Consider the following 66,810-nt stretch of genomic DNA (forward strand, 5'->3'; position numbering starts at 1 on the left):
AGAAAGCAAGAGAGTAGGGGAAGCCATAGTAAAAGAGTGAAAGCTGGAGATTTGTGGTATGAGAAGGGAGAGTGAAGCTCAATTTATAACGACATGAAAGGAGGAAGGGATAAGAAAGAGAAGGAAGGGAGTGAATGTTGCATACAGCTGGATTAAAGCAATCAGTGCTTAAGGGATATAAGGCAAATCAATTAAGTGTTAAGAGTGGCATTAAGAGTCCATTTGTGTGCGATGAGATGGTGTCATGGTTATGGTTATGATTGCCCAATGCGCGGCCTATTGCATGTCAATATTCTTGTCTTGTATCACTTCATTGTTTTTTCTTGTTTCCATAATGTATAATTTAATATTGTATTCTGTAAGTCTATGAGTTTCGACATAATCATATCTACACCTAGTAGACTTGAAATGAGTCAGAATGTACTATAATTGGATGCGATCAGTTGTCAACTCTGCCCACTTAGATTTTCTATGTCCGTTCCTCAAAATCACATCTATGCCTACCAGAAGTAAATCGTCTCAAAATGTACGGTACGAGATGCGACCTTAGATTGTATATGACCATTTTGCGAAATCACATCTAGGCTTATCAGACTTGAATTGCCTCAAAATGTAGTACACGAGACGCGACTAGTTGTCAAATTCTTCTAACCTGAAAAGTTATATGCTATTTAAGTAGGCGTGTTGCCTTTTGCTTTCAGTCATAAAACATTGCTTTCGATCTTTCTTTCAACCTTAGTTTTCAAACTCCCTTTAGAAAATCTCTCTACCCCATTTTTTAAATCTTTCTCTCATACTTGAAGCTTGAACATACATTATCCAGGCGACGTGATCCCAAATTGGCTCGACTAGAATTTCATATTTCTTTGAAAATGTTTGATTCCCATAAATTCAACAAATATGAGTGTAAGGATGATCCATAGATGTAACGACCCAGATCCACCGTTAGCAGATATTGTTCTCTTTGGCTTTCCGTTTCGGACTTCCCCTCAAGGCTTAAAACGCGTCTACCAGAGAAAGGTTTACACGGTAACGATGGTTTGTTCTCCTCCCAACTGGGACATCACAGTAAATCTTCAAAATTAGTAATAATTAAATTCGAAAATACGTGGTATCCATATATGGGAAAACGTACGTTTTTAATTAAAAGGAAATAAATTATAATTGTTAGTGGAGTTGAGTAATTTTTGGTTGTATTGATAGTGTCACGCGTGTTCATGGTTTCTATTTTAATCTCCTAATTTAATGCTTATATTGTTTTTATATTAAATAAATTTTATATTTTATATAAAACTCCGTGCATCCAATTTTATTTATTTAACATTTTTTATGCCTACATGTGTTTTTTAGGCTCTTTAGTAACAAATTTGAAAACAAAATGTTAAACATTTCTATTAAATATTATTTATTTATTTATTAATTAAATAACTTCAAATGAAGTACGAACATGAAAGGAGAGTAAATGGAAGAGGTAGAGAAATCAAAAGAATCAATTTTCCAGATAAAAAACGCGTAAAACTAATTTTGAAGCTGTTCATAATCTTGCATATTCTATGGGTTGGTAGCCGGGACAGTGCACTCCCGAGGAAGGCCTCGAGGGAATCGTTTCTTATCGGCGCAATAATTATAAATCATATACTTCTTCTGAACCCATCGCAGCACTTTCTGGTTGCCGGCATCAAGCGCCTCCGACATCCATGGCGCCGAGTTCTGGCAGCACCACGACGCTGCATTGGTCCACACGCATCCATTGGCATTGTAGCTTCTGAAGGCAGCCGTGAAGGGGGCCTTGGTCCAGTCCGTTTTCACCAGCCCTCCTCTTGTCGCCCAATCGTCCGCATTCCATAAACTCGCATATAATCTCATCGCCTGTTTCTTTGGATATGGCACCCCATTGGATTCCATGTTCTTGTACTCCCTTATTGGCCTCCCATCCACGTAGAACCTAACCCCACGCCACACATTTCAATTAAGTCCTAAACTTTTTTTTTTTTTCAATCAATTACGTGGAGAATGGTTGGAATTAAGGGATTGATTATAAGTTTATGAGTAAATAATAAATCTCCATTAATACGAGTCAATTTCGAGAAACCAAAACCAAAATCATGAGAGCTTATGCTCAAAACATATCATACAATTATGGTACTTACAGAATGCGAGCAGAATTCCAGAGGAAGGAGTAGGTGTGGAAGTCAGCGGTTGGATCAAACCAGAGATAAAATTGCTGTTCCCTGTTACCTTGTCCTTGTATATAGATATTGGTGTGTACAATATAAGGTTGGCCACTCGAGTTCCCAAGGAACTCGAAGTCTATCTCATCCCATGACGAACCTTGTGAACGCAACTATAATAATATGAAGGCAATAACTTTAGTTTAAAACATAGGCATCAAATTAATGTAATGTAAACAACATAGCATATTTAGTAATGTGGTTACATAATAGGCTGTTACGGTGCCTGCTGAGTTGGCAGGGACGAGCTTGATTTTCATATCAAATCTACCATTGAGATATTGTTTCTTGGACTGGAAGCCTGACCCAGAAGCTTTGTCAAGGGAGAGAGTCAGCAGATTTCCATTCTCCAAGATCTTTCCTCGACCATCTCCCCAAGTCACGTCCACGTCTTGGTAGAAGTTTCCAGCTTCAGCCATTTTCTCAAACCCCAGCAGACAAGGAAGCAGAATGACCAAAAGTAGCATAGAGTAATTGTTTGAATAAGAAAAGAAGGCCATTTTAAAAGGAATTTAATGAATGAATATGGGTTATTGCCGAAGAGGACCATTTTTATAGGGTTGATGAAGAGGGCCATGACATAGAAAAATGGGGTGTGTTGGGGGTAAAAGTGGGAAAACACAGCTGGATGGCAAAGGAACAAAGCAAAGAAATGAAGGTCAAAACCATTGATTCGTAATGGGTTTTCATTTTGAAACATGATTAAGCAGACAAAAACTGGGGGCAGTGGCAGCTGCTGGTGTACACCAAAATTGAGCACCATTTGGCAAATTCCCAGGTTTTGGCTTTCCGACCCATGTCCGGATTTGGACCCCGTGTTTTTTCTTCCTCATTGGGGAAATTAAGAATGTCCTTGTCTTTTGTTCAACATTAACATTAATAGGTGGAATAGGGAATGGGGCTGTGTCTGTAGTAGCTTCTAGTGGATCATCCGACTGCCTGCTGCACATAAATTTTCGATTATTAATATGCATTCAAACTCCTCTCTTTCCTCCATCATGGTTCTTACTTTCATTTTTAATTATTATATGATTTTATTGTTTAATCCTTATGCTTATCCTTATCCCTTACGTCAACTCCTATCCAACTTTCATACTAAACTATTTTTAAACTTAATTATCGTTTATTTGACCTAATTGTTCTAAGTTTTCAATTACAACTATGTACTTTTGTTATGTATTCCATATCCGGATGCTTTCGTTACCATTGTATTTAATATTTAATAATTAATTTTACTTGTATTTAAATTTTAATTAAATAAAAAGCCTATTTAACGTAGTTTTGTCTATGAACTCATTGATATTATTAATTTACATCAATTCCAAGCATATAGACAAGGATGCGCTTGTCTATTACTGTGAGATTGACGTCGATATGTAACTGGTCAAAACGAGCAATATCTGTTAGGGATGTATTTGTGATGTTACAAATAGTATTAGAGTCAGACACTGGATGGTGTGTCAATGAGGACGCTGGCTCTCGAAGAGGTGGATTGTGAGATTCTATATCAGTTAGAGAAGAAAACGAAACATTTCTAATAAAGATGTGGAACCTTTGTACAGTAGACGATGATGCGTAACGGATCAAAACAAATAATATGTGCGGTGGATTTGGCATGTTATTAAATAAAGTAGTTAATGAATAGAAAAATGTGGGATGTAAAATGGAAGAATACCAAAAGAGCAAAGCCAGCTTGCAAGTAGGTAAGCGTAGGAAAGGAAAAGAAAAGGGAAAGGGACTTTTTGGGGGCCAAATGGCAATAAGTACTCACAACCAATGAAAGGTAGATATCACTCACTTCAATTTCTTCTCTAATAACAACAATAATGTGTATTATTTTGTCGATCGAGTAGGTTTGGAGCATTGGAAGATATTTTCCATATGCTCTTCTTTCATGTCTGTCGTGTTATTCTGATTGGAGTAGGGATGTTTCCTCAAAAGAGAAAAAGAAAAAAAAAGAATCTTCTACATGGCTGCTAAAATATATGAAGAGAAAACAAATATATAAAAATTAAGATTTTATTGTTTTTATTTTTATTTTTATTTTTCATTTTCTAATTTGGGTCGTGTGTTTTGTGTTTGTGAATGCAGGAGCATGAAGTTAGGTGGGGCTTTCATGAGAAAAAATATCTCAACCTTTTTTGTTTTTGTTTTTTAAAAAAGATAAATTGAGCAGAGAAGAACTTGGAAAGAGTCTAACGTTGAGTAAGGTTTTCAAAATGGAAGATTGTGCGAAGAAATTGAGTGAAGAGGTTGGGGGGAGTGAGTTGTTGTGTGGCATGTAGATATGTTAGAATCCAAAAAATGAAAATCCATGCACGCCCACTCTCGATGCCATCTGTGTCCAGCTCTTACTACCCAGCTCCAGCCCCCACAAGTTGGGCATCATATACACGCAATCCCATCCCCTTCTTATCTCCTCGCTTGTATAAATTAATTCAATTCCCCCCACGCTCACCACTACCACTGCGGCCGTCATTTCCTTTGCTTTCTTTCCCAATTATAAACAAACCCTATGGCTGCTTCTGCTTCTGCTGCCACTGCCTTAGCTTTCTCATCTCTGCTCCTCTTTGTTTCCTCTGTTTTCGGTGGCAACTTTTACCAGGATTTTGAGATCACATGGGGCAATGACCGTGCCAATATTCTTAATAACGGCGACCTTCTTACTCTCGCTTTGGACAGAGACTCTGGCTCTGGCTTTCGCTCCAACAATGTTTACCTCTTTGCTAAAATTGATATGCAGCTTAAGCTTGTGCCTGGAAACTCCGCTGGCACTGTCACCACTTACTATGTAATTAACATCACTTTCTATATATTTTCATGCACTTACTCTGTCTCTAATTAATTACGTTTTTTGTAGCTCAAATCCGAAGGCTCGACATGGGACGAGATAGACTTTGAATTCTTGGGGAATCTCACCGGTGATCCTTATACACTTCATACTAATGTTTATACGCAAGGCAAGGGCGACAGAGAGCAACAATTTCATCTATGGTTCGATCCCACTGCCGACTTCCACACCTACTCAATCCTCTGGAACCCAGAGGGAATCATGTAAGAATTGATCAAACCGACAACCAAAAAAAAAAACCCAAATTTTAAATTTTGAATACGACGTGAAATTAATAAGCTGGAATTGATTTTGTCTTCCCAGATTCTCGGTGGACGGGACGCCCATCAGAGAGTTCAAGAACCAGGAATCCTCAGGCGTTCTGTTCCCGACAAAGCAACCCATGAGACTGTACTCGAGCCTGTGGAACGCGGACGACTGGGCCACAAGAGGAGGGCTTGTGAAGACAGATTGGTCCCAAGCTCCCTTCGTTGCGTCGTACAGGAATTTCAAAGCGGACGTGTGTGTTTGGTCGGAGGGGGTGTCGTCGTGCTCCTCTGGCGCCCACTCTGCAGGCGGAGGATGGCTGTCGGAAAATCTGGACAATACTCGACAACAGAGGCTGAAATGGGTACAGAGGAATTACATGATTTACAATTACTGCACAGACGCCGAAAGATTCCCTCAAGGCTACCCTCCTGAGTGTACCCTCAACACTGCCGCCTAAATTGGCATATTTGCTTTGGCCGCCGTACAAAATTTAGCTAAGCATCATATCGTATTGTATATACAATAAGATATATGTCTGGTTTTGCATGGTTATGTGATCTCTGTTCTTTTGTTGTTTCTGCATCTTTTTACTCCCATTTCGCCAAAATAAAGAAGAAAAGAACAATAATTGTGAGTTTGATCTTTTCATTATAATATAAATTATAAGGTCTATGTTGAGGACTCAGTTGTAGTTCGAACTTGAAAAAGAATTCTTTAAATAAAGAGTTTTCACATCGAGAATGTTATAATAAACATATATATAATGAATTATTGAAGTGCGTGAAGATGGTGGGGTGTTTTGTCTTTGTATCCAGGCATCATCATGATCTGCAGCAGAAGATCATTTGATGAACAAAGGTCACCAAGGCTTGGTTTGAGGTCCACATATACAGCCATAAATAATATAACCCAACACAGAGACGACGTTGATTTATGAACCGAAGGTGGCTACTCCCAATTCCTCATCCATTCCCTCCTCCCCCGCACACGCAAATACATGGTCTAATCCACAACTAATGTAATAGAAATTTGATGTGTATTGGATGGTGTAGTTTAATGGGTTCCACTAAAGTCAGGAAAGAACCAAAAAGGTGACGAAGTTGAGAAGGACAATTTTGGTTTAGAGGGGCGGTTGGCGTAATAGATAATGGCTTCAAATTGAATTGAAAGTGTGTGTGTGTGTGGGTGGAGCTGAGGACCGACACTCCACTCCATTAATGATGATTGGAGTGTCAAATTGAATTGAAAAGAGATGCATGGGATGGGAAGTAAGAAGAAGATAAGGAGGAAGGAGAGGTTCGCAGTTCAATGATACGATGAAGCGGTCGCCGTCGGTGGAGCTTTTTGAGTTTGGGGTCGTGACAATTTGGTAAACTGGGAAATTCAACCAATTAACTTTCACTCTTTTAGTTTCTGTTCATATTCTTCAACCAGCTGTCCTCCCATTGCTGACACCCAATTGTCTTCTTTTTATTTATTTATTATTATTATTATTTCTTATATGTTTTCTTTTTATGCTTATTTCTAATCCTTTCTACTTACTGATTTCAAGCCTTTGTTAAATAATTTTTAAATGGACTAATGACACTTGTTGGGTCTGATTTTTGACCGTAAGTTCAAAAGTAATAAAAGATAACTAGAGGTAGAATCGAGAATAAAATTTAGTGTAAAGTAAAAAGGTTGAGGCTATTAGGTCAAGAGGTTCGACTGGAGCCAACTAAAGTCGTGCTATTTAGGTATGTGCACGACCTAAAGAATTTTGAGAGGATCCAAAATTTTACTTTCACTTAATCTTATGACCATAAATACGATAAGTGTATAGTTTCTGGTAGGACACTTTTTTTTTTCTCCCAAAATTACAAATTTTTTTTATTGAATTAAGTGCAAATCAGCTGTGTTGTGTTTGATTTGTGCAACTTACTTGTTTAAAGTTACAAATTAAATTAAAAAGGTTTGAAATTTCTTACCAATAACATTGAACTTTTCTTAAATTATGGGTTATTTATGAAAAATAATTGTAGGGAGTCCAAATGTTTGGGGGCAAAAATAAGGAAGAGTCGGAAGAGTTAGGAGGAAGCCGCCTCGCTTGGTCCCACTAAACCACTCCGGTCGACTGGGCCTACATTCACCAAACCCAAATCCCGACCTGGCCCTACCGCACCGTCTTCCTCTTCCCTTCCGCCTTTCCAATTGCGCGAACGCAAAACCACGTTGTTACAGAGCCACCAAAATAAGGACTTGAGCTCTCTACGGCTAAGTTTCATGGAGTTTCGTAGGACCCTTCCTCTGTTTTTGAATTTCAACATACCTTCATCTTCATCTTCTCTTTATAAATTGCAGTCGGAATCCCATTGTCACTCATTCATTCATTTCCCTCACACTCACCAACAAAAATGGCTTCCAAAACTCTTCTCCTTCTCCTTTTCTCCGCCTCTCTAATTGCTCTCTCTGCAGCTAACTTCAACCAGGATATTCAAATCACTTGGAGAGATGGTCGAGCCAAAATTCTCAACAACGGCCAACTTCTCACTCTGTCTCTCGACAAGGCCTCAGGCTCCGGATTCCAATCCCAGAACGAGTACTTGCTTGGAAAGATTGACATGCAACTTGTTGCTGGCAATTCCGCTGGCACTGTCACTGCCTATTATGTAAGTCTGCTTGTTTAATTGTTCGTGATTAAACATGGTGATTGTGTAAAGCTAAACATATAATTTCATCCTCTGTAACATGGAAACATTGATATGATTGAACTTCAAACAGATGCCAAAACAAATGTGAATAATAATATGCCAGAATATTTATATGTATTAACAACCAACTAAAAATCACATGGATTATTCATTAGTGTCACTGAATCATCTCTCATACAGTTATTCGAAACATATCAAAGCAAAAGAAAACTGTAGGGAATCCTTGATCCTAATCATTCAAACAACATTATGAAAGGGCAAATGAAATAAGAAATTTACCGTCACCGACCAACCCCAACCCATTCATGTTTTTGGCCTACCAGAGGTAGATTGATGACAATAAAACATCTTAAATACAGACACTAGCAAACAGGAACAAGTCACTGTACAGGAATCTGTACAAAAGTAGCTTCCGCTGTTAATATGTTATACAGATACAAATGATATCCTTTCGAATTGATCCAACCAGTCTCAAAGAGCAGGAGTTGTCACCTGAAGAATTCTGAAGACCTACAGAATATGATGCAGTGAGTGAGGAAAGCTCAAATAACAGCCTGAACAGCACCGACGACTAAACAACTTCTACTCCTCATCCAACTCGACAATCTGTGCACGTCTCTCGGCTGCTTTCTTCCTGATGAAGAAGCCCCACCTCATTGCAGCTTTGATCTTCAACCAACCTACCACAGCTTTTCCAGGACGGTTTCGATCATCAAAATTTGGCATTGGTGAAGGCATGAATGATGGGAATGAAAAACTCTCATCATGGACGTTAACAGATGAATGGCCACCCATGCTAAACATTCGCAACAATTGCTGCATATCTTCATTTTCCAGCATCTCGTGACTTCTCATACGAATCTCATCCTCTGAAAAGAAGTCATCCACTACCTTGTCTCTATTGTTTGACCAGTCAAATGGATTCATATTAGATTCCTGAAGAGAAGAACCAAGCGGCTGAAAACCTGAAGATGACGATGCTTGCGGAGGACCAAGAGCCAAACCAAAAGTACTAGGGTCATTTCTTGTGACATGAACGTGGTTAGAATTGCCGAGCAACTCATTTGGAGTAAATGAGGAGTTGTCAAATTGGGGTCGAGAAGTTGAATTCACAAACTGTGGTTGGGTTGAATATCTTGTGGCTGTATTATCATTATACCCTGAATTGCCAAATATAAATACAAAAAATAAAACAAAATATAGTCAGCCAAACAACAGCAGTCATCAGTTCTAATATATGAGTCAGTCCTCAGAAAATGTGACACATCGCAATTATTTGTGAACTACAACCAGGAAAATTCATATTATCCAATATATGAAACCAAAGGCTATCACAAAGCCACAGAGACAGAACTTTGTGAGGGGAGCAGTGAAGGGGAATCTCAAATCTACGATACAACAGCATAAAATGATCCCTCCACCTGCTTAGAGAATAAAATATTTTTATACCATTATACAACAAGCTTAATCCTGTGAAAACGAAAAGATCACAAGTTCATTGCCTCTTTCACCAATATTGTAGACTACAGTTTGACATAGTAACTCAATTACTTATAGTTGATCCACTATCCATGAGGAGAGGTAAGGCTGATTAGTGAAGAGTTTCGAGAAATTTTTGTATGTATATAAAATTGTTCCCAAATCTTACACATTCTCAGGTCTATGAATGTTATTTGGATGTGAAACTAGATATTATTATCATCATTATAATATATGATACTCTTGATGAACAAACTAGTTTCATTAAGCAAAATAAACTTACAGAAAAGAGTCGAAATGAAAAGAAAAGAGAAAAAGACCTGGCCAATGAGGAGCAACTAAACTTGGAAAAATGACCACAACTATTGCTGATTAGGCCAAAGGATAGTTACAAAAGAGTTTAGAAGTACGGAACCACGAGGCATTAAAATGAGTCAAGCCCCCAAACCCTTAATCCCAGCCTTCTAGACCCAAATATTTCTCCAAGGAGCAGAAAACTAACATACCAGTGAAAATAACTCGTGTCCAAAATGGAAGATCCAAAATAACGTATTCCATCAAAGAATAAGAACAGGGGTGCAGCGTATAAACAAGGAATAAGAACAAGAGTGCAGGGATGTAAACAGTTGGTATTGCAAAAAGCCCCCTAGTTGGTATCAAGTTTTTGAATATCGGAAAATATTGTTTTAAAAGGTAAAAAATAGTCATTTTTGTTCTATGTATGGTTCCCATCTTAATTTTTAAATATTAACATTTGCGTGCCCTGTCATATATTAAGCTTTATAATACATGCTACCATCCGAAAGGTTAATTACAATGATACAAGCGTGGTTACCTGCAACTGAGAGTCCTGAATCCACGATAGGCTGCTGAGGCTGAACTGATACTGGCATGCGGGGCACTGACACATGAGTATTAGAAAGATCAAGATGACCTCCTTGAAAGTCATTTCGGGATGCATTGGACTTCTTTGGCTTCTTAGAGCTCAAAAGTGACTTCCCATCGTACTCTACAACTTGATTCCAATTTTCATATGCTTTATTCACTAGTGTATCTACATAAACCTGCAAAGCGGAGATAATTTTTTACACTATTTCTAGGGAGAAAGCATTATGCAATTTATATGCTTAATGCATTTGTTATACTACTGCTAAAGTAGGAAATCACTATGCAGCATAAACGCCAACCTTTCTTTGTCTAAACTTCTAAGCAAGGAGGAAAACAAAAAAAGACTAACTGCTAAAACCTAAAATATCTAAAATATCAATAAATAAATCACAAATGAATCGCAAAAGGAAAAAAACGTCTACCTTCAATAATGGAAGGTCAAGGTTAGCTAGTTTTATGGTGGGGCCTCTGTAAGGATGTTTATTTTCCTATGCAAATTGCAACAACCTCAACAGATATAATACAATAATTCTAAGTTGTTAAAGAGGGTAGTAATTAAGGGGAAAGATCCCTGGCATGGTGCATTCTGGAAACTAGACTCCCACAGACAGAAGAGGAAAATTTGTAGAAAAATCTTGCTAACACCAAATCCAAGCAAGACAGACCACGCCTTTTCATTCTTAAGTTAAGAACCATGATCGAGCAAAACCAGCTAAAGAATTTTTTTTCAATAACAGAAATGGGAAACATCCAAACGGAGAAATGATTTTTACAACTCTTTACAAGTGTTTTTCACATATATATTACACGCATAGAAGCACAAAAAACGCATGTTTTGAAATTACCTTCTGGCTCTCAGACAGAGAATCAGCAGGAAAGTATTGTTCCTCTGCAATCAGGCCGTTGAGCTCGTAGATATTGTTAAAAACAACACCAACATTTCTGGATTCCTCTGGATAATAAATATACAACTTCCCGCTCAGGACACAGGTCTTAGCATGTTCTAAGAGAGCCTCCCACATCTTATTTGACATACCACTTCCAAGGATCTACAAACAGGAAAAATTTGAAGAGTTATAGGGGATAAGAATAAAGAAGAGCTAAGTGACAACAGTCTTTTCTTTAATTATTATATTTTTAAATAAGAAACAGAATGAACGACAACACTTACACTTCGTAGTCTTTGAGAATCTCGAACTACCAGTCGGAGAAAGTCTTCGACAGTGACTATTCCACTTTTATTTAGTCGTTTGTGAAAGGAACCATCCTTTCCAATCTTCTCTAATCTCCACACATCATCGTTTAATGCAGGTGGGTAATGTTTTTTATACACTGCAAAATAAAACAAAGATTTAAGAAATTATATACTCATATCTTCTTTTCCTTTTTTTTTTTCCCTCCATCTTTCTATTAAATGACAGAATTAAAAATGATAAAGCATGAACCTACGTTCTCCTCGATGATCTTTAACTGTAAAAGCTTCAGTTTTTGCTTCACGAATACGAACACCTTCACAAAATCCTGAAGCCATCTTTAACCCAAGTCTGAACTTTCTGCTCCTAATCCAACTTGAGTTATCAGTGAAGGTCAAATCCCCTAGTGTTCCAACACCTTCCTTGAGGGAAACCTGCAGGTCACCGGTCAATAGAGGCCTCTTTCCTTCACGCTCTTTTACCACATGACCTTCAAAGTCTTCCTCCGTCCAATCTTCATCATCTTCATTGTTAAAATCACCTTCAAGTACCACAATGTCCAATTTTGACAAGGATTCAGGTCCAGATGTTACTACACGACCTGTGTTGGCATCAAGCAGAACAACATGGATTGCTGCACCCTGTTCACCTTCCACTTTCCCTCCAGTGAACAGGGGAAGAGACAATCTAGACCTAAAATGCAGTTGCAAGTTTCTTCCATCAGGGCCTTCAATCCTTTTAGGAGAAGACCTGTGAGTAAAAAGTGTTAGATCATCATAGTAGATCATAAAGAGAAAATGGAAGTTAAGCATAATAAGAATAGAATTACTAGTTAACTCTCTACCTATAGAATGAACTTATTAACACAACTAAGTTAATCACCAAGAATCCTTATTACCTTTGGATAGAATTAAACAGGATTAGAAGGAAAATTAAAAAACAGACAGAGAGCATTTGGCTGTGATATGGAGCATTATGACGTCCCACGGATGCATACAAGACTTCAGCACTAGAGTATAGTAGTAAACACATCATTGGGGAAGATGAACAGTTTTCATGACAACAACATTGTCGGATTCCAAATAGTGATTGAAAAATTAGACATGGCTGAGATGTAACACAGCTCTTACCTAGCACATGTAGTTTCAAAACTCAAGAACATCCCACCATTGGAACATTGACAACATTATTATATTCACATATCACACAACCCTTTAAGCAAAAGGCATTGAAAAGATTACTATCTTCACAAATCACACGATCTTTTTAAGCAAAAGGTAATCATATTAGAGTAGGAAAATGATCAGACCCACAAACATAGAGAAAAGCATGCAACTGTCATAAATAGTTTTGATTAAATCAAAACAGCTAACAGTAGATCTACTTTGCTACAAAGCAACAACTCCTGTAAGTGGTGCACCAAGGTACAAGGACCAAAAAACATTTAAACTCTTGTAAATGTGGTTCTAAATATATTAAGATTTTAAGCAATATCTCAACTGAAAATAAATAGTAGGTGAAGAATAATTTATAGTATTACAAAATCTACAGCATGAAGCAAAAATAAATTATTGGAAATGTCACAAAACCCATAGATTCATAGTTACCTTCCAGTAATTCTAGCAGGACCTATCTTAGCCAAAGCACGTTCCACTTCCTCACTAACCTATTTGACACCATCAGAACAATCAGAATAATGTATAGCAAAATATAAAATTTTAGAGTAGAAAGAGAAGATGGGATCAAATAAGGAAACCAGATAATCAAAACTAAGAATTTTACAAAATTTTAGAATTAAAAAGTGACAAATTCAAATAGAAGGAATATAAACTTTGATGGAAATGAAAAATCCAGACTTCAATTACGTGTTAGTACATTTAGCCAATGATAAACAGATTACTGTCATGCTAAAACATAATAAAAACACAAGCAGACATGTCTATGAAAAACTTAAAAAGCATACTGGAAGGGAATCAGTATTATCCTTAGCGTTGCTACAAGTAAACTAGATAATTTATACTACCAAGCATACAACACTTCCCAAGCGAACACCCAATTAAATACTACTCTCATTCACACAGTCTTACTATGTAGCCATAACAGAATATAGAAACGGTGCATCTTACCACTCTACGGAGTATTGGTTCCATTGATGAGAAGAGCTTTTGTAAACTATCCACCTTCAGGGCTTCTACAATCACACTGTCCAGTAATAAAGATCCATAAAAGCGTTGATCATTTGTATTATATGACCTTTTATTGAGAATGAATTGATATGATCATGTGAATTAATTATAAAAAATAATCTGAATAATTACAGAAATAACCGTAGATAAAGCACAGGTCAAGGTTCTTCCTTTAGAAAAAAGGAACCATGGTCTCAACTCTCATCAAGCAAACAGTTAGCCAAAAAAGATAATAAACCCAAGCAAAGCAGCCACTCCGCTCATCTACCTCATTATCATGACATCTAACTAAAAGTCCAAGTGATTAAATTGAAGATCAGAAAGGGTAAGCAGAGGCATAGCACCGACGTACAGAGTTATATTTTGACTTCTCACCGCTAGCTAAATTAAGGTGTAAAGGGGAGGGGGAAAGAAGAGAACAGAAAAAGAAAAGAACCCATGGATCAGAACACAAGTGAATCCAAAAATAAATGATATACCTAGCTAGAGCTGGTCGCTTTCGCTCCGGCAGCTCATCATCTCCACCCTCCAAGCCCCTTTTTTCTCTCATGGAGTTCGTCCTCTCCATATATCTTGTCTGTCTCTGCATCTCTAATCTCTAGAGAAAGTCCAAGCTTCCCAGATCTACTGCACACCAAAATCAGAAGTTGATTCAAGATAACTGATAGAAATCACAAAGCCGCCATGGACAAACAAACCCTAACCACAGTGACACAGCCAGAGAATCTAAAGAACCCCCAAAATTCAAAATAGTCCAACAACGAACATCCAGCTCTATCCTGGAAATTTCGCAGAAATGCTAGTGCACTTACTGTAAAGTTTCTCAAGTATCTCTCCTACTTCCCTCTAAATTATCCCGATTTACCGGGAAAATCAAAAAACAATAATAACACCGATACAAGTGAGACAATCCTAAAAGAGAGCCTTTCTTTTTTTTTTCTTTTTTTTTGTGTGTGTGTGTGTGTGTGTGTAGAGAGAGAACGACTAATATCCAAGTCTCGACCATGGGACCAAGCACTCGAGTGTGTGTGTGTGTGTGTGTGTAGAGAGAGAACGACTAATATCCCAAGTCTCGACCATGGGACCAAGCACTCGAGTCGGTAATAATCCGCTGCTGCGCAGTCCCGAAATTGTCTTCTCTCCAAGTCCACTGATGTCTAAGAAAAAGAAAGAGACTGCCACGTGGCTTCTCCAGATTCCAAAATCTCTGTGTCAGCAGACAGCGGATTAGAACTTTTTCGTCGTCCTCAGATCTGAAGTCATTTTTGGTCGCCGCCTGCGATTGGGGCAAGAGGCCTTTTTAATCTATATTACCTATTTCTTTCCTATTTAATCACTTTGTAAATAATAATAATAATAATGACTCTTATCAATTTTTCCTTCTATTCATAAAAATATGTTTTTTTAGGAAATAGATAATCTCCTCTGTCCTCTTTATTAATGCAAAGATTTTGGAGTTATATTAAATTTGGAATGATAAATAGTGTAAAACTATTTTCTTTGGGCCCACCGAACAATCTGGGCCATTAACAAACAAGCCCAATGAATGGGCCATTAACAAACCAGCCCAATGAATGGGCCATTAACAAACAAGCCCAATGAATGGGCCATCAACAAACCAGCCCAATGAATGGGCCATCAACAAACCAGCCCAATGAATGGGCCCATTCGATTGAAATTCTGCTAAAGCTTAGTCTCGAAGCAACCGGAGATGGATTTTAGCGAAAGAGAGTGAATTGACTACTTACCAAAATCGAGCGAAATATTCCGTATATATGCATGCAGGTTTCTTTCCACAAAATATTGACTGTACCAGAGAAATCCAATGGAAGAAGAAATGAGGACGGCAGCTGCCGATCTCTCTTCTCTGCCGGAAGGAGTAATCGCTCACATCTTGTCGCTCACCACTCCATTAGATGTCTGTAGGGCCTCGACGGTTTCCCGGATTTTCCATTCGGCGGCGCAGTCCGACATCGTGTGGAGCAGATTCCTGCCTCCCGATTTGGACGTACTGATTTCTCGATCAAAATCTGATGACCTGGATTTTGATCCAATTTCCAGTTCGAAGAAGAACATTTTTTTCTCCCTTTGCGACAGCCCAATGTTACTTGACGATGGCGACAAGGTAAGCTTTCCGATTCCCTAGCTCTCTAAATTGGCGGTGGCCGGAGTTTGATCGGTGGTCGGTCGACACATACATCATCGGAGTTCCCTTTCTTGTTATCAAATTGACATGTAATTTTAGAATATAAATACATTCTAAACGATTGCTAAAAACCTCAAATCCAAGTTTTCTTTTGAATCAATCTTGGATTTCAACAAAAACTTTCAGTTAAGCTTTAAACAGAGTTCGCTTCATATGCATTTTAGTGAATGTTCGATATCCAGAATCCCCCTTTTGAAAAGACAGATAAATAAATAAAATCTAATGTATGAAGTTTAAGTAACTAATTCCTTTTCATTTTGATTTAATAAAGTCTATAACCGAATGAATGGCTCCATTTTTCTTTTTAAAATAGAGCTGAATACAATATTATTAGTATGTTAGTTTCTATGCTTTAATCTTGTTCTAAATTATCTTTTACATTGAGTTTAGTGTACGAACTAAGCTTCGGCTGACGCAAATTTCAGTCCCAGATTATTGTTTAACTGTATGAACAGACACTTAAACCAGTCTGATTCATAAAGAACGAAAAGCCACTGATTCATTTGTGTATCTTTTACCACTTGTTGAATCAACAATGAAGCTGTTTTGCACTTTCAATTTGTATGCACATAAACCATTGGCATGCTGCAGAGCCTTGCATTGGAGAAATGGACTGGTAGGAAGTGCATAATGCTTGGAGCAAGGAACATCACGATCGTTTGGAGTGATACCCCTGAGTATTGGACCTGGGAACATCATCCTGATTCGAGGTTCAAAGTCTATATGAGATTATATCTTAATTTTTTTTTCCCCTCCCAATTCTAAAACTCTGCCATTTGAACGTGGGTGTGAGAATCAGGTTTGCAGAGGTAGCTGTACTCCTCCAGGTGTGGTGGCTTGAAATCCGTGGAAGAATGAGTTGCAGAATACTGACTCGTAGAACAACTTATGGTGTTTACTTGGTGTTCAAGATGAATGAAGATGAATACCGAGGGTTCAATTTTGATCTTGCTGAAGTCAGGGCGGGAATTCTTGGCACCGAAAGCGATCCGAAAACAGTTTGTTTGGACCCTGATTTGGAGAACTCTCGTCTGCGGCTTGCACCATGGTTGATTGACCATTCATTGGAAATGTCGTCAGAGTTGGAGCAGCCGAAGGAGAGACAGGATGGGTGGTTTGAAATCGAGTTGGGGGAGTTTGAAAGTGGCGATGGAGATGATGAAGTTGAGATGGATCTTATGGAGGTGAAGGGCGGCACACGCAAGATTGGGCTTGTCGTTGAGGGGATTGAGATTAGGCCTAAACCCACCTCTGTTCTTTGCATAGATGCTTTGATTGATTAAAGCCATGGTTTTGCTATTGCCTTGCTTTTGTTTATCCAGAGGTTCGAAAAAACCAGGGACTGTGTTTCATTCATTTTAGGCCTAAAATAATGTTTTTTTTTTTTTAATAATTTCTTTTTTAGTAATAGCTTTCAAAAAGTTGATTGGCTATAGAATTCGATAAAAGATAACGATAAATAAAATCAATTAATATCTGTAGAACATCACTCGAACAAAACTATCCCTTCGCCACCATTTTTCTGTTTTAAGAAACAGTAAAATAGAGTTCTGTTCTTGATTCATCATGGACAAGGATGAAACGAGGACGGGAACGGAGGACGGAGAAATTGCGGATTTCTCTTCTCTGCCAGAAGGAGCAATTGCTAACATCTTGTCTCTGACGACTCCATCCGATGCCTGCAGGTCATCGGCGGTCTCCCGTACTTTCCATGCGGCGGCGCTGTCCGATATCGTGTGGGAGAGATTCCTGCCTACCGATTGGGAAGATTTGATTTCTCGGCGGAAACCTAATGACCTGAATTTTGATCCGATTACATGGTCGACGAAGGAGATCTTTTTCTCCCTTTGCAACAATCCACTGCTAATTGACGATGGCTACACGGTACGCTTTTTTATTCCCCCAATTTCTCTAAATTAATGGTGGCCCGAGTTGCGTGAGTTGTCGGCGGAGACGAGTGTTACTCTAGCATCGCCGTCATGCTCTGTTTTTATAGACATGCTCGATTTTTAACATACACTTTCGAAGTTATTTCAATTCCTACAAAAACTTTTGTGATTATCCTTGAAAAGGTTTACTCAAAATCCAGAAAACATGAACTGTGATATGAAAAAGTTGTGTTTGGGAGAGTTAAGCTTCCGCCGACTCCAATTTTAGGTCCAGATTTGATTCACGAAGAACAGAAAGAAATTATGATCATGTGCCCATCTTTTGTACAGTTTTTCTTTGTATGCACATAAATTGAGTGGGTACAATCATTGGTATGTAGCAGAGCATCTCTTTGGACAAACGGAGTGGTAAGAAATGCGTAATGCTTGGAGCAAGGGAGCTATCAATTGTTTGGGGCGATACCTCTGTCTATTGGGCCTGGGAATCTCATCCTGAGTCAAGGTTTTAAGCCTAAACGATTGGCTCAAATCCCACTTTTTATCTTGATCCCAATTCTGATACTTTGCCTTTTAATGTGGGTGTGAGAATCAGGTTCACAGAAGTACTTGTCATCTTCAAGGTGTGGTGGCTTGAAATCCGTGGAAAGATAAGCAGTAGAATGTTGTCTCCTGCAACAACTTATGTAGCTTACTTTGTGTTCAGGACGAGGGAACGTAGATACTTTGGGTTCAATATAGATCCTATCGATGCCATGGTGGGCATTGTTGGTAGTGAACACTATATGAAGAGCGTTTGTTTGGACCCTTATTTCGACAATCCTCATCAGCGAGGCCGACGCGTACCACGAGCAGGATGCAATCTATCAAGGTTGGAGCAGCCAAGGGAGAGACATGACGGTTGGTTTGAAACTGAGTTAGGAGAGTTTCGTATTGATGGTGGAGATGATGAAGTTGAGATCATTCTTAAGAAGGTGAAGTGTATTGATTCCAGGAGTGGCCTCGTTGTTCAGGGTATAGAGATGAGGCCCAAAATGAACCCTGCATAGATTGTTACAACTTCAAGAAACTAGATGCCTAGTTTCAAATTTCAATCAATTTCAACGTTTATACACCTTGTAGTTTAGGGTAAAGATCGAATTTTTTTCCACAAAAAATATTTCGTTCTAAATACACGGCAAGGGGAACTTTTCTTTTCCTCTTTCTTTGGCTTAACAAGATAAAAGATAGAGAGCTAGCCGACTGGCTTTTTACTTCAAGAGTACATGGGTGCAATTCAAGGGAGTTTCGAAGGGAAGGTGACGGATGAGGTTGCTACATGGGAGAGAGAGGATTGCTAACTTACAGAGAGTGTCAGCTGCCTCGTTGAGAATATGATTGCCTCGCGCACTTTGCCACCAAGAATTGATTGGCCAAGCATGACAAGAATGCTAGCAGCTTAACATCGTAAGACATTGAACTAACATTGATCATTTGCCTCAAAATTTCCTCCCCTTTTACAAATATGAAGAAAGAAAAAAATCAGGATAGAAGTCTTTAGACCGTTCACACTAGTTCAAGAAAGTAGATCGTTAAGGTAACCTGATTTTATTCTGAACATGAATATGCAACCTAAAATTTTTTTTCCTCTACTTCCCATCAGTAGGGGCCGTTAGGGGTCCTCGTTAGCTTTTACTAATAATTTTGGAAGTCAAGGCTCTTCTCCCCTCTATAATATGGTTAGCTTTGGTGCTTGTAGTGCTCTACTTGTAAATAAGGAGGGGAGGGACTTTTCTTACTTGCTTCGGGTGGTTTATCTCTTCACGAGTCATGGACTTTCCTACCAGGATGCCGCCAAATTTGATGACATATTAAGGGAAGCCGTCGGTCGGACAGAGACATAACTTGTTCAAATATATACATATATATAATTAATGGTCAGATGTTGGCGTAGGTTGGAAGGAGAATAGATATATTATCCATTTGTCCCCAAAAGTAAAATTCATTACTCATTCAGACTGCCAAGAAAGATGGAAGAAGAAGAGAGCGAAGGAATTATTTATTTATCTTCGATGCCAGAAGGAGTCGTGGCTAACATCTTGTCGCTGACGACTCCATCGGATGCCTGCAGATCGTCGGCGGTTTCGGGGACTTTCCATGCGGCGGCGCAGTCGGACATCTTATGGAACAACTTCCTGCCCATCGATTGGGAATCTTTGGTTTCTCGGAGGAAAACCAGTGACCTGAATTTTGATCCAATTTCCAGTTCGAAAAAGGAGATCTTTTTCTCCCTCTGCGACTGCCCACTGCTGATTGATGACGGCAACAAGGTAACCTTTCTGATTCCCCTAATTTTTCTAATTTGCTATCCATCTCCTACTCCTCCGCCTGTGCCCATCGTCGGATCAGAAGTTCTTTCCTTCTCAGGCGTTCTTCTCGAATACCTTCGCCAACAAAATTATTTCCAAAGTTCGTTATTCATCGGTGAAAAGTTGAAGCTTATAGATTTGGTTCTTTCCTGCTTAATCTAATCAAATTATGAAAATAGCCCACCAAACAAGTATTAAATATGTTTTGTTAATAAGATGCTTGTTTAATCAGATAAAAATGTCTTCTGTTGTTAGGATCCCACATATATACTGTTCCTGTATGTACAAATATGAATCCGTAGAGAAGTATGATCTGAGATTTATACATACTATGCTTGAGCTACTAGGTTATTTTAACGTTTAAACTTCAACAAAAGCTATCGAAATTATGAAATTTCTTGTATTCGAGTCAATATGTGAAGGGCAAGAAACTTTTGGTATCTTCCCTTGGTAAAGTTTCAAGGTATGGATTATTTGATTGTATAAATTGGTTCGTAAGTACATCTTTATAAGCTGAGTGGGTTCAATGGATGGCGTTTGGCAGAGCTTTTCATTGGACAAATGGAGTGGTAAAAAGTGCATAATGCTTGGAGCAAGGGACCTGAAGATTATTTGGACCGACACCCCTGACTATTGGACTTGGATATCACATCCTGAGTCGAGGTTTAACTCTCAAATCCCCTCAACTTGTTTCTTTTCCTTCTGCTTCTAATATTTACTTTGTCCTTTTAATGTGGGTGTGAGAATCAGGTTCGGGGAGGTGGCTGTTCTCCTCCAGGCGTGGTGGGTTGAGTTACGTGGAAAGATAAGCTGCAAAATGTTGTCTGCTGCAACGACTTATGCAGCTTACTTCGTGTTTAAAATGAATGAACGATATTATGGGTTCGATATAGTTCCTGCTGATGCCAAGGTGGGAATCGTTGGTGGTGAATGCTGCACCATTAGTGTGGGTTTGGACCCTTATTTAGACAACTCTCAACGTAAGCGCCAACGTTTAGTATGGATGGGAAGCAATGCGCCTGGACATCGCCAACGTTTACGATGGATGGGAAGCAAAACCCATACGCCTGGAATTAACATGTCACGGATGGCGCTGCCAAAGGAAAGACATGACGGTTGGTTTGAAATCGAGATGGGAGAGTTTCATAACAATGGTGGAGATGATGAAGTTGAGATGGTTCTGAAGGAGGTTAATTGCAATTATTCCAAGTGTGGCCTCATCGTTCAAGGGATAGAGATAAGGCCTAAAAATTCAGTTCTGCATAGATGATAGATCACAGATGGAGTGTTGTGAACTTCGGTAATGCAATAAATATGGGACCACGGAAAACTTTGCTTTGTATATGGACATAGGACAGGTAAGTAAACAGCTATAGTACATTTCAACCTAAATGTTACTATTTTCATATCTCACCTTGAAAGTCAAGATTTGAATATTTGATAATACCCTGTTCTCACTATTCTTTTGAGATGACAACTAATAAGAAAAGTTTCAAGCTAAGTCAAAATTCATAAGACATTTCAATCAATCAGGCTTGCAACATGAGCTACTACTGCACTAACTACATTAAAAGATTACTAATAGAGCCACCAAAAACGCCCAACAGAATAGTGGTATTGCCGTCTTTCATGAATGACAGGATTTCAAGCTTTCGGCGGACTCGCTGATAAACTCATCCAATCTGCTACGGAGTTTGATGAGTAATTGGCTGCAGATATCTGGTTTTGTGCAGGGCCCGCACATAAGGTATATGACATTGCCCAATGGCCTCATATAAATCCCATCTTCCCGAAGCTTTAATAGAAGAGATCTTGAATACTGGGATGCATACCTGTTCAAAACCAATCAACTTAAGATATCAACCTCTATTCACTCACTGACCCACATATCGTAACTCCTAGTGAAATAGGAAATTTGTTTGGGACGGCTATAAATGGCATAAGGTTGGAACGAGCGTATAACAAGAATGATTGGAATTCCTTGGGGGATTTTTTATGGGTGCTGAACTAAAGTGCGACCAGACTTAACATAAATGTAGCCACTGAAAAGGAATATCCCTTGTCGATCTCTTCACGAAGGGTTAGCCAGCAAACAGAATATCAGGTTGAATTTTCTTATTCTTTGATGTACCCTTCGGATTCAAAGATCCAAATATAACGCATGGCACTATTATTTGGAAGACAGATGCATAGCAGGGGGCATCTATTGCAATAAGACAGATAACAATGCTAAAAGAAAAACTTAAGTAGATGAGGAGGCTCGAACATACCCGGCATCAGGGCCATCTGCTTTAAGTTCTAGAGCAAAGAGTGTTCCCAATGCGACTACTCTCTTCACCGCAGGATGTGATGAGATCAAGTGAACCAAATTTTCATCCCATAACTGTAAGCGTTAAAGAACAAATGAATCAAGAAAGCAAAAGAATCTTGGCAAGACCTTCGAAGTATAACATGACCTTGTATTGAGTCAACTGAGAACAAAATAAAAATATGATTGCACTTGCCTCCCTGAGCGATTTCCCTTCAGAATTGATATTCTGGTTCGTCTGAGGATTTTTAAACCATTTAATGGACTTAGCAGCAGCCGTGCAGCCCAAAGCATGAGCAGAATACGAGTGTCCGTGCAAAAGGGCCTCAAGCTATAAAATGAAGATGAAAAAGGGATTTAAACCGATGCGTAGATACCATAAATTGTACGAGCAAGCTTATTTCAGCTATGATTAGAGATTTAAGGGAAGCCACGCAGATCATAATGGAATCATACACATCAACCACATTCAGAAGTCTGCAGATAAATTTTGATCGAGCACTACTAGAACTAATTGAAAATTCATAAGAATGCTGCCTTGGGAAAAGTTCAAATTATAAAAATAAACTGGCATAAGATGATGTTCGTATCATAGACAGAAACGATAACAAAGAGACATTGTTGATAATAATCGCACCCCCGGCAGTAATTACCTTAGAGTCACCAATAAAGGATTCAAATACAGAGTTTGAAGCTAAAGTAGCAGATAACGGAATAATTCCACCAGTCATCAGCTTTGCGAAGCAGGCTATATCAGGTGCACAATGAAGCAGCTCTGCAGCAGTCTATAAGGAACCAATAGTTTGAATTACACTTTCAATGTTATTGGTTCCAGCCAGAAAATGAAATTTTAATAAGATGAATGGCTACGTACCTCACAACCCAAGCGCCAAAAACCAGTAAAAACCTCATCAAAGATGACAGGAATCTTTTGCTTTTTGCATTCTTTCACAAGTACTCGTTGGAAGAGAGGATCCACCATATGCATTCCTCCAGCACCTTGTATTACTATATAACAATTCCCAGGATATATGATAAAACAATTAGTAAAGGAAACGGCAGTTGTTGTTAGTTAAGCTACTCACCTGTACATAACCAGAGTCATAAACACTCCGGCGATAAAAATCCTGGAACACCAATGCTGTAATTCCATCGGAGGTACACAGGCTTATTATATATGACATAATATCTTTCCCATCCCACTCACAACCCAGAATCCCAACATGATTGATATTTTTTATCGTGACATTCTCCATCTCATGAATTAGTCTTAAAACCTCATCTGAAAAGGCATTTTCAAAATGAGATAAAGGAATTGATTTATAATGGTAATACATGAGTTTACCTGGTTCCATAATTAGTGCTCCAAGTAATGAATTGAACTTCGAAGAATCTGATAATTGTTGAGACAAGTATGCCGAATAGATTCCAGCCAAATCTGAACTGTCCCTCTTCTCATCAAATACCTCGTTACGTGAACAGAAAACTGACAGAAATAACATTATATTAATAATACAAAAAAGGAGATATACTTTAATGGGGAAAACTATATTCACTTACAAACACTCTCAGGCATCATGTTCTCTGGCTGCAATCCATCTGGCAATGAAAGATACCATTTACCTCCGTGCATGTAGACTGTAGGAGGATCCAAAAAAACACCTCTTCCAGAATACCTGTTGTGATTATGCAAAAAGTGATATTAACATGTTCCCAAGGACCTTCAGTATTAACCTCTTTCGTGCATTAACTAAAATATTTTGTTAACAGATGAAAGTCCAAGGAATGGGCTAAACAAACTATCGGTTTTCTGTCTGTTAACTAAAATCTTCTTGTGTTAACAGATGCAGCAGTCTATAAGGAACCGTAATTCTGAATACAAAAATCTATACCATGGTTGCTGCAGGAAGCCTGTATAACATGAGGGTGCCTGGGCTTCCATAGCTCCTAATGTATCACCATGATATGATCCATTGAGAGCCAAGACCTGGAATAGTAAATCTTTATAATGTCACCGACAAAAGTTCTTTCAAAAAACTTGCACCATAATTTTGTGCGTGATTATAATTCAGTGTCAGTCAAACTAACATGTGGAACAAACTAATGAATTTCTGTAGTCAGACCATGGGTAGCCAGCCAAGTACTACCTAGATATTTTGCATTCTCTGCTAAAGTGAAGATATAATTAGATAGGAAAGGGTGCTTATTGCAATAATAAACCACTGACGACACGTCTGTTAGATTGTACTACTCTATGTCCTTGAGTTTGGAAGAGAGTTTTCTGTACTCCTAATCATGATGAACAATACAGAGAATCCCATAAACTTCTCTAGCATAGATTTATTGCAACCACCTTACCATAAGCTCAGGACGCGGTGCTTCCGCATTGCATTCTTGAGCATCATGGATTCCATGGTCAAAAGAAAACTTCCGAAAGGCCATCTTTAGTGCAATTTCAATAGCGGTAGATCCATTATCTGAGAAATACACCCTAGAAGCCCAACCTGCAAAAAATGGAGTCTTGATGTACAATGAAGGTGTATAAACTAGTCGAAACAATTAGAAAATAAAATGAAGGAAAGGGCTAACACATCCCTCCTCTGGAACTATAGGTTAGCATAACTTGCACAATACTTCCAGATTACAAAATCCTCGAATCACTTATTCAGTTAATAATGATTCATCGTTCAATTATTCTCGCTTCCATTTTATTTTATCAGTGTAGTTAAGACACTTACAACGAAACCGAAAGTGAAAAGGCAAATGGGTTGACATTTCACATAACAATTACTAATCTGGTGTCTAGTACAACTGTACAACAAATAGATTAACTTCTTAGCTAGAAAATTCATAGGCGTGAATACCTTTTTCTGGAATCAAAGATAATTCAGATAAGAAAATTCAAACCTCTCAAAGCCACTCATAACAATTTGTACGTGCCGATGGAAATTATAAAATAAATATCTTAAGTTTTAAGCATTATTTATCCGCAATATACATAATAATCTAACAAAAACAAACGGATCTAAGCAGAGAGAAAATATGGAGGAAGAACCAATTAAAAAAAAAGATAGGATGGAAGAAATAACCCTTCTCTCTCATTCAACAACCACTATCATTATTCTTTCTTCCAACCTACTTTCTTATTTGTATCCGCTGACTATCAATAACATTTAAGGTAACTAAAGATGTCCATTTACAAGTACAGTTGCAGTCAAGGACTTCTTATTCGAGCGTAGGATCATTAAGTTTATCTTGGAAGAGGTGATCGTGAAATATATGAACTGGACAAATAATTAACCATATGTGAACTCCATGGCAAACTATTTCAATTATGGGTATCTGATTTATAACTGAATCAAATTTTACGCTGCAGAGTAGTATGGTAATTGGGAGTCAGAAAAATCTAACATATAAGTGATCAATATGGAACGTGCCTAAATTTGCGAAGAATTAATAAATACATGACCTGACGATATGGAAAAATAGGTTAAAACAGTAAGGTAATAACCTTTTCCAACACCATCAAGTAAAAGCTCTGCACATTCCAAAGCTGGTTCATACACATTCTCTGGAAACATTACGTGCCCGAATCTTGCAGTAGCATAACCCATATCACTTGCTAGCTCAGTCTGAGAACACCTAAACAGAAGGTGCGTTAAAGCAAAAACATGGGGGGTATGCTTGCTATTACAATGAAATATAAGAATTCCACAGCTATATACATAGATATATCATAAGAGCAAAAAGGAGCACTATAGTTTATCATTTCAAGATTATGATCAAAGAAATGAAAAAGGGCAAGTAGTATAACAAAAAAGCCCTGATGACATTATGAATCTACAACAAAGATTACTAGTAAGAAGTAAAATGATTATTTAACTTTCTGCTAGTAAGAATGAGTCTAAGGTACTAAAACCTGAGTTTTCTAACAATCAAATGTTATAAGCAATTGTCACATAACATCATTCTTTAGTTGCCTCCAAATTCTTCCTGATTCACTCTAGTTAGAACCGCGATTCCTTGGACATGCAAACTAGATAGTGATTAACATATACCCTTAATACACATCCATGTTTGCAGTTGTGAAATGATAAGGGAAGGTACAAGGACACTGGAATTACGGTATTTGTTCTTCACCTTTTTATTTTTTAAAATTGAGAGAATAGCCAAAACTTCAAACTAAATGAAACCAATAACACTAACTGCAACAACTTAAATGCATAGAGAAATAAAAGAAACAACGATCAAGAATTGACCTGTAAGGCAGCATCAGGGCCTTGTGTCCACCAACTGGCACAGGCATCAAATTGTTGAGTCATAAATTCACTGCCCTGATCCTATATAGAACATGCAGTGCAAACATAATATGTTACTATAATTTTGTACGCTACGTGCAAATCAAATATGAAAAATCATACAAAATCAAGGTAGTGTCAGTTTCAAAGGCAGCATATTAAAATAATTGATATACGTGAAGTCAAAAGATCAAAATTAGTATTCAACACAGATCTATTAGACAAATTCTACTCCTAACTGATGTTACAATTTCTTCACATTGTGGAAAATATTTGAATAAATAAAGACTTGCATGCTTGGATATAATGTTTATTGAATAAATTTTATCAAACTAATATTAAATTTTTGAAAATAAAAATGCAGACATCCACGAATGTTTACCCATATGCACGGAGACTCCAACTGTATAAGACTATAAGCAGAAAACATATGTAACTATATGTAAATATATCATTCAGTAACAGCAATTCTGAGTTGCACCTTGAAAACAGTGAAGTTCTCACCACAGCGAGAATCAATTACTGTAACAGCTTCATCTGCCACAAGTTTATGCTGGGTGAATGGCCACCAAAAGACATTCATTGCCTTTTTAGGCATTTCTCGCAAGTTATTAATTTTTTTTGAATGAGCTGATAACAATATTTCCTTCAGAGAATCAAATACGTTCCGAGAGGTATCGAACCAATCCATCAGGTCGTCTGTTATATCAGCTGGAATGGGAGGTAGCACAAGAACTGGCACCCTAAAAGGAAAAAGCAAATGAACATGCCTCAAAGCTGAAATATGAATTGAAAAGTCGTCGGGGGGAATGAAATAACATAATGTCACACTAGCGGCCACTTTATCCACCTTCCTTTGACAATTTCTAGCACTTACACTTCTGCAACTATTTTTTTTTAATACAGTTATTCCTATTAAGAAACACCAATGCCATAGAATAGCACGTCGCCTGCCACGACCATGCGTGTGTACTTCCCTCGTACGAAGTAAAATAAAAAATACTGCAATTTACCTATTTCGAAGATGAGAGCTTAACGGCACTTCATTAGCAAGCCCATTATCAGCAAAGATGATGGCAGCAACATCGTAACCTCGAAGTTTCAAAGTCTCATACGCTGAAATTGTTCCAGAAATACCACCCAGCTGACCATCACCAACAAGAAGGCAGGGCAAACGAAAAGGCCTGATAGAATGAAATAGAAATCTGAAATTCAGGATTCAAGTAAACTTAGCCGCTAAGACCTATGATTCATACTAGTTTATACCTATGATTCATACTAGTTTATGTGTTAAAGTTTGTAATAGCTGCATTTGTATTTCTTATTCATTAATCTTGTCTGTATATACTTAAGGGATGTATCATCTTTAGGATAGAGTTTATTCGATATTAATATAACTCTTTCTCCTTCATTTACACTTGTTATGGTATCAGAGCAAAATTTCATCGTGTTAAATACGATCATTCTCTGAAGGAAAATGATCAGGTATGTCAACTGATTAATTTTTAACCATGATTGCCTACTCACTAAAAGTTCCTCTATGAATTTCAAATAAACAAAATATAAAGAACAAAAAAACAAATCCACTTAACATTCTCAATTCTAGCCGGAAAATTTAATTGAAATCTCCTGCCGCCAAAAGGGGTAAGAGGATGAAGAAAAAACAGAATATTCATTATCACAACAGGGTGTACCCACAAGGCGAGCGACAGAGAGGTCCAGCTCTTGTAAACAAACACGTTAAGAGAAACTGTTCATTTCAAAAGAATTATTGAACAACTGGAGTAGATCCAGAATCCAACCGAGACGAATTCAGCTTAGTTGAATATTTGGCAATTACAATAGCGCTTAGAACTGAAATTTTACTCGTGGGAAATTTTACTCGTGGCATTTTCCATTTCTGCAATCGGTGAAATTCTTCCTATGCTATGCTCCGTCCTTAATTTAAAAATAAAAGCAGGGCAGTGAAGTACTAGTAGAATAATCAATACTACGTGGAACAATAATAGAATCTTGAAGGCACCTGTATAAGTCACATTGAAGGGACCCAGAAGGGCCTGGACTAGCAACCCCACCGGCTGTCTCGACGAGACACATGGCTCTGGTTTTTGCATCATCACTCTCGCCACTCGCTTCCAATCCAGTAGTCAAGCAACTCTGCAGCGACTGTAGCACAACGGCGTCGTCCACCGGCCCGCTTTCCCTTTCAGCTGCCAAATGCGGAGACACTGCCTCTTTCCATGCGTACATGGTCTTACAGATTAGTCTCGAACCTATACCCGACTGTCCCACCAATAGCTGATCTTCATACCGACCCAGGTCACACATTGCCAATTCGTTACCATTGACAATTCCGCAACCGGAAACGGAGTTAAGTACGGGGAGAGAGGCCTTGAGAACGTGGTCGGAGGCCAGAAGGGAGAGGTGGGCTTGGCGGCGTTGAAATAAGGAGGATATCTTCTGGAAGACGAAACGGGAATCGGAATCGGAAGGGAAGCCGGTTTGTATGGGCTTGAGGTAGAGGAACTGGGAGGGAGAATCGGAGAGGAGAAAGGAGGAAGCGAGGCCGGCGGAAACTAAGGATTTACCAACGGAAGTGTTGGAGCCCCAAACAATGTAAGTGGGATGGGAGAGAGGGAGGTGGGGAGCAGGCGGAGGAGTGACGGCAGTGGATAGGAATTTGATAAATGGTCGGCGAAAGTGTTGGCAGCTGCGGCGGAGGCGAAGCATGATGGTGGTGGGGAGACGTGAAACAGAACAAGGGTAGAATGGATAATTTGGGTTTTGCAGCTGCAGGTGGGTTTAAGAGTTTGAAGCAGTGGAGGGAAAGAGATGGGACCAGGGAGGTGAAAGTAGGTTAGCCATAAACAGAAAGAAGCAGAGAAATTGGACTATGAATATGCTGCACCAGTGGCCACTGGCCAGTCCCACAGCCTCTAATCTCCTATTGGTTCAGTGCCATTCTTTTGGGTAGGTTAGATCTCAAAGTTGAAGAGTTGAAGAGGTAAAGGCACGCACGTAGAAGAGTGAATGTGACTTTTGGCTCTTACAAATGATATTAAAGTCAGAACGGTATGTCAATAAGGATGCTAACTCCTAAGAGAGGTGGATTGTGAGATCTCACACCAATTAGAAAGTTTAATAAAGCATTCATTGTAAAAATGTGTGGAAATCTCTCTCTAACATGAGCATTTTAAAAATTATGATATTAACGACTATAAGTAACGGGCTAAAACGAACAACATTATTTATTAACAGCAAGCTTGGACTTTTACAAGATTTACGTAGCAAATGCCACCTTTCAAAAATATGATGATAGGATAAGAATGATCTTCGTTGACACCTTCCAAAAGTCGAAATAATCTTTGTTGATACCTTTAAAGCAACCATGAACAACTAACATTATAATTAAACAAATATGAGACATAGAATTATATTGTTTGTAGACAAGAGGTAAACTCAATGAACGATGAAATGCGAATGATTAACATAGAAAACCAAAACAAGAACATTATCATTCCAACCACTCCGAATGCATGCATATTCCTTGGTCCTTTTTCCAAGCCATTTGACTTTGGGTTTTAGCAATGCATAAAAATACTAATGAATGGCTACCAAATCTTCTTTCTCCAATCGCTACATCCATGGAGTCAAGCTCTGTGACAACAATCCTTCACCTTACCCCTGTCTTCTTCAAGCTATGCTGCTACCTCTAGCATTTAATATTACAGTCAACTGCTTTTAGTAACAACACTACAACTTCTTCCATGTTTTTTTTAGCTTAAATTGATTCATATATATTAAATTTCATTTCATTTCTGTCTTTATATTTTAAATATCCAACTTTAATTTGTTTACTTTCAATAAATTCTAACCATTTGTTTGACTTCATTTTATTATATAACATTAAATTTTCACATAAGAAAACACGGAATCTTTATATAAATAAATTTTGAATTCTTGTTCTTTGACATCTATAACCAAAAGTCAAAGTACGTAGTTGTTAGATGATTATTATTATTATTATTAAAAAGAAAGAAACTTTTGCTAAATATTATTTTTTTATATAAAAGAATTCCTATATAATATATATACCGTGGTAAAAGGATTAACTGGTATATATTTAAATCAACAAATATTGGACTTTTTTTTTTCTTTTATATAAAGTGGTTGGTTTGGTTACCAAATTTTGAAGATAATCAACGCGTAAAGGGTTTGACAATACTTTTTTAGTATAGTTCTAAAGTTATCCAATTACTAATCTTGGTTGCATGCTCGAGTTGACATGTTTGATCAAAGCATCTAAATCAACGTGGGATCTCACATCATTCTCATGCATCCCCTGTGACATGATCACGTTATCTACTCCTACACAAGTGCTTCCAACATACTTTGTCCTCACTCACATGCATCTCGGAATAAGTTCATAGGAGGTCACCTAATATAGAGTTGCTTCAAGTAAAACATGTTTAACCGTGAAGTTCTTATGATTAAACTACAAAAAAGAAAAGTGTATCTTGTTAGCATAAGTAGTGATTTTCAATTCTTTTAAGTGTTTCTTAGTCATCTTATCCTCGAATCACACTTAATTTCTTATCGAACTAATGAACTACTCCTCTTTGTTTGACTTACAATGTTTAGGGATTGATTATCTTTAAATAATTGTAATAACAGCATCTAAACTCATTGAAATCGAGATTATGAATTTTTTTAAGACAAGGCAATCATTTCTTAATCCCCGCTTTGAATAACGCATTACTCCTAGCATTATACCAAACATTGCATAATTATTAGGGAGGGAGAAGGGTTGGTAGGGCAACAAAGAAACTAAACAAAATTTGATTTGTTGTTATGTAGGATGTTTGAACATGGACTTCAAATAAGCTCACCCTAATTAGTCAACTTTAAACAACTTAGAACAATTATAATGCCACCAAATATTCCACATCAAATACTTTATAGTTTCTTGTTCATCTCTATTTCTCACTTTATGTTTTGGTTGAATAAGAAATGATGCATATCCTGATCTTATCTACAAGGATTTGTAAGTGTTGAGATTAGATGGGTCTAATTTGGTGATGAAACCGAAAGGTCCGTGGCATTTGATATAAGATTCTTGGTGTGGGGAGAGACAAGCAGAAGAATGCTGTTATTGCCGCTAAGGATCTCACTCAAATTGAAAACTTGAGTATTAAATATTGAAAGAGCGAGTAGTTTATTGGGAATTTCGTGTTGTTTTGTTGCTTTTCGAGTTGTAATTTCTATGTGGGTGCGGTTCCTTGGAGCATTCATTTCTTAATTCCAAGAGTCATCGACACAAATATTTATCAAATAAATTACAGGCAAAAGAAGGATTGCCCTTCTTTTCCTCTCTAATTCAATCACAGATTGGCATCGACCAAAAATAAAAGATTCATTCATGGGGGTGAAAGAGTTTTTTGAAGGGAACTCCTCATATATAACTCAGATAATGGCCTGGCCATGCATGTTAACAAACCATGTGGCTGACATGCACAGGTGAACAAGTATAAGTTTCCCTTGCTAGCTACTTAATTGGTGAGATTCTACGAACCAAACATTTCTCGTAAGAGTATGAAAATCTTTCCCTAACATACGTGTTTTAAAACTTTGAAGGGAAGCCTAGAAGGGAAAATTCAAATAGAACAATATTTGGTAGCAGTGGGTTTGGACTTATTACAAATGGTATTAGAGCTAGACACTAGATGATGTGCTAGCAAGGACGCTAACCCTCAAGGTGGTGGATTATGAGATCTCACATTGGTTTGAGAGAAGAACGAAACATTTTTTTTATAAAGGTGTAGAAACCTCTTCCTAGTAAATGCATTTTAAAACTATGAAGTTGACGACGATACGTAACGAGCCAAAACGGAGAACATTTACTAGTAGTGGGTTTTGAATGTTACGTAATCAATTCCCATGTACGACGTTGAAGATGAGAGAAGAACATTGTTTTAAAATATATGGTGAATTGTCCACTCCAAGAATTTCATTCCAAATTATGCAACTTCATAATATATGATGAACATTTTTGTTTTTGCAGGAGAATGGCGACAAAGGGACAGGATGGAGGAGGTTCTATAACACCTCCCCATCACTAAATGAATAGATTTAAAAAAGTTTTAAGGGTAAGTTTTAAATTTGTAGCGTGGCCAGTTGCTTGAATTGTTTAAGATGCAGGACCGAACTAATCCAAAAAGTAAGAGAGATAAGAGTAATTAATGATTCCACAAATGATATGAGGTTAATTTAGGGGGTTGTAAAGGGGGAGAGGTTGAGCGGAGAGAAGACTTTACTTTTTGTACTAAAAAATCATAAATAAAGTAATAGAAAGCAAAGAGATTTCCCCCACTTTTTCAACCTATAAAGCCAGGGTCTTCTTCCTCCATCCTTTCCAAACACAAAAACCCTACACAAGAAGAACCAAAAATGGGTCGAGCTCCATGTTGTGATAAAGCCAGTGTCAAGAAAGGGCCATGGTCACCTGAAGAGGATGCAAAGCTTAAAGCTTATATTGAACAGCATGGAACTGGAGGAAACTGGATTGCTCTTCCTCAAAAGATTGGTATAATATTGTAAAAAGATAACAAACTCTTTTTTTTTTTTTTTTTTGTCTCAACTTCATGTTCTGTTTTTGGATTAAAAATTGAAGGGCTGAAGAGATGTGGAAAGAGTTGCAGATTGAGATGGTTGAATTATTTGAGACCTAATATCAAACATGGAGGATTCTCGGAGGAAGAGGACACCATCATTTGCAACCTGTATATAAGCATTGGCAGCAGGTTTGAGCCCAAATTCCAACCAAAACTTTCAAAATTAGTGTTCATCTTGAGCCATGTTACTAGATCTGAATTGGTGTACTTGTCTTTCTTCCTTGTCCTTGATTCTGTCTTGGTTTTTTCCCTTTGTCAGAGGCTGATTGTCTTGGAATTGTATGGTTGTGTCTTTTTAGGTGGTCTGTAATTGCTGCCCAGCTGCCTGGAAGAACTGATAATGATATAAAAAACTACTGGAACACAAAGCTGAAAAAGAAACTACTTGGAAAACCCAAACAATCCAATACCAATACCAATACCAATACCAATAATGGGATTTCACCTTCATCAACTACCAATGAAGACCCCAAAGAGGGTTTGAGTAACTCAGCCTTGGAAAGGATTCAACTCCATATGCAACTTCAAGGCCTTCACAATCCACTCTCTTTCTACACACACCCTCAGCTATGGCCCAAGCTCCACCCCATGCAGGAAAAGAAGTTTCAATCCCTCCTGCCTCTGAACAATCAAAACCCTAATCATCTTCAACCCACTCAACCACCCAAGGAAGCTGATTTCTTTCACACCAATTCTGTGTCTCTTCCTTATGAGATCCCAAGTTCAGATGAATTAGCATCTGGGGTTCATCAAGTTTCAAACTTTGTGGGAGTGGATGAGTTTCTTAATGACAAGGCGGAGGGTTTCATGTCACAACCTGAACAAGTGCCTGAATTTGATTGCTTTAAAGAAGTGGGTGGTTCTTCTAAGGATGGCTTCATGTGGTGGGCTGCTCAGAATGATCATCATGATATGAGATCCGCATCCTCCTCTAATTCCTGGGATTCTTCTTCTGTTCTTCAATCGGAATTGATGTTTCAAGATTTTGAGTTAGGGTACAATCTTTAGGGGACAATTTTTATGCGTAGGGTTTGGGAGAGAGACAAGGAAGCTGTTCAATTTGTCATGATTATAAGATGGATTTGCTTGCATGTGCCATACTAAGAATCTATGTCGTCAAGCTTTGTATATTAGTGTGAATAATGACGTTTAATCCACATTTTCACCTTGGATATTGCTGGATCAAAATCTTTAGTTCAATTCTCGTATATCTGTCTTTCTTTCTGTATTTCTTATTGTGTCACTCCGTTTTGAACACGTATCAAACACTTGTTAGTACCATAAAGTTGAGCACTTGTCACGATCGCACTCTAGATAGCAGCGAACTGCGGCACTCACTTTCTAACGACAAGTGAACTAAGCCAATTCGTTCTTGTATCGCCTACGGCCAAACGACGTATGCTCGAAGCTCTGCCTCGATTTAAAAAAAAAAGATTTTAGAAAACGAGGGCAAAAAGAGATTTTTGAAAGAGACAGAGTAACAACACAGTAGGGATAACTTTTTAAATTCAAAAGGAGAGAAAAAGAGAACACATTAGATGAATTAAAAACCATTATAAACAAATGAAGCAACAAATTAGGAGAATTGAGAATCAAATTAACACTATGTGTTTGAAAGAGTAAAACATGGAAATTAAAGAAGACAGGAAAGACATGGAGATCCAAAAGATAGGCCTAGAAGTCAAACATGATATGCTTATTAGTGGGTTTGGTGGAATTGTTGCTAGAACTTGGAGCCTTGTTAAACTTCACTTGAGTTTGAACCTCATTGAAAATTCCTTGAACTGCATTATCCACTTTGAAACTAGACTTATAAGTAACCTCTTCTTTGGAACTCAAACGTCCGGTGTTGTTGTCCACAAATTCCTTGACCTTATGCCTCTTGGAGACCTGTACAGTTAAACCACCAGGAAGTTCATTTTTGTAGACCGTGGTTGTAGTTTTCTCCGCCCCATGTCGATTGGTGGAGGCTCTTTTGGCGCCGGGCTTGCCCAACTTGGGTTTGTTGCAACTCAAAGGAACTTCCAGTTCCGTCATCTCATAGTAATGAACCGCTCGTTTTCCTCCCATAGCTGAAACAACAATGATGATGATGAGAGAAGAATAGAGATGGGTTTGGTGGGATTTATATGGGTAAAGAAGGGGAAACCTTTGATCTCCCTAGAAACGGTGTCAAGGCTTTGAATAAATTTGATATAGTTGGAGCAATTTTAGGATAATGGGCAGCAGTTATTAAGCAAACAGTTATTAAGCAGTTAAATAAATTTTTAAGAAATGGTTAGTATGTTGGCTATTCATCTCCTTTCCCAATCAATGCAATGAACCTCCATGTGAAATTTGGAACCTTCGCGATCTTTACAATTTAGAGTAAATGGGCATTAAATGCATGGAAGCACAAGAAACGTAACTCATTTTGCAGGAGGTATAAGCCTGGGCCCAATTTGTATTGATACATATATATTGTTTGAATGGGCTAAGATTGTTACATTATACTTCAAATTGTTAGTTTACGGACAATGATTGATAGGATTAAAGTGACTGAAAACTTCAACTAAAATCGTTGTATTCACATAATTTATACTCTATTGTTGCTTGTTCTTTAAACTTTAAGATCGTGACACATTTAGCTATTAGATAATCAATTCTAAAAACTGAGGGAATATCATGCAAAAATTTATTAACCTTCCATTGTATTTAAAAAAGTGTATTTAGCCCTTATTTGGCTTAAACTTTAAACCAATCATATGCACAATAACATGGCTGTATATTTGACCTATCACACATTCAGTATTTTTTTTTTAAAGAAATGATATAATAAATAGTATTTATGAGGCCCAAATAAATGTTTGTGAGTTGGCAGAGAGGGGCATAAGTTTGTGAACAATGACGTATGAGATGGAGCTTACTAATTTTAAAACCGGAAAATTTATTGGAAGACTTTCGGGGTAGATGCGGCCTCTGATTTTAATATTAATGCTCAAATGATTGAAAAAGAACACACAGTTTTGTTTCAATAATCCTGTTTTGATGCCCTCCCTCCCTTGCCTTTTACACACTATCATGTTCTTTCTTTATGTTCATTCAATCATACACCCTTTAGTTACTTTCTTTCTTTATGTTCGTCCAGAGGATGCATCACAAAAAGAAAAAAGGTTACAAATTTTTAAAGTTTTGATGTAATGAAACGAAATGATCTTTAGCTTCAATTTTTAAGAGGGCCAATAATTTGGAGTTGAACGATATTCTTTATATGAATAATAATTTATGTGTAATAGCAAAAAAGAAAGTGGTAATCATTATCGAACATGGGTGCCACCCCATAAGTCTTCTTTATCCAACCACTCGATTTCGTAGCCATTCCTTTATAAATATCATCACTTTCTTCAGACCAAGGAATACCCTCCAAAATTAAAGGCTGCCCAATACAAAATCAAGCTCCATTGAAAAAATGCAAGCATATCTTCTCATACCCATCGCCATTTTCATCCTCCTGAGCTCAACCGGCCACGCCACTGCAGCTCTGGTGAAGTCCGACAAAGCCCTGCAGAAGCAATTCCTCGGCCCTCACAATGCGGCTAGATACGCCCTCCGGTTGGCTCCATTAGTTTGGGACACCAAATTGGCTCGCTACGCACAGTCATACGCCAACAAGCGGCGGGGGGATTGCGCTCTCCGACACTCCAACGGGCCGTACGGTGAAAACATTTTCTGGGGGAGTGGCAATGCGTGGTCTCCGGCACAGGCCGTGGCTGATTGGGTGTCGGAGCGGAAATGGTACAGCTATTGGTCAAATTCTTGCGTGGAAGGTGAACTGTGCGGCCATTATACGCAAATAGTGTGGCGGTCCACTCGGCGGATTGGGTGCGCTAGAGTCACTTGCAAGCAGGGTAAAGGCGTCTTCATCACTTGCAACTATGATCCTCCTGGTAATTACATTGGGGAGAGACCTTATTAAAATTTACCTCACCTCCCCATTTTGTTGTCATCGGAGTTTGGAGAGTGTATATTTAAATCAAAATTTGTTTGTAAAAGTTTATGTGGTTCTGTGTCTCTGAAATTCACATGTAATTGATTGATTTTATGTGCTGTACCCAATACCTGTATCCCTATAATATATATATATATATTTTTTCATACCCCCTCCAAATAAAGCTTACATTAAATATTTACTCCAAATTTATTTCCTACAACTTGTAGCGGCAACATTAAATAAAGATAGCCATCTTCACTTATCAGAAATTAATTTATAAAACAATTATTATTCTTAGATTCAACAGATTTAAATATGAAAAACGAAGAACAGAGTTGAAATAATGTAGCTATAGATATTCTATTAATTGTAGAAGATCACATGAGTATTGAAACAATTATTGATTTGGATCTTAAGCATTGTTATACATTGATCGCAAAAAATCAAATGTGGAATCTGATAAAGTTAGAATAATGGAATTATTCTGGACATGCATTTGTGGGCCTATGCGCTCAACTGTGGGCTCCATAAGCCTCTGTATTTTCTTTCAGACGGGCTCTGATTGGGCCCAACACACACGCCTATCGAGGCCCCTGTTAATAATAGAGTTAGGTAATTAGAATTTTGTTTTAAAGCCGAAAGTTTTATAAGAATATTGCAGAATCCAACTGTGTTATTTTGTATTTATGTTCTTGGATTTGATAATATTCAATAATATGAGATTTAATTAAACTATATGATAAAGGTAACCCATGTGAGTATGCATTATTATATTACACACAGACTGCTTCAATTATATTAATTGCTGATATTCAATATGTACGAAACAACAGCACAGCACATCCAAAAGGCTTTTTATTATACTTTTCTTTAGTAGGGCCGCTCGCCTATGTAGTTGCCAGGGGGATCGTAGTTACAAGTCATGAAGACATCCCCATCGTCGCAAATGACACGAGCGCAGCCGAGCCTTTGAGTGTTTCTCCAAACGATCTGCGTGTAATGGCCGCACATTTGGTCAGCCTCGCAGCTGTTGGTGGCGTATTTGTAGTACTTGACTTCGCTAGCCCACGCTGTCACTGCATCCAGTGGCCTCCACGCTGATCCACTCCCCCAGTAAATGTTCTCCCCCAGCTTAAAATCGTCTTCAGGGAAAGAGTGTTGCAGTTTACAATCCCCCTTTCTCTGTCCTGCCCACCACCTGGCGTACTTCTCGAGCTGGAAGTTCCATGCCAGTGGCAACTCGAATTTTGCCGCTCGAATCAGATTGTGCGCAAATAGAAACTCTAGAGACTCGCTAACGCAACCCCAGCAAAGTTGCTTCGACACCCTGTAGATGGTTTCGTTGTCCAGCTGCTTTTGCTTGTTTGTTTGCACTTGCACACCAGGTGTTTGAGAAAAGTTGTGAGAGAGAACTTGGGGCGGAAGGAAGGCCAGTAAGAGAAACAGAGCTAGCAGCTGCATTTTCATTGTGATTTTTGCTGTTGCTGGCAGGGGATGGCTGGTGATTATTGTTGCTTGCTTCTGCCTATATACGAGTGTTGTAAGGAGATATGCGTAATGGGCTGGATTTAGTGGGGACGAAGGGGGCGCTTAGTTGTGGAAATGGAGGAGTCACTGGGCCATAGAATCATAAAATATGTGGTCTATGTGTTGAACTTCTGTGGTTGGGTTTTGGTTCTTGCATGGTGATCACAGTCTCACAGGTAGACACATGTATAGAATATACATGGCTATCAAGTTTTATGGCGTCTCGTGAATTAGCTAAGTGGTTCCCGTGATACTCTCTTGTTTTTTCACGAGGACAAGATGCCATCACAGTGCATTCTAGAACATAGCACGTGGCAGAAATATTGTGGTTAAACTTTGCTTAACTGGTTACATGGTACAAAAGATCTGAGATATATTTCAAGTAAAACATGTAGCTTATAAAGATTGTGAAATCTTTTTTATCTTTTGAATGTCTGTAACTCAAGATGCTATCCTTTTGCGTTCATAACTTTTGGGTCGGATCCAAATATTTGAGCTGAATGTTCGTTTGGGCTTCATAAACTTCAACACTAGCAGCAGCCCCATAGAGAATTGGATCCTCTCTCGAAAATTGATAGGATTATTCAAAGTTCTGAAGCTTTTGAGTATCTCACTTCAAACAACGTCTAAGGCAGGTTTTAGCTAGGTTGGAATTCTGGGGTGCTCCTGAAGGTTTCCTTGCCGAAGAGAAGTTGCAAAAACCTCCTTTACCGACTCTACCGACTCTGTGTTAGGAATTACAACTCTTCACGATGGTATGATATTTTCAACTTTGAGCATAAGCTTTCATGGCTTTGGTTTAGGCTTCCCCAAAAAGTCTCGTACCAATGAAGATGTATTTCATAAACTTATGATCATCTCCGAAATTAGCAAATGCGGGACTCCCTCTCAACAATACTCCACCCTTCATAGATGTAAAGTTAATGTCAGTACTGAGTTGTGTACAATAACAGTAAATTTCCTGTATTTTGTATGTTATTGGTGATTGACTTTGTACATTGTCTTTGAACTTTTGTTGTTTAGCTCAGCATTACGTGCGTTTAAACGTCGGGTGGACATAGTGGTATAGGCTTGAGGTTCTTGTCTATGACAGCTCTATTCAATGCTAGCAACCACGTTTGACCCTTTTCCCCACTAATCAAGCGACGAGGCTACTCGTGATAGGCTAATTCATTACAAGTCCAATTCACTAAAAAAAAAAATGCAGAACTTAGAATGTGAATTGGAAAAGTAGGTTGAAGTTCATGTGGCCAATCCAAGTTTGAGAATAGTTGATAAATTCTTCTACTTGTTCTTGGCCACTCATTAATTCTCTCAAGCTCAGTTTTTCACCATCGGTCTCTTTCAGAGCGAAGGGCAGATGTACAGTAAAGAATTGAATGGTCAAAGTACACCCAGTTTGATTAATGCCCCCAAACTAGTAGTTAGAAATGGCTGGTTCAGTCGACCAAAATCGAAACCGCTTCTGTAATAGCCCTCACTACTAGTAAATATTGTCCGTTTTAGTCTATTACGTATTGCCGTCAACCTTACAATTTTAAAAGGCGTCTACTAATGAGAAGTTTCTACACTTTTATAAAGAATGTTTAGTTTACCACTGCACATGGCTTCTTCCCAGTTTGAAGACGAGACGGAACATGTAAACGAAATAAAATTAACAAAACTATGGTGTGGAGCCGGCGAAGTGATCTTTCAACAGCACTCTGTTTCAGCTACAAAAGGGGCCCTCAACATTTAATAGCGATGAAGACTTGGGTTACTCCATGGTTATAAACGAATTGAATTTCAATGTGGTATGAGTAAAACGATGTCCGAGGCCTCTCTCAGCCGCCCTCGTGGGATTCGACATCCATGCTGGAGAGATATATGGAGCTCGCGTGTTGGCAATAAAATGATACTCATCGTGTAAAATATGAAGCAAGTAATATTGATTAAAATTTCTCATTGTCATGTCACACCAAATTAGCCTAACAATATTATGTGCATGTTTCTTTTCAACAAAACCATATGTTAGGGAGTATTCATACGAAACGTTTGATGAGTTGGTAGCAATATCAAACAAGTAATTAAAAATGATGGTTGATAATTGGGTTGGGACAAAATGCAAGAAAGGAGTCAAAAATTGCTGGCACCACAGCAACGTTACAAGATGTGCGCACAATCACCTTGTTCATATTATTGATCCCAAAATCATAGTTTTTTTAGAGGGATTAAGTGTTCATTTATATCTTATTTTGGTTTATATTTTAATTTTAGAAATTAAAGACTTTTCATAAACTAATTTAATTTTTAATAAGATTAAAAACTTGCCTAGAATAACCTAGGTCTCAAGAATTTTTGAGCCAGGGGTATTTGGGTAATTATCTAAACATGCATAATTTACTTGACCATAATGCCCTACTTGAGTCCTATCATGCATAAACCCTTCCTACGTTCACTGTAGAGGCATTTCAATAATTTTCTATAATATATTTGCGTGCAGATCCAAAAATGCCTTTTAGAGATCCTAAACATGCACACCTCTTAAGGTGATGCTTACATACTAACTCGTTCTTGTGATTCCTACGAGCATTACTTGCCTAAAGTTCATGCGGTTACTTACTTGGATAACGCTACGTCTTCTAACTAGCTTTTTTGCGTATTGGAAACTCCAAAAAATTTTAATTTTTTTTATAGGTTCTAACTCAAGTCAAAATAGGGTTAGTACCGAAATCGAGGCAAAAATATTGACAAGTAGAGGTTAATTAGGCAAGAAAAGAGATACTCATGTGTCGCTGAAGAGTCCAACGCGCGCAACTACAGACATGCAATTGGAATAAGACGCACGCTCCGCATGCAACACGTGGCACATTTTCATTGACGCGCCATAGATCAGATCAGGTCAGAAATACGAGTTGGATGGTTCAGAACAAGGAACGAGTAGATCAGGCACAATTTTTTGCTAGCAGGTCAGGTTGGAGCTAGCGAACCACGAGTCCTCACCTTGTCAACGAGACGCGTGGACGAATAACTGCGTGACATGTATCCCAGCCAAAGCCTGCCCATTTGCTCCGCCTCACCTATTGAGTGTCACCTGCACAACCGAGTTCATCGTAAATTTCCAGATTTTCTTTCCGTTTATGATTCTTTTCTGTTTTATTTAGATTTCATAATTTTGTCTTCCTAACTTGAATCAACTTAGTTTCTAAAATACCATCGTATAGTTTTAACTCATTTTTATTAAGGTGTTTTTCTCGTAATTTTAGGACAACTATAGAAGGAAATAAATACGTCTAAAGATGGTCAAAAACACCAAAACTTAGAAACTTATAGTTTCTTGACAATCACCGAATCACCGTCTTCCGATCCAAATTAACTATGATTTCCTTCGTGAATCTGATGTGAAACTCCTCCAAGAACTTTCTATTATGATGGACTGTCTGTCCTTCAGAATTGTGAGCTATTTAAGGCCTTTGAAAGCAGTCCAATCGCTTCAATCACACCTATCTATGTCAGGATTTAGCTTTTAGACAGACAGAAAGAATCCTCCCTCTTTTGAACATTCAATTAATGGAAAGAAAAGAAAATCAGTCGTATCTTATTCAGACCGATAAATAGAGCTGGATGAGAATCAGGGAAAGCTCATTCACTCAATCACTTACTTGTGTATTTCGATTACTATGAAATTCATAAACGTACTAAAAATACAAAACTTAAATGTAAGCAAAACTCGTAGATTTAAAGAAAAAATAAGCATAAGAACGTAAAACTTTTACCTAAATTTTTTCTCGACTCTTCAGAATTTGAATAAATCCACCAAGACTTGATTTTTTCTATTCTAAAATTGTGTGGCTTCCTTTTTTTTGTATGAACCAGCATTTTCAATGTTGTAGTTGTGCCAAGTTGGAAAAAATTGTGGTAGTTATGCACAAAAAAGAACATGATTCACGTTTTTCTTCTCTCTATTTCACTCACTTGTCTTCTTTTTACAAACATCATCACCATCTAATTGATTGAACATATAATGTAATAAAGATTGATGTGACCCTTAGATATGGCTTTAATACAAAATCTTTTACCTTTAAGATTTAAAATTTGTATACTCCACACAAATGTATAATTAATTGAATCAACTCATTAATAGCATGACCAATTGGTCATATTGTGCTTTAAAAAACAGATTATATTGCTAAATATTTGACCAATGGTAAAAAAATCATGATTAGTTCTCCACTACTCATCATGCTAATCCAATGGATATGCTATGGAATGCTACACAATTTCTTATCTTCTTCTCTTATCCAAACCCATACATTTGGCTACTCACATTTCAATCATCATCATCATCCGTTTAAAAGTTTTTTAATTTGGAACTCCAACGATCTTCCCAATCAATCAAGAATAATCATGGATTGATTGGAAAAAAGAATTTTGGTAAGAAATTGGGTGAGTTTTAAGGCTTTAAATTTTCGTCATGGTTTTGAATGATTCTCGTTGGAATCGTTGGAATCGTGGTAATGAGATCTATAATTTTGATGAATGAATCAATAACTAATTTAAACCAAATTGCTCACTAAAATTGAAAGAAATAAAAAATTTGGAACATATTTGAGGAAGGAAAATGAAGTAAACGGTTATTAAACCCTTGAGTAGTTTGGTTTATAGGCTTATAGTTTGAGTCATTTTCCTCTTCAAAATTTGGAACATAGCTATTCAAATTTTCTTCAAGTGCTATTATATGATTGATTTGGATATGGGCTAGCATTGAATTTTGAGAATAAATTGAATTAAATTGATAGTGATGGAGCCTTAAAAGCATGATACACGATTTAGGTAGGCATGTGTGCCCAACTACGATGATCTACTAAATACCGTATGAAATTAAGTGATATATGAACATGATAGATAAATTAGTTATGCAAATAATGATCCACAGTTGTTGATATGCGACAAGATAATATAATTATACTATTGGGTGTGAGAACGGTCAGTAGGGTCTCCAAATGTCCCTTAGTCGTGAATTTGTTTGAGTAAAGATAAGGGTCCACACTGATATATACAATAGAGTCAATAATCTTTAGTAGTACAAAAAAAGGTTGATGATAGAGGTAGATGACGTGATAATGAATAATTAACACCTAAGTTGAATTTAGGTGAACTAGTAGAATGCTAGTGTCATATGATTCATTGTATTTGGATATGATATAAGACATAAAACTGATATTTAGTGATTATTTGTTTTCAAATAAAACATGAGCTTTTGGACTGTTGTTGGATATCAGGCATGTATATATCTTTGTAAGATGCATAAGCAAAAGCAGATACGCAAGGAGTAGACGTGAGGCACAGGGATTATGTTTGTGTTGTGCTTAATAAATGAACAGGCGGAGGGGAAGGGGCAGTGTTTTACACGTTGTTAAGTCTAATGATTTATAATTGTGTTATTAAATTGTAATTTATGAGACATGTGATCCTCGTGTGGCTCCGGGATTTGACTACAAAGCAATTGGGATAGACAGGGGAGGAGAGGTGAGGTGATTCAAATGTCTCTTCCCCATTATAAAATCATCACACGAACTGCTGCATCTAATCTAAGCATGCATGCATAATTTCCTGTGTCGGTCTGTAAATACTGATTCAAATGTCTTCCCTTCTCACCAATGCTTTCCTTCCTCTGCTCCGATCCTCTCACAATCCGCGTCTCAACTTCAAACAACCCAATTCTGCATCTAATAAGGTCTATCTATCTCTCTGTTCAGCTCTTTTTCGACGGACTATGTCAGTGTTAGTGACATGATTTTGTGTTTAATTTGATTTGACAGTGGAACGGAGTGGTTTGTTGTAGCGATGATGCCACATTTGACGAGAGGCAATCAGTGGACGTAAGAAACAGAGAAGGGGAAAGAGGAGTGAATAAACTGGAGAGGGCTCTCAACTTCACGGGAGACAAGCCAACCACTCCCATTCTCGACACCATCAACTATCCCAATCACATGAAAAATCTCTCCATCCAGGTACAATCGAATAACAACCATTTTTCCGACCAATAACATTCATTTTTAAACCCCAGCGGTCTTTTCTTACAGGAGCTTCAAGAATTGTCGGATGAGGTTCGAGAAGAAATAGTATACACAGTATCGAAAACAGGGGGGCACCTGAGTTCGAGTCTGGGCGTGGCAGAGCTGACGGTGGCACTTCACCATGTATTCAGTGCGCCAGAGGACAAGATAATTTGGGATGTGGGTCATCAGGTGTGTGCGTAAATGAGGGGGTTTTTTTTTAATTGTAGTTTGAAGCATTGGGGTGAACAAGTATTGACATATGTTGGGGGAAATTGAAAATTGCAGGCGTATGCTCATAAGATGTTGACGGGTAGAAGGTCCAGAATGCACACAATCCGTAAAACATTTGGCTTGGCTGGGTTTCCGAAGAGGGAGGAAAGTGCTTTTGATGCCTTCGGAGCTGGCCATAGTTCTACCAGCATTTCTGCTGGATTAGGTACTCCTTCCCACCTAACCAACAATACTATTTCAAGGCCAACAACTTCATTGTTGTTCGTCCTGCAGGAATGGCCGTAGCTAGAGACATACTAGGAAAAAACAACCACGTAGTGTCAGTTATAGGCGATGGAGCCATGACTGGGGGAATGGCATACGAGGCACTGAACAACGCCGGTTTCCTAGACTCAAATCTCATCATCATCTTGAACGACAACAGACAAGTTTCTTTGCCCACTGCCACCATCGATGGTCCCGCTCCTGCTGTCGGCGCTCTAAGCAATGCACTCACTAGGCTCCAAGCCAGTAAAAAGTTTCGACAACTGCGTGAAGCAGCGAAGGTACGTACATACTAACCAAAGATTTTGCAACCCCAACTTCTTTAGTTTTGTAATTTTGAAATCTAAAATGTGGGAGTGGTGCAGGGGTTGACGAAGCAGATGGGGGGACAGGCGCATGAAATTGCAGCGAAATTAGACCACTGCATGAAAGGAATTGTGGGAGGATCGGGGGCGTCGTTATTCGAAGAGCTTGGAATATATTATATAGGTCCAGTGGATGGGCATGATGTGGAAGATCTTGTGTATGTATTGAAGCAAGTGAAGTCTATGCCTGCGCCTGGGCCTGTTCTTATTCATGTCGTCACAGAAAAGGGCAAAGGCTATCCACCTGCGGAGATTGCAGCCGACAAAATGCACGGTAAATACAAGTCGTAAGCATTGAACAATGCAGGCAAATGAAAGTAAGTGCTAAATTTTTTGTTTGGCTACAGGAGTAGTGGAATTTGATCCAAGAACAGGGAAACAGATAAAGAAGAAGACGGAAACTCTTTCCTACACGCAATACTTCGCAGATTCATTGATAGCAGAAGCTGAGAGAGACGACAAAATCATAGCCATTCATGCTGCCATGGGAGGTGGCACTGGTCTCAACTATTTCCAGAAACGATTTCCCGATCGTTGCTTCGACGTTGGAATCGCCGAGCAACATGCCGTTACCTTTGCTGCTGGCCTCGCCGCCGAAGGCCTCAAGCCTTTTTGCGCCATTTACTCCTCTTTTCTTCAAAGAGGCTATGATCAGGTAATAAAGCTGACACCCCACGCTCAATCTCAAAGGAAGTGCATATAAGATTAATTTGGGCATTTGTAAGTGTTTGGGGAAATGTTGTGCAGGTGGCTCATGATGTAGATCTACAAAAGCTGCCTGTGAGGTTTGCAATAGACAGAGCAGGGTTAGTGGGTGCGGATGGGCCGACCCATTGCGGAGCATTTGACACAACGTTCATGGCATGTTTACCAAATATGGTGGTCATGGCTCCTTCAAACGAGACGGAGCTAATGAACATGGTGGCCACGGCTGCCGCCATCGACGATAGACCCAGCTGCTTCAGGTACCCAAGAGGAAATGGGGTTGGCTCTGTTCTTCCCCTGCACAACAAAGGCACTCCATTGGAGGTATACACACACTTCCATCAAACCCAACTTGTATGCTTCTTTGAATAAGTCTCATCAACGTGGCATGGAAACTGAAAGCCCCCAAATTACATACAGGTGGGGAAGGGAAGGATTTTAAGAGAAGGAAACAGAGTGGCCATTTTGGGATATGGAAGTATAGTACAAAGATGCATGGCGGCGGCGGAGGTGCTTCAACAATACGGCATTGAAATAACAGTGGCGGATGCCCGATTTTGCAAACCTTTAGATGGAGAATTGGTGAAGCAATTGGCAAGACATCACGAGATACTCCTCACGGTTGAAGAAGGATCCATTGGAGGGTTTAGCTCTCACGTTTCCCATTTTCTGGGATTAAATGGATTGCTTGATGGAAATCTGAAGGTATGCATGCAACAAAGAAACACAAAACTAAAGGATGTTTAATTTTACACCATGAAATAAACATGTTGCGTTTGGTTGTGCAGTGGAGGGCAGTGATGCTTCCTGATAGATACATCGACCATGGATCACAGATGGACCAAACCCAAGAAGCAGGGCTGAGTTCGAAGGACATAGCGGCCACTGTTTTATCACTCATAGGGAAAGGCAAAGACAGCTTTCAACTCGTAAACTTATAGACAATATTGTTGAAGAATAATAATAATCATGATTAAGTAGCGCCTGGTTCATCTCGATTGCTTGTATTTGTAGTTACTTAGTGTATATATATAGTTATATAGTCATTCCTTCGGCCATCCCTTTGCTACACAGAGATATATATATATATATATATATATATATAGCAATGGCGTTACCAAATCACCCACCTATGTTTGCTTTCTTCTCCAAAACTTGAGAGTTCTACTGTGATATGATATTATCGAACATAAGTTCTCGTAGTTTTATTTTTTATTTTTCAAAAACGTCTATTACTAAATGAAAATAGTATTGTGAACTTTCATTTAATCAGCTAATATAGTACTCATGTTTTACAAATAAATTGCAGCTCTATTTACACATTTCAAAATCATTTATTTTTTACCTTCAAATATGATTACTACACATGATGGATTAAATTTGCATTGATTTACATTTACCAAATTGTCAATGCTAAACATCTATTATTCACAAATCAAGTTTACACTCAACCATTCATTTACCATATCAATAAATTAAAATTGATAAAGGTGTTTGTGATGGAAATGAACTATTCGTTTGACAATGGTGGAGGACTTATTTAAAATTAAATAAAAAAGAAATGATAAGCAATTAAAAATAAGTACTTTTGAGGCATATAAAGAAAGTTATGTTATGTACTTCTTGTGTGCCGGTGGGTTGAATTTTTATCATCATATTCCTCTAACTCAAATTGAGGATGACTCGAAATAAAATTCATCTTAGATATGAGAACTCACATCTATTGGATAAGGAACGAAACATTTTTTTACAAGAGTGTGAAATTTCTCCCTAAAATGGTGGACTGTGAGATGTGTGTAAACCTCTCAACGATGGTACGTAACGGGCTGAGAATTCTTTACTTTATTTGAATGTATATACGTTTTTTTATCCAACCCAAAGATTGTATTTACAAGCACCTAGGAAGAATCTTTGTTAACATTAATACACAGATGTTTATGGATTACGTCTAAAAAAACAAGGTATTGGTAGGCTCACAATTATAATGAACAAGCGGATAAGATAAAGGATAGAAATGATGAGAAGGGTAATCGAAGGTAAAGAGGCAATTAAGAGGTTGATAGATGGTGCGTGAGGGTGAGAGCGATAGAGAAAGATAGAGGGGTGAAAGAGAAATGACGGAAGTGCCCCGGAGAGTAAGTTCAAGGGAAATATGAAATGATGCATATCAATAAACACGACGGGGTTTGCTGACCTTGTTGGTCTGCCACACCTTGCACGCTGACAGAGACTCTACTGTAATTTGTGGCCACAAACTCCCTTGGCCATGGCTCAAGGGTAATCTCGTCCTAAGTAAATTTACACGCACTGGATGACCTCACTTGGCTTGATCCATGGTTACTTGTCAGGGTCCACATTGGCGTTGGCTTTAACCCCAACTAAACTGGAGAATTATTCGATATACTTGTAAATACTTTGTTATAGTGATTGATTACGACTCGTAGATGTAAAAAAATTGATTTTATTGAAATTTATGATATCCTTTAATGTAATTAACATTTGATTCAGTTTTCAACTTGTTTAATTGTTCTAATATTGTATTTAATTTAATTTAATTTAATAATTTATCTAAAGTGGCATATTGATTTTATTGATTCAACATCAAAACTTGACCATATACTTTAATGGGTTCGATTTTCTTTATCTTTGCAGTACTATACTTGTATTTCGTGATATATTTACTTCATTTTCCTTTTATATGTGAATAATTAAATAAATATTAAACAAAGAAAAAGAATAAAAAGCGTTTAAATTAAGAAAATGATGGAAGTGTTTATAGTTTGGATTCTCCCGGTAACAATGGGTGGAAAGTGAAGTTGATTCTCATTGGTTTACTATTTTCTTCTCTATATTGTTTGAGGCTATTTTAAGGTGTAATAGAACTGGAAACAAGATCTATTGCCTTCACATACGTGAACATAAAATACTAATTATCATACATTCAGGAATGAAAGTGGAAATATAGTATCAAAAGTATTCAGAGGAGAATTCACAAGGTAGGAACTTGATAATAATACGAACGGTGACATATATTACTAGAGAATAATAATACATTACTAGAGACTGCTGCTTCTACACGGCTATGAAAGTATGGGGAGAGGGAGAGCGGACGGGGGGGGGGCTGGGTGCTTATACATACAAACATATTTTGACTTTTCCATATTCCCAAGAGCCAAAAATGTTGTTTGGTGGCGGGACCCACCTCCTCCTCCTCCACTTCCTCTCCAATATTTCTCTCTTTCCAATTCCGCCCTAGTTATTATTTCTGCCTACCTTCCTTCTTTTAATTATAATTAAAATCAAACCAAACCTCCAACATTTTGTTTGGATCCAATTTAACCTTCCATCCCATCATTAATTAAATCTTTCTAATTCAATACTTTCATTTTTTTCCCCTTTTCTTTTTAAATGTAATATCTCTCGGACCCTTTTCAAAACGCATTACATCAAATCTTGTGTGAACTATTTGAATAATCTTCTATTTTGATTCACGATTAATATTTCTTTGATATAAAATGAAAATGACTTTAACGAAATTGTGACAAAGTTTGAAAATTGAAAATAAAAAACAAAATAAATCTTAAAGTTTGAAACGGTCTCATTAGAATTATTCTTTTAAAGCCAAATTTTGGAGACTCGTTAAAAATAAAATTTAAATTTTAAAGATTAAAAGTATCCTTACTGAAGTGATAATATTTTTGTGTAAGACTTATGTTTGGTATAAAATAATTAAATACTGGGAAGGAAATAGTTTTGGGTTCTTGAATATAATAATAATAATGTGAATGTAAATTAGTATATGATTAGAGAGAGAGATTCATTTAAATCTATCTACTTACTTATTCTTAATCGAATCCAACCACAGCTCCTCCGTCCTCCGTGTCGCTCGCCCCCCTTCAATAATGACAACGCATTACTCTGTCCCACTTTTCTATGTGGGCCCTACGTCGGCAGCTACAACTATCAATCCCTCCCGTCTCATCTTTTTTTTTTTTTTTTATTGTGGCACAGAGTCATCCACGTGGCGCCGTACTACTCGTGTTTACCCAGATTTCCTTCCCCCAACTACTCGCACAGATGATAGATAAAGATTGCAGAAAAACACAGCCCCCATTGCCAAATCATATCCAACTCTCTCCAATTCTAGCTCGTTCTGCTGCCGCTGCCACGCACACCCGCTCCCCTGTTCTTTTTTTCTCTGCGGGACACTGGGGAGCCTTCTCAATTGACAACGCCTAGCCTACTAATGGGAATTGAGGGTGCGAGTGTTGTAAAGGGTTTCCGTGGCGGATGGGGCGTTGTCTCTAAACCATGCGACTCTTGCAAGACTGCCGCTGCGGCAGTCTACTGTCGACCCGACTCTGCTTTTCTCTGCCTCAATTGCGACACCAAAATTCACGGCGCTAATAAGCTCGCTTCTCGCCACGACCGCGTCTGGATGTGCGAGGTTTGTGAACAAGCTCCCGCTGCGGTCGTGTGTAAGGCTGATGCTGCTGCGCTCTGTGTCACGTGCGATGCCGATATTCACTCCGCTAACCCACTTGCCCGTCGCCATGAGCGTGTCCCGGTCGAGCCTTTTTTTGATTCGGCCGAGTCATTAGTCAAACCCTCTTCCGTTTTCAATTTTCTCATGCCCACTGAATCCAACGTTAGTGGCTGCGACGGCGCCCACCACCATGAGGAGGTGGAGGTTGCCTCTTGGCTTATGTCCAACCCGCCTTTCAACTCTAAGCACGTTGACGGCCCTGAAATCAAGCCTTCTGCCGATCATACGTTCTTCACTGAAATGGATTCTTTTATTGATTTTGATTACCCAAATCCAGTCAGCGCAATTAACGACAGCGTCGTCCCCGTTCAGACAAAGCCACTCTCAACGCCGGTGATCAACCATACCCACTCCCCTGAAAATTGCTACGACATCGATTTCTGCAGATCCAAGCTCAATTCATTCGGCTATCAACCTCAATCTCTCAGCCAGAGTGTAATTAACCCAACCCCAATTTAAAAAATCCCTGATTTAACCACCCCAAAATTTCCTCGTGAATTAAACTAATTGACTTTTGGTTTCTTCTAATTCCTCAGGTTTCCTCTTCTTCCCTCGAAGTTGGAGTTGTTCCAGAAGGGAACTCGATGTCCGACATATCATACCCATTGGGTCAAACACCAAGTAAGGGCACGGATTCGGGTTTACCGATGTCGATACCCGGGAACCAAGCGACTCAATTATGTGGAATCGATCGGGAGGCGAGAGTGTTGAGGTACAGAGAGAAAAGGAAGAACCGGAAGTTCGAGAAGACAATCCGGTACGCATCAAGAAAAGCTTATGCAGAAACCCGTCCCAGAATCAAAGGCCGGTTCGCAAAACGAAGTGATGCGTTATCAGAGGTGGATGAAATGTATGGGTCGGCCGCTTCGTCTGAGTTCCTGACAGAGTTCCAATACGGCGTGGTACCAACGTTTTGAGGAATCAAACCGAATGGAACGTCGTAATCCAAGGGTCTAATTAGATGTATAATTCTTATTGTGCACCTCAAATAAAATGAATGGTAGCGAATTATGTGTTTGATATGGGGCGGGGTATTAGGCGTTGATTTGCAGGGGCATGGGTGTCAAGTGGATATATGCCTCTTACCTCTCAACGCAGAGGCTTATCACAAGTTGCTTTGTGTTTTTTCACCCTCCTCTCTTCCCAATATAACTGATTTCCCCTTCTATTGCCTCATTTAACCTTTTCAACAAAATTTCAAGATCAAACAAAATCATCATCGTTTTTGCAACAGCTTTATGGAGTGTTTGGTTTAATAATTGAATTGATGACATAAGAACATAGTTTATAGGTGGAGAATGTTGATTGGTGGGACGGGTGCAGCCTTGAATATAAAACAGGGGAGATTCCAATAATAAAACAATGATAGAAGGAGGGAGTTTGTTCTGGAAAATTCCCGGAAAAATGGAAGGATGGGCGGTGCTTGACAGAGTTGTCCGTGTGTTTGGATAAGTTTCCGAGAAAACTGGGATCATTAACTTTCTCGAGGATGGTAAAGTTTTTTCTTCGCGGGGTTGTGAAGGGGCAAAGGTCCTATTTCTTCCCTTTTTAACAACTTTTTGATAGACACCGCTTCCATACCATTTGTGGCTCATAAAAGTAAGTACGTTGAAAAGTAATTTTATAATTTTCTTCTCTGTCTAGTGTATGCGTTCTAAAATTGTGAGATTGACAGCAATACATAACGGACTAAAAAGAACAACACTGGTAAACAATATGTTTAGATTATTACATATATAGATATAAATATATTGTAACGAATATGTTTTGTTCTCTCTAGAATCTTCAAATCATATTTACTTTAATTATTAATGGGTATCAACGTTGATGTCTTGTCTTATACACTCGGAGATTTATGAAGTCAAAATTGAAGAAAAAAGAAGTGGAATATCTAGTCATATATAAAAGTCAAAACTTAATCAGATCAACGACATTTTCTTCAAAGAATATTCGCAATTCACGTGTGTTATAATGGTTTGGTTTGAATTATATCGTTATTATTTATATAATAAGCTTAATGCAATAGAAAATGTCACTAGAATGCATATATGTCCAAATACTTACCTTATGATAACAATATATACATTTAACTAAACTTTGGTTCTAGTAATTCCACAAGGGTCATTTTGGGCAATGAGTTGCTTTTCTTTGTGCCGACCGTTTTTATTAAGCATATCTTCTCTTTCTCACATGGATTGTTAACCTTCCAACCACAACATACAGGCAGTGAGGGCGAGAGAAGCAGACAGGGAACTTCAAAATCAAACCACTTTGTTCCCTTGTTTGTTTGTTTTGTTTTTTCCCCCATTTTTCTAATAAAAAGAACAAAAGAATGAGTTTTATATTGGATTTAGATTTTTTAAGTGCTCAACTGTTTATCTTCTTCTCCCGTATTTCGAATTTTAATTTTTGTTAAACAATATTTGATCGAGATCGAGATCATTTAAGCTTTGAACAAGGATGGTTGTAGTCAACTTATGTTCCCACGAGATCCTACGCTAGTTAGAGACAGGAAGAACCATTATTTATAAAATTTTGTTTTAAAACTTTCAAGTAAAGTCCATAAAGAATACAATACCTACTAACAGTCACCGTCTTAATGTAGAGATGGATAAAGTTTAGGAAGGGGTTGGGTTCTGGATTGAAAGGGGGGTGCAGCAAGTGGAGGTGATGTGGTAGGGCCTCCAGCATGGTGTGTTCACGTGCGCTGCGGCCCACTGGGCGGTCGTTGTGGGATGTGGGGCGGCCGACATCTGCCATCCTCGTGGCCCCATACCCAGTCCATATCATCCACCATTGATGCCAACGGGGAATGTCTTAATCAACTTAAACTTCTTCACCCGCAGACATAGGGTGGCTACTGGCATGGGGGATTGTTCCATTGTTAGATGTGTAGAAAGATAACCCACAGCTTGATTGGGCCTAAAGAGAGGCACCATGTGGGCTTCAAAGTCCAAATCCCATCGGGCCGAGGCCGAACAATTCGCTTGTGTTTCTCACGCCCACGACCCAAGGAGATTGATACGGCCCGACATGATGCTACCTTATGGAGTATATGATGAGTCAAAAAAGGGCCTCAAAGCAAATGATTAACAAATAGGCCCCCATCAGACAACCATCCCTTGCAAGAGCGTTGAAATTGAAACCATGGTCGAATGGTTATTTTCAGACCCATTATGCACAGACAATGATATATAATGCCGCGCCGCAGACATCTTGATTTCTCCTCCCAAATGCTCAACATCGCATTCAAATTAAGACAAGTTATATGGTTCAAATCACGAGAACCACAAGAATGAACGATGTGGACGAACAAAATGGCATTTTCCAAAACCCACTTCACTGTCCACTCTCCAATCTTATGGGTGTTAAAAGTTGAGTTCATAAGGGTACATGGACTGTGTATTCATTGCAAGTTCAGGAGGCTATAAAAACATGAGAACAAACTTCAATGGGACTTCTCCCCACGTCGTTGTTGTTGGGCACTTTTGTGTGTGTTGGATAGGAATCTCCTCGATTTTACTAAAATCTACTGTAACCGCCGATACTTTTGCTTTTGTTGGTGTTGCTTTTTACAGTTTCTATGGGTACATTTTTGTCAGAATCAATACTCCCATGAGTTGACAGAAGTACAGAAGAAGTAAAGTATTTGGTCGATTTGGACATTGGATTCAGCTGAAACCAGGCATACTCAATTACAAACAATTAAGAAATAACAAAACAAAACAAAACAATGGGTACGATTGTACAAGGTTCCTTGTTTTTTGCCATATTTTAGGTTGCTGTCGTACAAGTTTTACATCATGATCTTAACAAACCAAAACCTCCTCGAAACAATAAACACCCCAACATCTTTCTCTCTCCTCTCAACTCATTCTCACTTTCACTTTCTCTCTCTTCCATTTTTCTGTAAGCTATCATAGACTATGTGAAGAAGAGATTAGCAAATCCTATGCCTTTTCTTCGTGGGGATTATTTGAATTTAATAGCTTTATTCCTTTTGGGTCTTTTTCTCTTTTACTATTATTATTATTGAGCTCACAATTTCCACGCACCGTTTGTTCTATTTTCAAACAGTTCATCCATGTCTGCAACCATAATATCTTGCATACCAGAAGAAGAAGAAAAAAAAAAAACAATAATATCTTAAAAATATTACAATAATCATATTATTTACTCTTACCTTTTCGCTTATAAGAATAAAAATTATTTTTACAAACTAACACAAATCTTTTCGATATAATTTGTGTGGTTCACGTAGAGTTCATCAAATTATAATAAAATTTTTAAAATTGAGGCAAAAGAGAAGTGTATAATAAAAAATATTTTATTACTTTTAGTAAAACAATAAATATTTTCAGATGAATGGATAGAAAATATGGGGTTATCCTATAAATGAAGGTTTGTAAGAAGTTACAATTTTGGCGAAAAACTTTCCCAATTTAATTGACAACTACTTCAACCATGAAAGCGAATTGCTTATCCAAAAGGACATATGAGACAATCTCAAATAATTGAAACCCTAAATCTAATTTACTCTCAATTTTTCAAAACACTAATTATTTCTTTTTCTCTTATCTCAAAATTTTCTAAATAAATCCAATTTACGGATTAACCCATCATTATTTAATTAATATGTAATTTTAAATTTTTTTGAATCCAATTTTAAATTTAATAACTTATGTCAAAGAAAAAGAATTTGTAAAAAGAAAGTTAATAGAGAGGATATTATAAATTGAGAATAAAATAAAATAAATTATTAATCACATCAAAGTAGCTGATGAAAAGACGAAAGAATCTTTTTCATTTTCGGAAAACCAAATACAAAAACGACAATCTGTCCAAAAAAAAAAAACATAATAGGATAAAGCAATATTTATGCAGCAACGGTGGCCGGAAAAGATAATAATAAGCCGATCAGAGGTAATTGTTTCCTGTCAGATTGCAGATTGCCAGATAATAAGCCGTTGAAGATTGAAGACAGAAGAGTTGAATATGTGCGTGAGTTATTAATTGTAGACGTTTTTTGGAGCAAAAACAGGGTCCATTAAATGAAACGGTGCATGCAGTTTCAGGTCGCCGCATCAGCCCTCCCCCCATTTCTGCACACTAAACCACGTGTCTTCCTTTCTTCTGCAAATCCAATGCCTTTGCGCCCTGGAAGTACCATAATTCATCTTCTTCGTTTTGATTTCAACTTTATTAAAACTGGATTTGTTTCACATCAGATTAGTTTGGATGCTTTTGAAACAGGGGGAAGATTCATTCCGAGAGGGAAAAAAACTCGGTAGTATTTGATTTCGGGCTTTCTGATGGGGAAAACCCCTAAACCAATATCTGCAACTTAAGAGCTAGCTGTCCACTTTCTCTCTCTTTCTCTCTCAATATAAATATTAATGGCGGAACAAGACACCCATATGAGTGCCCAGCAAAAACAAAACAAAACCAAACCCAAATTTTAAAATTTTTTAAAAAATTGTTAATGGGTCGTCTGATCTGAAGATTCAGGAGTTTCTCTGTTTTCTGTACTCTGCACCTCCTCTTCTCCACTGCTCTGTTTCACCGTCTCCGTTACGGCCACTGATTTTTCATCCTTTTCGCCGGTGGCCGTAGCGCTGCTACTACTATTGCTTTTCGCATCCCCAAAAGAAGAGGACCTGCTTGACATGGGAGTAGCTAAATATGTGGGCTTGATTTCACCGGCCATAATAACCAAGAGTTTCTCTTCAAAAACAGGGGAGGGTTTCCGGGTGTCGTCGCCGGCCTCCAGGTCAGGCTCCCGGTTGTTAGCGTCACCACTGTCGAGGTAGCCGGAAAGCTTCCAGTATGAGCAAGCAAGGATAAGAAGCGCAAAAGCAATGAGTCCTAACATCGCAGCCAAACCCCCGAACAAGTAGGGGACAGGGGAATGCCAAGGGGAGTGCTGTTGTTGCTGTAGGTTAGCCGCCGGCGCTGCTGAGTGCGGCAACACGTTGAAGGGCTCTCTGCTGGCCGCCATTGTTACAAAGCTTTACTTTTTTTTTTTCCGTGTATTTGGCGAATTGTAGAGGGAGAGTTGAGAAGAGATGGTTGAAGCTGAGTGGGGGCGTGAACCGTTTTATTTATAGATATAGAGAGAGAGGTAAAAATTAAAGGAAAAAAAAAGTAAAAAGGGTAAATTTGAATGAGTAGAAAATATTAATGACGTCATAATAAGTTAAAAGTGGGGTCAGATGGTGGAGAGGTGGGTCCCGCCGCCCTCTGATTCATTGATATCTTACAAAACAGTAAACCGCACCAGAGGGCTGTTTGGTAATAAGCCTTGAGTGATTATGTCAGGGACCCGATTCCTGGGACGTTTGGCAACAAATACAATTATATAATATAAACCACAATACCCATTTTTCCTTCTTTAAGCCTTTTTTTTTTCTCAATTTAAATTAAAATTTAAAACTTTTTTTCAATCTCAGTCCTACCGTACGGGCCTAGTACGCCATTCAGGACATCTACACCCTTACGGGTCCCACTGTAAATATAACGGAATTGTTTAGAAGTTGGTAAATTTACCCATTTTCTTCAACCTAAATTTATAAATAAATAAATAAAATAAAAGACGGCATCACCTAAAATAAATAAATAAATAGTGCATATTTATTTAACATATACCAATTTTATTACCATAGGTTTAATATTGGCAGAGGAGGGTTCTATCAATGTTGTCTCTAGACTATTTTTTCTAATACAAATTCGGGACATGTTTTATGACAATGAAAGTGGATTTACGATAAATATAAAAAAAATGGGCTACGTCACTTTAATTTAAATCGTTGGACATCACATAAATTAATGATGATAGGACGAGTTTTAACAAATATTTCACCAAACACCTTATCCTAATAATAATGTGTTCAGCCCCACACCAAAAGTATTACTCTCTACGCTTCAAAAAGGAAAAACAAAACGTACCAAAATCATTTACTACATGTCTTTATGAAATTGTACACTCAAGCCTATCCTCATCCACTTGGAATGTACACGTCAATATTTGGTATATATATAAAATTTAGAGTGGAAGAAACAACATAAACAATAAGGAGTGGCGCCGTCGTCCCCACCACCACCACCTGGCGGAGGCGTTCGTATGTGTAACGCAGCTGAAATATAATTAATTTATGTGGAAACATAAACTTATAAACCCCTTTCCACCGAACTGCGACTCTATTGGGAGTGGAATTTTTAATTTCCTTTTTTTTTTTTTTTTTTTAATTTTCTATTACATTCGTACACTTTATGCTATCTCACTAATTATTAAGTATGTTGTTTCAAAATTAAATAATATTTAATTAAAAAATGTTAATTAAAGTGGCATTTATGCCTTCATATCAATCCAAATTCATAATTAATAATCTATTTCAGCTATTTTTTAGCTAATCTTCGAGTGTTGATATCATAATAAAATAGCAATCGTTATAATTTAATGTAATATCAATTATTTTAGCAACTTTCTTTTAAATAAAAAGCTGTTTATTTTCGAATAAGCATTTTGATGAACTAATTATTTCCATTTACATAATGATAATAATAACATTTTGGGACTAAATTTTTTTTTTTAATACAAATAGTTAATTAAACATTTTGAAATTTTATGGATAATTAAAATAAGTTTGTAGGGAGTTTAAATTAAAAATCGAAAATAAATAAATAATTGAAAGCCCTAAGAAAAGAAGTGTTGGTTTGTGAAGAAACGTCCAATCCCCCACTTCACGTACACGTCAGGGACACTGTATGCCTTTATTTTTCTTTTAATTATGAATTTAGTATCCAATAAGCTAAAAATGGCTTTATGTTATTTGAATATGTTATAAACTTAAATCATTTAATCCTTCCCCCACTAACTCTGTCTTATCCTATTGCTTCCTTTGATTATTAACCTAAACTTTATTTAATCAACAGAATATTTCTCTTTTAAACAAATCCAAACCAAATCCCACTCTTTCCATTTTTTTTTTTTTTATTTTTTGATTTGATTAATTTCATTTCTTACCTTTGTTCATTTGAGACGAGACGCACTGTTCACTCTTCTAACTATAATACTATTTGTAACCGTCTAAGTCCACATTAAGTAAGCTAACCTTTTCTTCTAAGCTTCCTGTGATGTCCCACGTTAGTTGGGGAGGAAAACAAAACACCCTTTATAAGGGTGTGGAAACCTCACCTTACCAGACGCGTTTTATGAGGAGAAGCTCGAAAGGGAAAGATGAGAATAACGAAGTCATAAAATATCAAAATCTATATTTTGACTTGAATCGTAACCGTGGGACATAAGAACATTACAATTCTAGTTCCATTTATGACGTGTTAAATTTGTTTTCTAGATGGTCGTATAATTTAAACCTAAAGTAAAGTAAAGTAAATTAAATTAAATTAGAAAGTTGATATGTACAAAGCTCCATCACTTTATTACATAAAGTAACACAAATTTTAAATGGAAGAAAACAAAGAAAGAAAGGAAAGCAAATAAGAAGTTGGCATATAAATGACAAATAAAATCAATGATACCGACTATACAAAATTATGTCATTAATTTTCATTTAATGTTGTTCTAATTATATGTGATGAAACGAAGCTACCAAAAAAGATTAAAAAAAGGCATATGAACATATATACATAAATCCAACCACCAAAAAACAAAATCATATTAATATATAAATATATATTTTTTCTGTTCTCGGTTGCAGCTGTTAAAGGTGGTTCAATTATTAACAAAAAGGCTTTACGATGGGTGGCATTCATGGTTGGACAGTCAAAAGGGGAAGCTCAGTTTCTGCAAAAGTTGATAATACCTTTCAAACCAAACCCTAAACCATTCATTTCAGCTTCAAACATGGTTAAGAAATTAGGGTTTTAGCAAAGAAATGAGCCCCCAAATTTGTAAAATCCTCAGTTCATTAAACTTTGGAGATAAGTTATTTAATTCCTTAATATTAATTAATCACACACTTAGAGGGAACAAAGTACTCGTATTAAACAATAACCCAACAGAATTTTTGTGTACTCAATGAATCGAACTTTCCTTTGTTTGGTTATTTCTTAATTTGCAGCAAGTGGGGTTGCTACAAATTAACCATCTTTAATGATTGCTTTTGTATATTTTATTTATTTTTTTCTCTCTTCCCTGCCCACTTTCAAGTGTCCTCTCAATTAATTACATTACTGATGCATCAATATAGTATATTATACAACACAGAGCCAATGAAAATGGTATCAAAATCAGACCCATCAACATCTGTGATGATATAATTTAGATATTGTGAGTATTTTGTTTCAATAGATACTCTTATTCTTTGCTTTACTGTGTCCATAGTTTATTTGATGGGGGGGAGAATATGAACACCCACACATGATAATTTGTGCCAATCTATGGAAGATAAAGAGGTGGATAAGGTAGTTGAGTGGAATTGACAAAACGAAGTGGTGGGTAAGTGGATAAATAATTGGGTGTAATCTATTCTTTAATTACCAATTAGGATACATGATTATCAATCTAAAAGTGGGTTATGGGGTCATGTAAGAAAATTCACTGGCAAAATTATTGGGATTAATTCTTTCATTAATCAAGTTAAAATATCGTTGGAACTTACTTGAACGAAGGTTAAGTCAACATAAAAAAGAAAAATTAATATAGTAGGATAATATTGAATTTAATTATTACATAACTAAATCATAGGCAGATTCATGGATCACTCGATAAGAATGTGGAGCGAGGACTTATGTGTATGTATTGGAATAGGGCTAAACTATTTTGGTTCTCAATATTTCTCTACATCTAACGAGATGAGTTAATCTAAAGATGCTTTACTCCTAACTTCATGAGATTTTGAGATAGAGCTTAACTTGAGTCTTGGTTAAGAACGACGGTGCTTACTTTGTAATTTGTATGCTATCATATATGGCTGAATACAATCTCGTTTTTCAACACATCCATGGTTTATACACATACTTATTTCATTCATTGAGATTGGGGTAGCTGGTTTGAGGTAGTGTTAGAGTACACTAAAAACTTAGTAATAGTTATGGATGTCCCTAAAAAGATTTGCCAATTAGATGACGTATATGAAATGACCCAAAATCATTATCATAATTGAAGAGAATATAATGAAGTGATTGGAAAAGCCACAACCATGTTTGAAAAGGAAAATTAAAGAAAATGGGTGGGTGACATATCAAATTGGTAGAGCAGAAGTAGTCTTCCCGCCAATTATTAGATTTTGTTGTCATGCTTTATGTTAATGCAGATAAATAATTTTGCTTTTTGAAGCACTTGCTTACTAATAGATTTATCAACCATTCAATACGCATATATCAACTCGGGGGCACTGGGTATGTCTTGTCATCAATAGGCGACTCAAACATTCCTCTCATTAATTATGTTCATAGGAAAGAAACACAAAGAATTATAGTTGAAGCCTTTAGTTTAGTAGGCCTCTTGCTAAGCTCGATTCCTTGGACTCTCGATAGAGATGGTAACATGGGATGTCACCTCAGATTCATTTACTTAGTTAAAGACATTAAATTTGTACGAGTTAAATTCAAAGGAAAAGAGAAAAGGGGGGTTTGAAGATGGGTGGTGAACTACTGTGTGAGAGCATTTGATTTGGGAAATGGGTCCATTAGGGGGTTGTAAAGTTGATGAGGGTGGGGCATGTAGCATGTGGCCTTGTCCTGAAATGGAACAAAACATGGAGGAAATTTGATTTGGCTCCTTCTATTAATAGACACTCAAAAGGACACAGATGCCAAACAAGAATTCACCATCACGTTTCTTTCCACCCTCTCTGCTCAACAACAGTAGAAAACGATAATTTCCAATGTTCAATCACCTTCATGGATTCCGATCCGATACTCAAGAGAGCCCTCCCACCATTGCTAGCATATCATATCTCCTTTGGCACAACATTCAAAAAATAAAAAACATTGTATTAGCTTGGGTAGGTAGAAGGGTCTTATCTTCTACGGATGAATAAGGTGGTTCGAAGTACACATAATTAGACTACACAATGTAGCCTTTATTACTCGATTTACATATAGGCATACTATCGAAAGTGGGAAGATTTTAAAAGAAAGAAGCAGGTACTAGTACGACATCCAATCAAAACAACCAAAAGTAATCATCCAAGGAAGTGCACTGATCATAGTGAATGGTGGGAATCATATTCAGCATATTGTGTTGTGTGTCCATATAATGGAATGTATGTAGATATCGACCCCATTTACTCTTCTGTGTTTCGAACGCCAATGACAAACAAATCTGATTTGCAGAAATTTCGAGGCCCATTTTCATGTTCTTTTTCTTCCTCAGAGGTATCGAGTGCAGTTTGAATTAACCCCCAACTTTTTTTTTTTTTTTATTACTTTCAACAGAACAGAACCTTTCTTGTCCCATCTGATTTCTCCCGCGGCGGATGGTTTGATTTCTTTGCCGATGGTAAGGTAATGGATCGATGACTTTCCATCTACTGTTTTCTCTGACATATTCAAGCACAATAAGTTTAGTGCTACATTTTTGGTTAGACTTTCTTGCCCTTTTTGTATATCCAGGCTATTGTTCCTATAAATGATAGTACTGAGTGCCAAACTTCATAAACTACTTCAGCTGTCTTCAAATCTTGCTCAAACTGCAGTTTAGCAACCATCTTTGTGAAAATGTGGTTTCCAAAAATTGAAAAACAAAACGCAGCATGTAATTGACCTCTTCATCTCAAATTATTGTCTCAATAAATTTGTATTCCGTATGACGTTAGCCAAGCGGAACCACCTAGTGGTTAGCCTCCAACCTGGGCAATAGAAAACTAAGCCACAACATTAGCTTTCTCACCACATGAAGATAAAAACTAAGCATCAAACTCCTAGTGTAATAGAATGCAGAGTAGACCATTTTGTGACGGTCCTCTATGCTTCCTGAAATTTCACTATCAATATATCCCACGGCTCATATTGTTCCAGCACAACAAAGCTATGTCGCCCAAAAGTTTAGGGGGTATTTATCTTTTCTATCAGCTAGTGTACTATTTGAGACCCCATTTTGCTGAAAGCGTACTCCAAACTCACATGGGCAAGGCATCGGTAAAAGCCAGGCTTCCCCAAGAATCGGGAGGGCCACAGAGTCATACTATTCAATGTATTATGAACAATTGCCATCTCCAAATTCCCACAAGACAAGGACCTGCTAGAGTTAAAAGAAAACATGGGGTCAAACCAAAAATCAAGAAAGTCGATCAACCAAATTTAATATCAAGAGATGCATGATAGATTGAGATTGATTAAAATAAATTAATAGTGATGTTTTCATGTTGTGTCAACCACTCTGAAACAATCATGCATTTTCCCAATCATAAGAGAGAGGGATATCAGGGGTTATGGAATGTGTCACAGAAGGCACCAAACAAGGTGGGGAAGAAGACAAGAACAGAATGGAGTGGCGTATTGCACCAAGGAGAGAGGGAGAGAGATGATATGTGTGGAGGATGAGTCATTCACCAATAAAATGAAAAGAACAAATGCGATAGCGCACTCATTTCCAACTCAAGGGAACACATACTTTTTTACATACTCCAGTTGAAAGCAGAGGGCAAGGGTTGCATGACCTGAAGGGTGCGATTCCCTGACTCCATGTCCCACCACCGGCCACCTGGGTTATCTCCAAAATTCTCTTTCGATTCGTAGTCCAATCTCCCACCACCGCGGTGCTACTAGTGGATTGCTGTCTTTCACCCGCTTCGCTTTCCCACTTCCAAGATTGCCTACATCATCTAAAAACGACAAAAGCAGAACAAACAGCAGTGAATTAGATTTACTGCTCAGGTTATCAAAAGGGCATGATCTAGCACCCCACGCCAGACGCTGCCTACGGCCTTTTTGTAGGCGGTTTACCACCCCGGACAACTGCACGAACTTGAATACTCGTACTACTGGAGTGCTTGCGCCGATGTTAAGTCAAAAGATTACATATCCAAGACAATTGCCTTAAGCAACGCTGTCTGAGTGAAGGTCATTATTAAAAATAGCCAAATCCTGTAAAAGGTAATATTTAGAACGCATCATCACACAACATAACTTGGTAATCAATCTTATACAGGATTAGGAAGGTGACGCTTTTCTCTCCGAGGATGAAGACCATGAGTTGAGGTTCAATGAATCCAGGGTAACCAACATCCTCTTGAAATAAACAGGAAATTCTCAAACGATGCTCCATTAACAGTTTACAATTTGAGGAACCTAAAGTCCGTAGTTTCAAGGATTCGGTTGGTGCAAACAACCAATTCTAAGGCCAATAATTTAAAAGGAGTGCACATAAAACGACATTACCTACCAATAGCAATATAACGTTATACATCCAAATAACTAGTTAGTCACTGATGGCTTGAAATGTAGAAAGATACAACTCCGAACAGAAGCTAAATTGTAAAAGCTATAGTGCCATACAATGGAAGTGAAAATCTATCTCAATAATGTGTTCTGCAGGACGAACATCATTTTCCCCTGAAATTTGAAGGGAAAAAAAGGTTAGCTGGGATAAGAGAAAGGGAGAGGAAGGGCAAGTTCAATTTCACTTACGTGTTCATCATTAACGTAATGTTGTCTCCTTTGAGGAGAATCCTCCCTGAAGGGGAAAGAAAAAAACAAAGAAGGCATTTTAGAAAACCATTGAATTAGAGAGGAGACAACAACAAATGAGGGGGAAGAAGGCATACCGAGTGTTTTTTTACTCTTTTTCTTAATATTTACTTCCTCGGCGTCATCGAGAACTAAATTCATGTACTCATCAAATCCCTGCACGGTCAAGAAAATATAATCAATTTAAAGATAACACCAATATAAAGGAAACAGCTTCTTCTAACTGCACCTCCCTTATAAGTTATAACAATAACATTAATTAGTCAGCCAAAACATAGGTAATTACAACAAACGATGAAACAACAAAATTAAAATTTTCTAGTACAAGATAATCATAAACATATTACTGCATGTATATTACAGAAAATGAGGCATATGAGCTAATAGTTGAGAAAACTACAAACTATATATTATAGAAAACTAGGAAAAAGTAGACGACCAAACAACAATTTCTTTGCGGCAAGGAACAGTTTCATGGACTGTATGAAATTATAAAAGAGAGGAAAGTGAAGCCCAAGGCCAAGGGAAATATCTACTCAGCGATGAAAATGACAATCCTAGCAATGGATCTAATAAATGAAAAGATAAGCAGGATATTGAGATTACACCACAATCTTTGCAGCAGAGTGTTACTCCCTAGTTAGCTTGTTGAACCAGAGAATGAAATATATCAAAAGAAAGTGATCCAGACAAGAGATTACTAGCAGTAGAACCACTCCCAATGTTTTTCAAAGTGCATTTTGAACTCTATGGCTATAGCTTTTACTAGCTTAGAAATTAGAAGCAATAGATGCACAAAAGCATCTCAGAAGAATTACATCGCAATAATCGTGAAAAGAAGTAGATGAATAGGACATGAAATATGCTACTGCATTCAAATTCAACATATCAAAAGTCAAGACGCTAAGACTAAATTCACTTAGTTCACATGAGGAATAATGAACCCAAAATACTTGCTGACTGAATTCTGAATACAACGTTCAACCCCTGGTGGTAGGAAAAGTTTTAGGATGCACAAGTCACAATATTTCATAAATTGATGAGGATAATCCCGCACAAAATAGATAGAAATCAAGCTTAATTGAGTAATAGAATAACAGGAGAATAAACTAACTTCATGTAGGTGTCGACAGATGGAAATCAATTCCCAGGCAAGGGGATATCTCTTAAGAAAAGTACTATTCAAGATTTGCTCCAGCAACAGAAGATGAAACAATTTCATACAGAATACTGCAGATCACAGAGGTAATTGACCATTGCGCTCAGAATTATTTGAGGTTTCAGGGAAAACAGAGTTCCGACCAGAGAGTTTGATCAATTGGACAGAATACTGAGATATAACTCTATGTCCCACACCTCTACCTTATTACATTACAAGATGAAGACAACTACTACATCATGCACTGGCTAAGTTTTGGAGGAAAGAGATGCACTACCCCTGATTACCTTAAATTTCAACTACCAAAGCTCAACAAAAAATGAAGGCTATGCGATGCCTCCATTGTGAAAACTTATTCTAGGAAGGATGAAACAGGAAATTTCAGATAAGCTGGCGGCCTGCTTACATTTTCCTTTCTGCTGAATGTTTTTGCCAATTTGGCTGTTTTGTGAGGTTTTCTGAAATTAATAAATAGAATAGTTTTTTCTTTTGGGTATTTGCTGTTTGCTGTCTTTTGTTGAGTTAAACACGTCCATTGTAAGGCTGATACCATACAAACTCTTGAAGGACCATTCTAACCATAAAAATATTTTCATTAGAGACTCGATCTATCTAAAACTGAGAGCCAAAAAAACATTCACTATCTGAACAAAGAAATGATTTTTTTTCCCCCTTAAATTCAATGATCTATGTGCCCAAAGAAATGAGGTTTTCTTTTGGGGGGGGGTAGAAATGATAACACTATGGTCCATTCCCATTCCTAGAGCAAGTTTGCGTGATAGCCACATAAGCAGCAATTTCAAGCTGTGTCCAAGATTTTGCCCAATTTCCTGCATAACTCTTGATGGCAGTGTAAAATGCAATC

The 66,810-nt window shown here is 37.7% G+C and overlaps 16 protein-coding genes across 18 annotated transcripts in view; 9 read left to right on the top strand and 7 right to left on the bottom strand.

The window, feature by feature from the left end:
• Positions 1-27, bottom strand: part of LOC111441219 (probable xyloglucan endotransglucosylase/hydrolase protein 23) — a 1,145-nt gene extending 1,118 nt beyond the window's left edge. The window contains exon 1 of the mRNA XM_023078197.1: positions 1-27. This exon is cut by the window's left edge and continues 246 nt beyond it. Within this exon, the coding sequence (XP_022933965.1) occupies positions 1-27 (27 nt within the window).
• Positions 28-1,474: 1,447 nt separating this feature from the next.
• LOC111441216 (probable xyloglucan endotransglucosylase/hydrolase protein 23) lies at positions 1,475-2,749 on the bottom strand. The gene is made up of 3 exons (XM_023078194.1): positions 2,438-2,749; positions 2,151-2,344; positions 1,475-1,945 (listed from the first exon to the last, which is right to left on the bottom strand). The coding sequence occupies exons 1-3, from the start codon at positions 2,729-2,731 to the stop codon at positions 1,552-1,554; spliced, it is 882 nt and encodes a 293-aa protein (XP_022933962.1). The 5' UTR covers positions 2,732-2,749; the 3' UTR covers positions 1,475-1,551.
• Positions 2,750-4,667: 1,918 nt separating this feature from the next.
• Positions 4,668-6,006, top strand: LOC111441217 (xyloglucan endotransglucosylase/hydrolase protein 22-like). Its single transcript, XM_023078195.1, has 3 exons — positions 4,668-5,022; positions 5,092-5,285; positions 5,386-6,006. The coding sequence occupies exons 1-3, from the start codon at positions 4,747-4,749 to the stop codon at positions 5,786-5,788; spliced, it is 873 nt and encodes a 290-aa protein (XP_022933963.1). The 5' UTR covers positions 4,668-4,746; the 3' UTR covers positions 5,789-6,006.
• Positions 6,007-8,138: 2,132 nt separating this feature from the next.
• On the bottom strand, positions 8,139-14,724 carry LOC111441211 (calmodulin-binding protein 60 B-like). Of its 3 annotated transcripts, none has more exons than XM_023078184.1 (9): positions 14,580-14,724; positions 14,247-14,391; positions 13,708-13,783; positions 13,189-13,247; positions 11,838-12,331; positions 11,560-11,720; positions 11,234-11,437; positions 10,336-10,564; positions 8,139-9,181 (listed from the first exon to the last, which is right to left on the bottom strand). In XM_023078184.1, exons 2-9 carry the CDS (start codon positions 14,354-14,356, stop codon positions 8,604-8,606), a joined length of 1,911 nt encoding a protein of 636 aa, XP_022933952.1. In that variant the 5' UTR covers positions 14,357-14,391; positions 14,580-14,724; the 3' UTR covers positions 8,139-8,603. The 3 variants fall into 3 exon arrangements, with proteins under 3 accessions (XP_022933952.1, XP_022933951.1, XP_022933954.1); XM_023078183.1 differs by having other exon boundaries at positions 14,247-14,394; XM_023078186.1 differs by lacking the exon at positions 14,580-14,724 and adding an exon at positions 14,472-14,552 and having other exon boundaries at positions 14,247-14,394.
• An 828-nt stretch (positions 14,725-15,552) lies between these two features.
• Positions 15,553-17,356, top strand: LOC111435991 (F-box protein PP2-B10-like). The gene is made up of 3 exons (XM_023073649.1): positions 15,553-15,892; positions 16,565-16,683; positions 16,773-17,356. Exons 1-3 carry the CDS (start codon positions 15,593-15,595, stop codon positions 17,254-17,256), a joined length of 903 nt encoding a protein of 300 aa, XP_022929417.1. The 5' UTR covers positions 15,553-15,592; the 3' UTR covers positions 17,257-17,356.
• An 86-nt stretch (positions 17,357-17,442) lies between these two features.
• LOC111436000 (F-box protein PP2-B10-like) lies at positions 17,443-19,060 on the top strand. Its single transcript, XM_023073660.1, has 3 exons — positions 17,443-17,857; positions 18,246-18,364; positions 18,455-19,060. The coding sequence occupies exons 1-3, from the start codon at positions 17,540-17,542 to the stop codon at positions 18,906-18,908; spliced, it is 891 nt and encodes a 296-aa protein (XP_022929428.1). The 5' UTR covers positions 17,443-17,539; the 3' UTR covers positions 18,909-19,060.
• A 57-nt stretch (positions 19,061-19,117) lies between these two features.
• LOC111436010 (pathogenesis-related protein PR-1-like) lies at positions 19,118-37,653 on the top strand. The gene is made up of 2 exons (XM_023073670.1): positions 19,118-19,128; positions 36,878-37,653. The coding sequence occupies exon 2, from the start codon at positions 36,933-36,935 to the stop codon at positions 37,437-37,439; it is 507 nt and encodes a 168-aa protein (XP_022929438.1). The 5' UTR covers positions 19,118-19,128; positions 36,878-36,932; the 3' UTR covers positions 37,440-37,653.
• LOC111435984 (F-box protein PP2-B10-like) lies at positions 19,578-21,628 on the top strand. Its single transcript, XM_023073636.1, has 3 exons — positions 19,578-20,168; positions 20,752-20,870; positions 20,958-21,628. The coding sequence occupies exons 1-3, from the start codon at positions 19,869-19,871 to the stop codon at positions 21,475-21,477; spliced, it is 939 nt and encodes a 312-aa protein (XP_022929404.1). The 5' UTR covers positions 19,578-19,868; the 3' UTR covers positions 21,478-21,628.
• On the bottom strand, positions 21,567-29,675 carry LOC111435969 (bifunctional dethiobiotin synthetase/7,8-diamino-pelargonic acid aminotransferase, mitochondrial). Its single transcript, XM_023073612.1, has 14 exons — positions 28,837-29,675; positions 27,827-27,997; positions 27,295-27,556; positions 26,775-26,855; positions 26,027-26,147; positions 24,874-25,019; positions 24,408-24,502; positions 24,076-24,191; positions 23,861-24,001; positions 23,390-23,523; positions 23,169-23,300; positions 22,712-22,846; positions 22,478-22,590; positions 21,567-22,039 (listed from the first exon to the last, which is right to left on the bottom strand). The coding sequence occupies exons 1-14, from the start codon at positions 29,541-29,543 to the stop codon at positions 21,835-21,837; spliced, it is 2,559 nt and encodes an 852-aa protein (XP_022929380.1). The 5' UTR covers positions 29,544-29,675; the 3' UTR covers positions 21,567-21,834.
• Positions 33,250-34,644, top strand: LOC111435974 (transcription factor MYB36-like). Its single transcript, XM_023073625.1, has 3 exons — positions 33,250-33,396; positions 33,484-33,613; positions 33,784-34,644. The coding sequence occupies exons 1-3, from the start codon at positions 33,261-33,263 to the stop codon at positions 34,490-34,492; spliced, it is 975 nt and encodes a 324-aa protein (XP_022929393.1). The 5' UTR covers positions 33,250-33,260; the 3' UTR covers positions 34,493-34,644.
• Positions 37,654-38,164: 511 nt separating the features above from the next.
• LOC111441253 (pathogenesis-related protein PR-1-like) lies at positions 38,165-39,353 on the bottom strand. The gene has a single exon (XM_023078254.1). The coding sequence runs from the start codon at positions 38,919-38,921 to the stop codon at positions 38,325-38,327; it is 597 nt and encodes a 198-aa protein (XP_022934022.1). The 5' UTR covers positions 38,922-39,353; the 3' UTR covers positions 38,165-38,324.
• A 5,119-nt stretch (positions 39,354-44,472) lies between these two features.
• LOC111440977 (probable 1-deoxy-D-xylulose-5-phosphate synthase 2, chloroplastic) lies at positions 44,473-47,639 on the top strand. Its single transcript, XM_023077830.1, has 10 exons — positions 44,473-44,697; positions 44,783-44,974; positions 45,047-45,211; positions 45,308-45,458; positions 45,527-45,798; positions 45,883-46,156; positions 46,230-46,537; positions 46,630-46,911; positions 47,008-47,292; positions 47,376-47,639. Exons 1-10 carry the CDS (start codon positions 44,602-44,604, stop codon positions 47,526-47,528), a joined length of 2,178 nt encoding a protein of 725 aa, XP_022933598.1. The 5' UTR covers positions 44,473-44,601; the 3' UTR covers positions 47,529-47,639.
• A 3,046-nt stretch (positions 47,640-50,685) lies between these two features.
• On the top strand, positions 50,686-52,309 carry LOC111440978 (zinc finger protein CONSTANS-LIKE 5-like). The gene is made up of 2 exons (XM_023077831.1): positions 50,686-51,568; positions 51,670-52,309. Exons 1-2 carry the CDS (start codon positions 50,834-50,836, stop codon positions 52,048-52,050), a joined length of 1,116 nt encoding a protein of 371 aa, XP_022933599.1. The 5' UTR covers positions 50,686-50,833; the 3' UTR covers positions 52,051-52,309.
• Positions 52,310-56,375: 4,066 nt separating this feature from the next.
• Positions 56,376-57,208, bottom strand: LOC111441103 (protein GLUTAMINE DUMPER 2-like). Its single transcript, XM_023078027.1, has one exon. The coding sequence runs from the start codon at positions 57,129-57,131 to the stop codon at positions 56,613-56,615; it is 519 nt and encodes a 172-aa protein (XP_022933795.1). The 5' UTR covers positions 57,132-57,208; the 3' UTR covers positions 56,376-56,612.
• A 3,082-nt stretch (positions 57,209-60,290) lies between these two features.
• Positions 60,291-66,810, top strand: part of LOC111435680 (protein SUPPRESSOR OF MAX2 1-like) — a 26,601-nt gene continuing 20,081 nt past the window's right edge. The window contains exons 1-2 of the mRNA XM_023073146.1: positions 60,291-60,301; positions 65,251-65,255. The gene's annotated coding sequence lies outside the window, so the exon portion shown is untranslated. The remainder of the gene's footprint in view (positions 60,302-65,250; positions 65,256-66,810) is intronic.
• Positions 64,218-66,810, bottom strand: part of LOC111435765 (small nuclear ribonucleoprotein E-like) — a 4,075-nt gene continuing 1,482 nt past the window's right edge. Inside the window, exons 4-6 of the mRNA XM_023073300.1 lie at positions 64,864-64,942; positions 64,727-64,772; positions 64,218-64,651 (exon numbers count right to left, since the gene is read on the bottom strand). Coding sequence (XP_022929068.1) covers positions 64,642-64,651; positions 64,727-64,772; positions 64,864-64,942 — 135 coding nt within the window. The 3' untranslated portion in view covers positions 64,218-64,641. The remainder of the gene's footprint in view (positions 64,652-64,726; positions 64,773-64,863; positions 64,943-66,810) is intronic.

This window comes from Cucurbita moschata, unplaced genomic scaffold (genome assembly GCF_002738365.1).
Source record: "Cucurbita moschata cultivar Rifu unplaced genomic scaffold, Cmos_1.0 Cmo_Scf00003, whole genome shotgun sequence".
NCBI classification, from domain to species: Eukaryota; Viridiplantae; Streptophyta; class Magnoliopsida; order Cucurbitales; family Cucurbitaceae; genus Cucurbita; species Cucurbita moschata.

Excerpts from the sequence above, each read along its gene's own strand:
- LOC111441217 (XM_023078195.1), top strand. The coding sequence starts at position 4,747 with ATGGCTGCTTCTGCTTCTGCTGCCACTGCCTTAGCTTTCTCATCTCTG. Across the intron at positions 5,023-5,091 it reads GCACTGTCACCACTTACTAT|CTCAAATCCGAAGGCTCGAC; the intron begins GTAATTAACATC and ends CGTTTTTTGTAG. Across the intron at positions 5,286-5,385 it reads TGGAACCCAGAGGGAATCAT|ATTCTCGGTGGACGGGACGC; the intron begins GTAAGAATTGAT and ends TTGTCTTCCCAG.
- LOC111441103 (XM_023078027.1), bottom strand. The coding sequence starts at position 57,131 with ATGGCGGCCAGCAGAGAGCCCTTCAACGTGTTGCCGCACTCAGCAGCG.
- LOC111440977 (XM_023077830.1), top strand. The coding sequence starts at position 44,602 with ATGTCTTCCCTTCTCACCAATGCTTTCCTTCCTCTGCTCCGATCCTCT. Across the intron at positions 45,799-45,882 it reads AACTGCGTGAAGCAGCGAAG|GGGTTGACGAAGCAGATGGG; the intron begins GTACGTACATAC and ends GGAGTGGTGCAG. Across the intron at positions 46,157-46,229 it reads TGCAGCCGACAAAATGCACG|GAGTAGTGGAATTTGATCCA; the intron begins GTAAATACAAGT and ends GTTTGGCTACAG.
- LOC111440978 (XM_023077831.1), top strand. The coding sequence starts at position 50,834 with ATGGGAATTGAGGGTGCGAGTGTTGTAAAGGGTTTCCGTGGCGGATGG. Across the intron at positions 51,569-51,669 it reads CTCAATCTCTCAGCCAGAGT|GTTTCCTCTTCTTCCCTCGA; the intron begins GTAATTAACCCA and ends CTAATTCCTCAG.
- LOC111441253 (XM_023078254.1), bottom strand. The coding sequence starts at position 38,921 with ATGAAAATGCAGCTGCTAGCTCTGTTTCTCTTACTGGCCTTCCTTCCG.
- LOC111435974 (XM_023073625.1), top strand. The coding sequence starts at position 33,261 with ATGGGTCGAGCTCCATGTTGTGATAAAGCCAGTGTCAAGAAAGGGCCA. Across the intron at positions 33,397-33,483 it reads TGCTCTTCCTCAAAAGATTG|GGCTGAAGAGATGTGGAAAG; the intron begins GTATAATATTGT and ends TAAAAATTGAAG. Across the intron at positions 33,614-33,783 it reads TATATAAGCATTGGCAGCAG|GTGGTCTGTAATTGCTGCCC; the intron begins GTTTGAGCCCAA and ends GTGTCTTTTTAG.
- LOC111435984 (XM_023073636.1), top strand. The coding sequence starts at position 19,869 with ATGGAAGAAGAAGAGAGCGAAGGAATTATTTATTTATCTTCGATGCCA. Across the intron at positions 20,169-20,751 it reads TGATTGATGACGGCAACAAG|AGCTTTTCATTGGACAAATG; the intron begins GTAACCTTTCTG and ends GGCGTTTGGCAG. Across the intron at positions 20,871-20,957 it reads ATATCACATCCTGAGTCGAG|GTTCGGGGAGGTGGCTGTTC; the intron begins GTTTAACTCTCA and ends TGTGAGAATCAG.
- LOC111441216 (XM_023078194.1), bottom strand. The coding sequence starts at position 2,731 with ATGGCCTTCTTTTCTTATTCAAACAATTACTCTATGCTACTTTTGGTC. Across the intron at positions 2,345-2,437 it reads GCACCGTAACAGCCTATTAT|TTGCGTTCACAAGGTTCGTC; the intron begins GTAACCACATTA and ends ATATTATTATAG. Across the intron at positions 1,946-2,150 it reads TGGAATTCTGCTCGCATTCT|GTTCTACGTGGATGGGAGGC; the intron begins GTAAGTACCATA and ends GCGTGGGGTTAG.
- LOC111436000 (XM_023073660.1), top strand. The coding sequence starts at position 17,540 with ATGGACAAGGATGAAACGAGGACGGGAACGGAGGACGGAGAAATTGCG. Across the intron at positions 17,858-18,245 it reads TAATTGACGATGGCTACACG|AGCATCTCTTTGGACAAACG; the intron begins GTACGCTTTTTT and ends GGTATGTAGCAG. Across the intron at positions 18,365-18,454 it reads GAATCTCATCCTGAGTCAAG|GTTCACAGAAGTACTTGTCA; the intron begins GTTTTAAGCCTA and ends TGTGAGAATCAG.
- LOC111435991 (XM_023073649.1), top strand. The coding sequence starts at position 15,593 with ATGGAAGAAGAAATGAGGACGGCAGCTGCCGATCTCTCTTCTCTGCCG. Across the intron at positions 15,893-16,564 it reads TACTTGACGATGGCGACAAG|AGCCTTGCATTGGAGAAATG; the intron begins GTAAGCTTTCCG and ends GGCATGCTGCAG. Across the intron at positions 16,684-16,772 it reads GAACATCATCCTGATTCGAG|GTTTGCAGAGGTAGCTGTAC; the intron begins GTTCAAAGTCTA and ends TGTGAGAATCAG.
- LOC111441211 (XM_023078184.1), bottom strand. The coding sequence starts at position 14,356 with ATGCAGAGACAGACAAGATATATGGAGAGGACGAACTCCATGAGAGAA. Across the intron at positions 12,332-13,188 it reads CCTGCTAGAATTACTGGAAG|GTCTTCTCCTAAAAGGATTG; the intron begins GTAACTATGAAT and ends TTTTACTCACAG. Across the intron at positions 11,721-11,837 it reads TAAAGATCATCGAGGAGAAC|TGTATAAAAAACATTACCCA; the intron begins GTAGGTTCATGC and ends TTTATTTTGCAG.
- LOC111435969 (XM_023073612.1), bottom strand. The coding sequence starts at position 29,543 with ATGCTTCGCCTCCGCCGCAGCTGCCAACACTTTCGCCGACCATTTATC. Across the intron at positions 25,020-26,026 it reads ACTTGATGGTGTTGGAAAAG|GTTGGGCTTCTAGGGTGTAT; the intron begins GTTATTACCTTA and ends CATTTTTTGCAG. Across the intron at positions 24,503-24,873 it reads CACCGCGTCCTGAGCTTATG|GTCTTGGCTCTCAATGGATC; the intron begins GTAAGGTGGTTG and ends TTACTATTCCAG.
- LOC111436010 (XM_023073670.1), top strand. The coding sequence starts at position 36,933 with ATGCAAGCATATCTTCTCATACCCATCGCCATTTTCATCCTCCTGAGC.